This window comes from Festucalex cinctus, chromosome 7 (assembly GCF_051991245.1).
Source record: "Festucalex cinctus isolate MCC-2025b chromosome 7, RoL_Fcin_1.0, whole genome shotgun sequence".
In the NCBI taxonomy this organism is placed as follows: Eukaryota; Metazoa; Chordata; class Actinopteri; order Syngnathiformes; family Syngnathidae; genus Festucalex; species Festucalex cinctus.
The window spans coordinates 7,153,371-7,225,459 of record NC_135417.1 but is presented as its reverse complement, the minus strand read 5'-3'; the positions used below and the strand labels follow the sequence as shown (position 1 = coordinate 7,225,459).

The window sequence follows — 72,089 nt, the reverse complement described above, 5'->3', positions numbered from 1 at the left end:
TTGTTGAACTGTGGCCGTTAACCCTTCATCAGTCTCTCTGCTCGTCTCTGTTGTATAATATTTGTTTGTCAGAGCATTCTGCATCAGGCGAGCATGAGCACTCAGTGAAATTTGATCCTGTTGGATTTAGCGGCGCATAATCCAACAGGACTATAGCGGATAAATGTTAGACCTATGCACTTGGAGCTTCCTTCTATTTTTGGGAGAGTCTAAGTCGTTTGGGAAATGAGGCGGAGAATTAAAATGGTTGCTCAAATCCATACAAATTCATGATTGGGGGAAAAAAAGGAATGAGATTACATTGAGGGTAGAGCTAGTGACACATTTGGCAAGCTTAAAAAGGGGAAAGAGAAAAGTAGCGAATAATGTTGCATTTGTAATATTGTACTGTCATGTTGGATTGAAATCATTCGGGAGAAGGGAATGTACTTTCAGGTGTTTTTTTTCCCCCTCTGCGGTTCACATGTTTGAATTTCTACATGAATTCACTGAGTTTTGTTTACTAAACTAAAGAATGCAATTCAAAATCCCGTCCATGAAATAAACAACCTACAAATGAAATTTAAGAAATATTAAAAATAAATAAATAAATAAAGCCTGGGCTAAATCACATTGAATTACCGTTCTTTTGAGGGATAGAAGTACCGCAAGTAGCGTGCTAATTAGCATTAGCGAGTTCGACTGGAGTAGATCACGACAATTATTTGCTCATCTATAAAATGAAGCGGAAATCATTGTCGGAAGCGTATTGCATTCACCTGGAGGGAAAAAAAAACCTCCTGTTTTTCTGACTATTTTTTTGGGGAGCTTTGTGTGTTTTTTGAGTATTTTTTTCTGTTTTTTTTTTTTTTAGTACATTTTTTTTCTGCTTTTCTGAATATTTTTTCTGTTTGATATGAAGGTGTATCATACATAAATGTTTTTTTTTTGTTTTTTTTAACCACCCCTCTACACAAAAACCCAAATAGTCCAAAAGCCACCATCTGAACCTGATTCCATATTTTGGCAGATTGGCATTTTTGGGAAATCTTGTCACTTTGCTAATATATCACTAGTTGACTCGCACTCTTCTTCTGCCGACATACTGTACCAGTTTCTACTCGTTTCCAATTTGCGTTGATCGACTCGGACAAGGCATTGTGGCGAGCTGACAGCGTGCGCATCCGGATAAAGCTGCAGTGAAAAGGCAATTATCCCGGCGGCGGACTCAAGTGCGCTGGCAGAGACGACCTCAGTTGAAAGGGTCGCAGCCCAGGTGCGACCCAAGTCCTGTCATCGCCTCACGCACACCTCCCCCAGCGCCGCCTCTGACAGATGTCTTTGTCCAAAAAGTGACAGAAGTGCGCCCAGACGTCACCCCACCTCCCTCCCGGAGACGCTTTTCTTCCAGGCAGCAGCCGCCCCGGCCCTTCCTCCATGCTCATTATGGCAAACTTTTGTCTGTCTTCCTCCTTCTCGCTAACCCGGCCTCCCCCCGTCTCACCCGAAACCCCCCCCAGTCTATATGCCACTATTCATGCCAAACCTCTTCATGACCCACAATGCTCTTCTTAACCCCCCCGCCTCTCTTCATTTTGATGAATTCACACGTTCCATTCACTCTTTACGTCTGCCTGTATGCAAATGTTAGCATGTTAGCATCCAAACATATGTTGACAGATTGTAACCAGGTTTAAAATAATAGCTTTGCCTTTTTTTCATTTTGACTCTTGTTTTTCAAATTCACTTTTTAACATCGATTTTAGAGCAGGTTCGCTTGTTGTAAATTGTCAGAAGTATCTAAAAAACATTTAAAAGTGAAATAAATAAATAAATGTAGATTTCTAAAATTACTAAAAGACCAGAGTATGAGATTGATTCAAAAGCATTTACTTGATTTCACTTCTGTTGGCAGCTAACTCCATTAGCGTGCGGCGTAACAGCTTACTGCTGCTTCACCATGTTTAATACATGGCGTTTCTCGCATGCAATATAAAAAAAAAAGAATATATGGATGGATGGACCACTAGACAGACAGACTATTCCCCAAAATCTTTTCGACCTTCCTTTTCCCGTACGTCTGTGCAGATGTACACGATAACGGCATTATCGTGATATCGCGTGATATTTAAAGTGCCACAATATATCGTTGTTATTGTGTCACGCGGGATAAAATGGTCACGCACATAAAACGCGTGAATGCTATAGAATACAAGTCAAAGGAGGAGGACGGGGATGCTGGCAATGTGATCCGTGTGCGTTTGGAGCTCGGCGCACTAATCCTACTCAAGTGCAAAATGCTGCAACCCCTCAGACATCTGTCAAGGTTCCAGCGCTTTATTTGAAGGATGTGCAACATACAGCACGGCTATAGCACAAGACAAGCTAAATAATGAGCAAAAAAAAAAAAAGTTCAGATTAATGTCATAATTTTATGAGAAATAATTCATAATATTCAGAGTTTAAAAAAATGTCATGTTAATAAGAATACGGTGTAACATTGAAAAGATGTGATTTTCTAATGGCGGGTCTCAAGAGAGGAAGAGAGCAGCTGCTGGTCTCAGACTGTTGACTTTGGCTTCTTGTGGGAATTTGGCCTCATTTAAAATCCAGACTTTATTGTTTGTAATAATCTTATCGTTTTGCATATCGCGTTTATTTCGCGAGCGTCTTTCTACGGGACCCAAGCATGCTTTTTCTCATATAATTACAAATTATTCTCCTGATAGTAAAACTTTTTTGTAAGATTACAATTATTTTTATTATGACGTCGGTGCTATATTTTTGGACTTATCCTGGTAATATTACAACTCTTCTTTTTCCACTAATTAACTCCCTCAAGATGACATTTTTAGTATTGCAATATTATTATGCAAAACGGTGTCAGGTGCTGGACAAATAAATGTCTTACACAAGTAAAAGTAAGCTCATGAGTCTTCTTCACCTGGAGACTTCTGTACGTTTCCCCGCCACTCTTATGAGGAGCTCCCCCTAGCGGCCCGCCAAGTAATTGCACAATAAGTAATGAACAATGGAGCCGTTATATTGGCTGTATATTTAACTACAAATATCGCAATACTTGCGTAGGCATATCGATAATCTTTCGGGAGACAAAGTATCATGATTTATCGTGGTATCGATATATCGTCACACTCCTACTGCTACTAATTGTGCGCCTCCTCGCCATCGTGCTGAACTTATTCATAGGAGCGGCTGAGATACAAATATTCCTCGTTGAGTGTATACGTGTGTGCGTGCGTTCGTGTGTGAAAAAAAAGCACGAGTGTGTGTGTGTCCTAAAGAGGCAGGTGCTCTCCGGGGTCACACTTTTATGAGGCTATGATTAGATTCTGCCTCATTTTTGGTGATGAAATACGAGGCAGGTCCTCTTTCCCATCTCCATGTTGCATGCACAAATGCACTCACACTCGCCAAAGACTGTCTAAAACAAACAGGCCAAATCCCTATCCGTCTTAGCTATACACAAACCACAAACATCGCTCTGCAACCCCCCCCGCTCCCCTTTATCACAATCTCTGGCTCCGCCTCTTTCCCCTCTACTCACAACAGACACATGCGCACGCACACTTCATTCTACATTTGTCCCCCTACTCCCTTCCCCGTCCCACACACAGTGGAGATAAAAATAGAGAATCCGAACGAGGGACGGGGTGGGGGTGTGTTGATACACATCACAAACCCCATCAGGCGGGGAGAGATAGAGGCAGAAGAAGAGAGAAAATGAAGGGGAGAGAGCAAGCGTGGTTGTGTTCTAAATTGAAAGTGCAGCAGTAAGCAGTGAAGGGGAATAGTAAACACTAGTGCTGCTGACCACATAAATATGCTAAATTAGCCCACAAAGTCGCCCTAGTGGATAATTGCTCATCATAGCTTTGCCCCGTCGGGAGCGGGAGGCCTCCTGCCAGGCGTCTTAGATTCCACATGGAAAAACACGTGCGCACAACGTTACACACGCTTGGCGCGTCCCACGCGCACGTACGTGCTCACAAGTTGAACAGTTTGAAGTTGGAAACTCGGAGGTCGAGACCCTCGTTTACGACTTGTCAGCAACTCTTCAGAGCGATGAGTATCCAGGAGATGAACTGGAGTGTGTTTTCACGTGAAAAATACTTTATAGAAACATACAGTGATGACATAGTTAACTCATTCACTACCAGCTGTTTGACTGGATTTTGACTGATCTTGCAAGGCCCACAGAATAATGTGTTCTATTGCTATAAAATTTGGAAAGTACCAAAATAAAAATTAAGTTTCTTCTTTCATCATCAAAAAAAAAAAAAGTAGATTTGCATCTGTTTCCGTTTTGCAGCAATTAGCATTAGAATATACTAAGTTTCATTTCATTATTATTCACAAATCTGCTTAGACTTGTGGAGTAACAGCTTGTTTTCATCATAGCCCTAGTTGATCTCTTATACTCTGCTGCCACCTGTTGGCTGCTTTTTTTTATTTAAATTTTTTTTCACCCATTTGCTGCAGTTGAGAGGCTGCATAAAAGCCTTCTGTATGCTTTAGCATAAAAAAAAAAAAAAACGTATAAATACGTCTTTGGGAAACTTAATACATTTAAAATAGAACGTATTTATACGGGTTTGGGAGCAAATGAGTTAAGTGAGATAACAATTGCAAATTGCAGAGCAAAAAAAAAAAAAAAATTACCATTTTGAAAATGGGTCTCAAAAATGTGAGTTTCTGAAATAGCTATATTGTCGTCGGCATGTAATCCGTGAACGACACATCTTTCTCAAACTAAGGATTTTTTTTGCCACCATGAGCATTAGAATATAGATAAGTTTTATCATTATTCACAAATCTCTTTAAAACTGTGGGGAAAACAGCTTTGTTGCAACATGGCCCCGGTTGATCTCGTATACTCTGCTGCCACCTGCTGGCCGCTTTTGTAATAACTACCATTGCCGTTACTATTTTCTTCAGTTCAGCCATACGGCAGAATTCTTTTTTAGCACAATAGAGGAGGAAATAATAGGGATGCAACAATATCCACCATACGATATTGTCATGATATGAACCTCACAATACGATAATTCTCACGATATTGTGGGGCGGATGATGATATTAAAAAAGCTAATGATATTGTAAAAAAAAAAAAAAAAAAAATGCTCATACTTAAGAAAAAGGCACAATATTGTGCTTTTGTACATAACAGGAACGCACATAAACAACATAACAATCTCTATTCTAATAACGCTTAATATTGAGACACTTGCTAATGCACGCACACGAGTTCCTCCACATATTGACTCGATTCGCAAGCATATTATACATTCCCCTTGATCTGACCATTAGCGTGGATTTTAAACATAGAAGGGCCAAAACATACCTTGCGAAAATTAAACTGCACTAAAAAACTAACCACCAGAGGGTGCTAAAACTGCACAAATGGAAATCAACCTTTTTTTTTTTTAACAGATGTGCTGCTTGTAATACCGTGATATAAAAAATGTGGCAATTTTAATATTGAGATGTCACCATATTGCTGTTATTGTTACATCTCTAGGAAATAAGTCCAAAATGAACAGTGCTGTTTTTACGCATGTGATACGTCACAGTGATGACATGCACTAGACAAAAATGTCCACTATGGCAACATAAGTCGTTATTTTGATACTTAATCGGCCTAAGCCTTGTTTCAGGGAACCAGATCAGGACTTGAAGTTATGTGTTTGTTTTAAATACACAAGATTTTGTGCTCTTTGGGTTAGAGTGTCAATAAACAACTTGAAACCTCTTTTTTTTTTTTGTTCACAATCTGCCTAACTGCGACTTGTAGCACGGTTCTTTGCTGTGCGTTGTTAAAATGTTACAGTTCTTAAATGTTTTATGATTAGCCTGGAACAAATCAAATCACTTTCAATTATGTATTAATTTGTTTTAAAATGAGAACAACTTGGAAGACAAGCCGGCACGCGTCATTGTTTATCATCTCCTGGAGGAATTTGGATGACGCAAACCACGACAAGCAACCATCATCCTGCCTCAAACTCCTTTCAAGGTATCCACTCGAGAATTTGCGTCATTACATACGTGTTGAATCAATATCCCCGCTACAAAGTGCCTATTTTCACAAGTGCATTGATACATTGCTGCTGTAATAATGATGCGTATTAATAATTTAGCAGGCATCCAGTGTGTCATGGGAAGCGAAGCCCTGTGTGTGTGTATAGGCTGGGCTCTAATTAAAGAACAGAGCTCCTCGGATAGCAGTGAAGCATGACAGCACACACACACACACACACACACACACCTGCTAAGCTGCTTATCACACTTTAATTTCACCTACACTAAGATTTGGGGAAGTCAGCGTGACCAAAGCCAATACGCGTGTTTTTCTATGTGCGATTGTGTAGCGAGTCCTGAAGTGGAACAAAGATTGAGGGGAGTGATAACGGGCCAAGGGGAGGGGAGAGCGGATTTAAATGGCGAGAGAGAGAGGGAGAGAGAGCGATATCAGCGGCAGAGAACAAAAGGGAGAGATAAGGCAAAGATTACAGAGGAAATACGGCAGCTGTAGGCTGGCAAAGATCGAGATGGGGAGGGCGTTCAAAATCCAAAGAAGCCGCGAGTCGAGCTGATGACGAGGACGGGAGCACACTTTTTGCTCGCAATAACGTTCCCGGGCTTGATGACGTGCGAGCGTGTATGCAAAGCGAACGCCACTTGTCACCAAAGGTCCTTCCTGGTGAACGCTACGAGTCCATTTGAAGCGCGACTCTGGACAAAGTTGCACTACACTCATGTTGCCACCTTCGAGGAGAATATGCACGGCGTTGTTTTGGTTCTGTTGAATACAAATTACAGCTTTCCCTCGCTATAACAGGGTTCACTTTTCGCGGCCTCACTTTATGCAGATTTTTTGGGGTGCAATTTTTCATGCATTTTTTTTTATATAGTAATGTACCTATTTTACAAAAAATAAGCGCTAATAAAATTTTGTTTAAAAAAAAAAGATTTAAAAAAAATAGGCGCTAATAACATTTTATTAAAAAAAAAAAAAGCTCTAAATTTTATTTTTAAAAAAAGATTGACAATGATAATGATAATTGCTAATGACATTTTACTTAAAAATTATTTAAAAAAAAAAGTTCTAATGACATTTTATTTAAAAAAAAATATGGGCAACAAAATAGTCACTTAAAGTTTGGTTGAAGGAGCAAGATGCGGATAGTCGACTGGTTTTATGTTTACTGCACGTGTGTGTGTGTGTCAGTCTTGTTAGTCCAGAGAGATGGTGGCAGGAGGCTGGCAGTCTGTTTCAGAGGTCAGAGGTCAGAGCTGAGCCTCTCGTCAATAAATTCAAAGCGGGGAGGGGGGCTGCTCTCTGCGCTATCAAACTTTCCTGCCAGGACAAACATTAGAAGGACATGACATCCCCTTTGATTCTTTGGGACTGACGGGAAAGTCAAAGCTTGCTTTTTGGATTTGGTTTGGAGTTTGCCAGTTGAGCCCAGAGTAGAAGAACACGACAGTGTTCACTGAAATTGCTATCACTAGAAAACGGTCGTGTCACTCATATCTCAAGGCGACACTGCAGTTTTGTGCGCAAACGTGGACTGATATGAGGCCGATATACATGAGCTACTTCATATCCCGGAGGGAATATCGCTCAAACATCAAATACAGCAAAACATGTCCCACGATCACTTCTCAGCCCCTCGGCCTGATAAAATCTCCCTTCTGCGCTTTGATTTCCTTCGAAGTAAACAGAAGGTGCAGGATATGCTGGCCATCTGTCCATCACACGCTTTCTTATTCTCTTCATTTCCCAGACAGCTTCGGGCGGACCCGTCATTGAATGGCACACACACATATACAGTACATGTACAAGTACATGTCGATCTGCATGTGTGGCTACTTTTCATTGAAAGGGAACACTTTACACGTGCAATGCACTTCAGCCCCCCCTTGTCCCATGATGAGCCCGAGATCTGACTATGAAAATGAGTTTGTGAGAAACTAATCATGCATCTTAACAAGTGGAGCTGCGGAGGAGGAGGAGGCTGTGAGTGGGGGTGTGAAACGGTCAAAAGGGTCAACTAATCAAGAGGAGGGGAAATGAAACGAAGGGTGCGGGGAGGGGGAGGCGTCGACGTCGAGTGGGAGAAGGGTCGCCATAAATGACTGTGAAATGAGAATCCGAAGAGGACGAGCGAGCGCGCAGCCAGGGGAAGGTAGGGGGGGGGAATAGTAAAGGACATTAGGGAAAAAAAGCGTATGAAGGGATACCACGGAGATATTTGAAAGAAGAAAGGGGCGAGCGGTGAAAAAAGGGACGCTTGTGAGCGGAATATTCAGTCATATTGCGCCGGCGCCCAGGAGATAGAGAGAGCGGGTGGGATATAAAGGGAGAAGACGAACAGAGGTGGATTTGAATGGAAAAGGAGATAAAAGGGGAGGAAAAGGCAAAAGAAAGCATAGAGGGCTTGAATGAGGAAGAGATGAAAAGGACGCGACGACAGAGGGATGATGATGTGTGAAGAGAAGGATCAATTATCGCAATCCGGTCAAGGGGGGGCTGGAGAAAAAGGTGACAGGTAGAGAGACAAGTGATGGCAGAGGAAAATTACAATAGAAAGATTTCCGTTTGGATGACGATAGAAGCAAGTGCTGAAAACCAAGCACTTCCTTTAAAAGGCTGATAATCTGGCTGCCCTGAACTAAAGCTTGTCAAATGGTCTGTTTGTTTGAATTAGCTCTAGTTTTAGAGCGATCAATATTTTGGACTATTAATTGATTGACAATTCATTTGTCCATGTCAAAAATGCTTGTTATTTATGATCTAATAAAAAGTGAAACAAGCTTGTCGTTTACAGCTAATATTACCTAATTTTCTGAATTGTGTGTGTGTGTGCTCCAATTGCTGATTGTTCGAATATTAATAATAATAATAATACTACATTGAGTGTGTTGCGCACATCACGAGAGGGAAAGGTCAGCGGATGAGTCAACAGACAGACAGGAAATGATTTTTACTTAAAAAGGTCAGCCACCTCGGAGGGCCCCCCTAATTGGATTAATGCCACACTTCACCTGCTGTGTTTGCAATGTGTGAGATCATTACATGATCACAACATGGGAATGTAGTAGAGCGTGTACATATATCATGTATGGACGCTCGTGGAACGCCCAAAGTACTGAAGATTAGAATGCCCAAAAAGTAGTAGTGGACATGTGAACATCTAAAGCAGCCACAAGAAAAATGAATTCATTTCACGTAATTGGTCCGAAAATGATTTCCTAACTACAAATGGTCTTGGCAAGCATCTACACAAGTGATGTATAGTGACAGACAGAACAGAACATTTCACACTGACACATTTGTGAGTAGTAGTAGTAATGGTAGCAAGGAAATACTGTGTTTTGAAATGTCACTTTGGGAGCTTCGGCTATACAATGACGTTACACACGTGAATATTCCCCTTCCTGCACGAGAGCGTACCAAGCGCTTTCCCATAGAGGTCTTATCAGTACGCTTGCCGGCGGAAAAGTTGCGGGAAACCAAACTCTGATCAGCGCCGGGGCGACGCAGCCGAAATGAGATTGAGGGCTGCATATCGGCGATTCTCTCTTCTAACTGCCGCAAATAGTTTTCGATAAGGGACGTCACCTATCTCTGTTTCGCACATGTCTTTCACAGCACCGGGAAACCAGAAGAAAAAAAAAAAAAAAAAAAAGACGTTAAAATAATGCAAACTATTTCAAACAGTTAGCGTAAAATCCCTTTTTCAGTGCTAGGGGAAATGAGGTCAGAGAGAACCGCGAGGGGGAGGGACGAAGCGGCGAGGGAGTGACAGAGAAGTACAGCGTATGAGACAGTCACAGAGCTCCCTCCATAATGAACCAACGGCGTCCTGGCCCCCGCTCGGCACCGCCACATCATCCCTCAGCGGAGAGGCGGCCAGAGCGGGATGAGACAAAAGGGAACGGCCGCATTAATTACACCCGCTCTCCAGGCGGCAGCTATCGGGCCACGCTAACGGGGGAGGAGTGATGGAGAGAGAGGGAAAGAGATGGACGGAACTGAGAACGATGGCCAAATGGAGATGATGATGCACCGCGTGATCGCCTTTGCGTCCCCCCCCCGGGAGATGACGGAGTGTTTGTCCTTAGCGGCCGGCAAGACGCCTGCCGGCTGCTCACACATGTACTTTGGTGATAAACAGGGCGCACTACATTCAGTTAGGGGTGCAACAATTCACCGATCAGTCAACAAATAATCGATCTGGTTAAGTGAGAACTCTTTTGATAATTTGTTTAAAGCTGCTGTTTCACTTCAAATTAAGTCTAAATCTTCCGATTTCAGCCTACCTGTGTCCTCATTACTATCGTTATATTATACTAGAAGATAAGCGTAGGTATAATTTGTGTTGTTTGAAGGTTTATCATGAAATTAACATCTGTGAAAATTTCCATGGTGTTTTGCATTAAAGCTGCTCATTGTAACAATTGTATACAGATAAATCAATAACCTAAAGGTGACTGAAGTCAAGGGTTCGATTGTCTACCCTCATAACAAAGAAGCACTACAGTGCAAAAGGCAATAACAGAGAACGAAAGAAATTTGAAAATAAGGATTCATTAGTGCTTAGCAACATGAAAATTCACCCACACAAACACCAAACAAAAATCGTCTGCATCCATTTAAATGTCCACCCGTATTATTATACAAGTGCATGCATATTTACACATATTGTATAGATGTGTATACTGTATATATACCTGCACACATCCATCAACAAACACAAACTTGTCCCCAATTTTGCAATAATTATGTGTGCCACTACCATTGTTTTATAATTCATAATCTTGCATTGATATACTTTTGGAAACCATTTCGTGAGTTCCAAAGTTTCATTTCAACTCAGAATTGTTCCACAGGTGAACTCGTTTGACTAAACGTCGATGTTGCCCTCAGTTCGCAACGTCAAACTGTGTCAGAAGAGCCTCTGAACACAGTCGGGGATCACATCATTATTGACTTTCAACATAAACCCCAGCGGGTGGTGCAATTTAAGATCTTGTGCACGCGTGCCGGCATGTAGGGTGCACCGTGTGGCTCGTGTGTTGTGTGACACGCACTTACCCCCGGTAGCGTTTTCTGCTCGTGAAGGGCGCTCTGGGCTTTGAGTGCAGACTCCCTCGCACAGTACGTCAGAAACGCACATCCTGTCACAAAGACAACCAGTGAGGAGCGAGAAAAGGGAGGTTGGAGATAAGGGAGAAGCTCAAATATTCACCCCCCCCCCCCTCCACCCCCTCCTCTATCACTACACACATACAGAACTGTATATAGGAAGACAGCATTTGAAAATCATTGACTAACTCCGACAGGATTCGCCCTTCCCTGATGACTCGTCGTCTGCCGTGACTCGTTGTGCGAGGGGGGGGGGGGGGTTACAGATATGAATATTCATGCACTGCAAATAGTAGCTAACATCATGACGATGCACTTGAGAGCAGAGGACACTCCACGCCACGTCACGGCACGAGTCAGCACACCACCACAGCACCACAGACGTGTGCGCGGGGCTAACAGGGCCTCGCGCTCACTCAACGTCGACGCTCGGCCGCATATACCAACCACTAGGCATGCCTCACGATCACTCCAAATACACCCCAAAAGCCCCGCCCCCCAAACACCCGCCCCGCTATTTGCCTACGGGCTGTACCTGCGTCTGTGTGTGTGAGGGAGGCTGGCCGGAGCCGTTTACTACACCTGTCACCAGCACTAAGACAACAAGATTAGCAGCAGGTTAGCATCCCGGTTAACAGGCTGATGAAGTGAAAGTACGTCAAGAGGGAAGAGCAAAGACGTCATATGATGAGGACGATCACAAGGACTGCGGGTGGGCGGAGGGGGAGGGGACAGCACAGATGACAAGTGGAAGCGACAAAGTGGAACGACTTCGAGCATGTTGTCGTGACGACTCGCTGAAAACGTCACCAGAGCTCATTTCAATCGGCAACATTTTGGCTTATTGCCGCGGACGTTTTGCGACACTTCATTCGGAAAGAACTTTATTCATATGGAAAGATGCGGTGGAAGTTACCATCAACTAAGTGGATTCAAATAAAGCTCAACTTGTTTTCTTGTAGTTAATTCATTTGCTCCCAAAAACGTATAAATACATTCTATTTTAAATATTAAAATACTCCAAAAGACGTATTTAAACGTCATGTTTTTTTTTTTTTTAATGCTAGAGCATACAGAAGGCTCTGATGCAGCCTTTGAACTGAAGAGAACGCTTGAAGCAATGGTAGTTATTACAAAAACGGACAGCAGGTGCCAGTAGAGAGATCAACCAGGGCCATGTTGCAACAAGCTCTTTTCCCCACTGTTTTAAACAGATTTGTGAATAATGATGAAACTTGGCTATATTCTAATGCTAATTGCTGCAAAACAGAAACAGATACAAATATACTTTTTTTCCCCCCCCCAACTCTAATCTTTCTTTTGGTAGGTTCCATGTTTTTTATAGCAATATAACACAATATTCTGTGGGCCTTGCAAAATCAGTCAAAATCCAGTAAAACAGCCAGGAGCGAAGGGGGTTACTTGAGTGAAAATGGCTTTGATTGAATGAGTTAATCAATTAATCACAACTATTCGATTCATATATAATCGATTCATGGTTAACTTAATTGAAACCTCAACCTTGTGAGCAGTAAGTGGTTCATTCCCGTCGGCTTGAGAGGACACTCAGCCCCAAGCCGTATTGACCAGCTTTTTGTGAAGAAAATACTTTGATTTGGATCTTCTATGACTGCTGCGGTGCATTTAAGTCCATTTGTTTGTGATGTTTGACAAACACAGTGAAGGTGTAGAATGCTTACATTTGCTAACTTTTTACATAAAAGTTTGACTGTTTTGTTTTACATTTTATCTTTTACGTCAGTGGCTGATTCAATTCTATACGTGTTAATACCCAAAAAATGGAGAGAAAAAAAAAAAAAAAAAAAAAAAAAAAAAGAAGAAACGTAATGTGTTCGAGTTCGGAGGTTCCAGTGTATGTATTCGGAATTTTTAAATTTAGTCTCAGTTTTAGCACAGTTTCAATCATGCCACGGGATTAGTCCACCCCATCCCGTTTTTTTATTTAGTCTATTTTTAGTTGACTATAAATCTAGCATTTTAGTCTTTATTTTAGTAAAAAAAAAAACACAATTTTATTCATCTGGTTTTAGTCAACAAAAACTGTCAACGTTTTAGTCAGGATAATTATTTTACCCGTTTTTTTTTTTTTACCCGTTATTTTTTTGCTAGCAGATATGTTAAACATTTCGGATCTAAAACTATTTCACGTACAATTTTCTCTAACCGTCTTTATGTAAAACATTTCTCACATAATTACAGTATATCAAAAAGTGTCTTCTCTGTCTAGTAAGTTAGCAAGCATTAGTTAGCGGTCGGATTAACATTATAGCTGTTGGCTTTTTTTTTTTTTTTAAACAAAATCATGTAATTTTAATCTCGTTTTTGTTCATGAACTAAAATGTCCATAGATTTTAGTCTACTTTTGTACAGTACATTTTCATCTTGTCTTCAGTTGATGAAAATGCATATTGATTTAGTTGCAGTTGCTGTTTATTAATGAGGGTTTTTGTCTAGTCTCGTCTAGTTTTAATCCGGGGGAAAAATATGTGTTAACGAAATTTTTGGTTTAGTTTTCGTTGACGAAATTAACACTAACGTTAACAAGGGACAAGACACGCACACATAAGCATCTTCTAGTCCATCTCGTTGCTTTTAAGATGAGCTTACTGTGGCCAAGAGGATTCTCCAAACAGCAGATTCTTCCTCTTGTATCACACAGGCTTACAGGCCCATTACACTGATTGGCGCATACAGCCTAATCTGCTTCATAACACGCACGCGCTCACGCACACACAAAACGAGCCCCTCTGACAGTGTGTACTTTTTTTCCACAGTTCATCTCAAGTTTGCCTCGCGTATGAAAGTTGAACATGACATCTTTTCCATAAAGCGCGTTCAGTGTTTTCTCCATGTCACGCTGCGGGAGATGGAAAAGGAGGTGTGACCTGTTTCCATGGCGACATTCATTTGCATCTGCGAGGGCAACAACGCACGTGCGGCTCACCTTTGTGCATGCCGGTGTATTTGTCCTTGATGACGGTGAGTTCGTAGATTTTGCCAAACTGCTCGAAGATGGGCTTGAGGTCCTTCTCCTCCAGATTCCGGGGAATCTGCCCCACAAACAGCTTGATGGCGTCGGCCTCCTTCATCGGGACGGAGAGGGGTGGGGGGGTTGGGATTGGGGGGGGCCGCGGGAAGGGGGAGGGGCCGAGGACCAAACAATTCAGAGGCAGGTATCCCTGAAGTGGAGGAGGAGTGGCCAGACGTTCGCTGGATCTAAATGATGGAAAATACAAAATTGTTATGACGCTCAGGCGGGGTCCAAAGTCTAGCTTGGGGGCCATTTGCAGCCCACAGATTGCCCCCCCCCCCCCCCCACACACACCCTCCATTCTTACTGTCCTGTGGTGTATTCTAATAATAAACTTAAACACGATGAAGAAGCTTTAACACTACACTGAAAAGAAAAAATATGAAATGTCAAAAAAGGTAAGACTGATTCTATTTTATTTATTTATTTTTTTTACGAGTACCACTAGTTTTACACAAAAGTCGCAGAATTCAATTCAAATACAATTTACAAAATTTCAACCATGAAATACAATCAAACAAACAGCTTTGCAGTAGGGCTGTGCAATTAATTGAAATTCAATTACAATTTCAATTATTACACTCCGCAATTACAAAATCAGCATAATCGTTAAAAAAAGTCATTTTTGAGTTGTTTAAATGTATACATTTTCACATTTTTTAAGTTTTAAAATAACTAATTTAATCAATTTTGTTTCATTCAAAAAGGAACTTGCATAATTATAGTGTTTCAAATATTTTTAGTTGTTTTTTACATTTAAACATTTTCTTGTTTTGTACCAAAAAAATAAATGATTGTCCTACTGCGCAGCGCACATTCTGCAACTCAAGTTTTTGGCAACATACATAAATAAATAAATATATATATTATAAATATATATTATAAATTCTGTTTGGTCCAAAAGGAACTTACATATTAATAGTATTTCTGTTTTTTTTTTTAAGTTGGTCTTAATATTTTTTTTAAATCCTTAAACATTTGAACGTTTTAATAATAGTGATTTCAATTATTGCCAAATTAATCGTGATTAATTTTTTTTTCCATAATCGAGCAGGCCTACCATGCAGTACTTTTTTTTTTTTTTTTTTAAACGTACAGTACATTTTTAAGAGCAGTTCAGTTGTATTTCACTTTGTGTTTAATTAAATGCAGTCCATTTAAACTTCAACAACAGATTTGTTTTTAAATATTTACTCCGGTAACTTGACTTAAAATACATTTTAATGAAATCTTTAAGTCCATTTTCCCTCCATAAGTCAGTACAGTATCAGCGTTAATTTTGACAAGAATTTATTTACCGGTAGTTTTAGTCAGTCTTTTGCCTAAAATTATCATTTTAGTCATAATTTAGTCATCTGGTTGTATTTTAGTATTAATCCAATTTTAGTCGACGAAAACAAATATCAATTTTAGTTGACTAAATGGCCAGTTTAGTCGATATTTTCCTTCAACATACATTTCAACTTTTATTGATAAAATGATTTGTAACTGTAGATTGACATGCGAGAAACATTAATACAACAGTGTCTTTATTAATTGATTCAATGAAACATGTTGAACTGTCAAGAATATAACTTAGGTTTCACCTAAATAAAAAAAGTGCAAAAATGCTTCAGATTACTCTTACAGGTGCAGAATGAACGTAAACATGTTGGAACATTAAATAAAATGGAGTGAACACTGAACAGTTTTGTGAGTGGTTCTTTTCTCCCACCTGCGTTGCATTCCTTCTAATTTGATTGTGTGAATTTTCGTCACTGTGTTGTTTTCAGCGTCGTTTTAGTCATTGACGAAATTCAGTCACCGTTATTGTCTCAATGAATGGCTTCTACGGGTATTTCGGTTTTTGTTTAATTTTTGCCTTGAAAAGTTGTTGACGAAATTATCACTGCACAGTATTAATGTTCAAACTGTGCATGTTGTTACAATGGCTTATTTAAAAAAACAAAAACAAAAAAAAACTATCTATTCAGTATTTTAATGCTGCTCATGATGATGAGCCAAAAATTTCTTCAGGAGGTACTTGGTATTAAAATGGAGACCACTGAAATAGAAGCTATCAACACCCTTACTTTTTCTTTTTTTTTCTTTCGGCTGTCATCTACAAGCCAAGGAGAGGCTGTTTTTTTTTTGTTTTTTTTTGCTTGCTACTGCTTGACTTGATAAGTGACTCAAGACTCAAATCTAGCTCACAAAAACTTTGTGATAAAGTGAGAAAGTCGATGATTGATTGTCAAAATGAGCCCTCTGAGGTTGCCCGATGGTTAAAGCGGCTCGCATGTCGGCCTCACATAATTCAAGAAGTTCAAAACTTTTGGCGCTTCCTTTGTGGAGTTTAGGTGACCACACTTTGACACCGGAGCACCCCAAGGCTCTATGTTGAGCCTCTTGCTGTTCAGTACGGCCTGTCATCTATTACAAAGACTGTTTTTTTTGTTTTTTGTTTTTTTACTCCTTGTTTACATTGCCACTATCTTTAGTGTGTTAAATATTCAAAAGATGCTATTTGTTTTTCTTTCACGTTAGAATTTAGCTTGTACAAAGATGCGTGAAAACACCCCACAAGCGTTCATCATTTATCACATTTTATTTTTAGTTGTGAAACGATTTGAAAACAGCCCTGAAATCTCTTGCTTGAGCTTGAAAATGCACATAATTGTGTAGCGATTGTGTGTGCCTGATGACAAAGAGCCTGAGCACAGCTTCTGGCTGAAACAATTATGCAAATTTTAATGAGCCAATCAAAAAACAATAATGGCACTGTTTCCCCTTCGATCAAAAGAATGAATGGGGGGAGGTGGGGGTGGGGGGGTAGACAAGGTGGGAAAGCGTGTGCGTGCGTGTGTTACCTTTTCGGCGGAGAAAGCAAAAGCAAGCCTTGGGGATGCCTACAAGTGCAAGAAAAGGGAGAACAACAATGATTGCATCGGACGGGTTTCTTTGTTTCGGCAGCTGGAGGTTACAACACGGATGCCATGGGGGGGCTCCCGTTGCTCTTTGTCCGACCCCCCCACACACACACACACACCTTTTCCTCCCCCTTCCCTCACTAAATACACGCACCGTAGAAGGAAAAGACACGTTTAAAAAGTCTTACCTCTTTGCGGGTGATGACTGTCACAAACACAAAAAAGGAAGAGATGCTCGCGTGGTTGTCTTCCTCCTCTCCTCTTCTTCTTTGTGCCTCCTCCTCCGATACAAGTTGTGTCTTCCCACAAAAATAAGCCAAGAGGAACACGAACAACTCGTGAGGAAGGGAAAATAAAATCAAATTTTTAAAAAGCGGCGACGTCCTCGCGCTAGCTTGTATTTCACTTTTCACGACCGTGACGATGACAAAACTCAATGGCGGGCGGAAAAGGGTTAAATGGCGCTCGTGAAAAGAAAAGAAAACAAAAAAAGAAAAAGAAAAAAAACGGGCTTTTCTCGCCTTCTTTCCCAAACGTTTGGAAGGCTCGTCGTCACTTGGTTTTGATTGTTGTTGCTGTTGTGTTGGGAGGAAAAAAATAAAAGTGTCGTTTGTGTGTCTGCTCGCTCGCTTCTCACCCGTCCGACAGGCTGCCTTCCCTTTCACATCCTCCGCCGGTGTCCTCCTCGCTCACCCCCCTTTGGTTGCCCCTCCCCCGACGTCGCTCCGGAAACGGTCGACAAATAGCACGCAAGTTGACACAAAATACATGCACCACGCTCATTCGAAACTCTTAAATTCCTAACGGAAAATTAGCTACATAAATATAAAGTTACATTTACAGCGGAATAATAACACATAAATATTTATCAAAAGTGTTTTAGGACAGTTTGCGCGTGCGCATTTATCGACGGTGCCTTGGTGTCGACGCCTATTGTTCTGGCCTGGAGCCCTGGCCTTGGTGCTGAAACTACACGCTCCTCTTTTATTCCTACTCTTCCTGTGGGAAACAAACAACAAATAATGGCGACGAAATACTTAGCACAACGACTCACAAGTACTGCTATGTTGCAAACCCTTTTTAGAAAAGGTCTGACCGGATGTTCCAGGACTGGTGTCACAAAAAAAATATGAGGTTTATGGGGCACAATCCTCATCTTTTTGGCTCTTCAACATTGTTTGAGTTACAGTGCTACGCAAAAGTCATCAAAAACTTTATTTTTACCATGATCTTTTTTCGCAACAATCACTAGGACTTGTACATCTTGAATTTGGAGCAACAAAATTTCAACAATCAGTTACTAAAACACCAAATCTAATGGTGGACCACGACTCTTACATAGTGTAATGCGCGGAGGCTGATTTGCCATGTTGGGCGCAGTTGAATAGCAAAAAAAAAAAAAAAAAAAAAAAAAAAAGGGGGGGGTGAGAGCAATTTAAGTCCACAAATTAACATTTATTTAAACGAAACAAAAATGTTACAATAGCCGGTCACGGCCTACAACAACAACAACAAAGAAAAAAAGAAACACAACCTTATCAAAAACAAAGCAGCGCCACCCCGTGGCGCGGTGCCACACTGCCCATTGTTACAATAGTACCTACTGTACTTTTTCATCATTGTAACATGTCTAACACCAGTGTTACACTATTATCCGTATTTCAATCAATACACACTTGTTGCAATGTGACCGTCGTTAATGCATTTAGAGTTTTCTCACTTTGTCTTTAAATACATATGATGCATATCAGCAAATATAATAATCCATCTGCGTCATTTTAAACCACTGTCAACTTGTACAGTACAAATATTACTGTATTATACTGTCTATCATACAAGTCTGTATTCAGTTTGCTTAGCCTTGTTATGTTCATGCATTCGGCTGAATAAAGCAATATGGGAATTGGGGGGTGGGCGGCGATGGGGGTCTATATGTTTGTTTCCGATGCGCGCCCCAGGCGCCGCGCGTGCACACGCGCTCACGACCGACTCCAGCTGCCGCTCATGCACGCCGGAGAGCAAAAATCACACTCACGCCCACTCCGAGTAATGACGGAAAGGGGAGGAGGTGGAAGGAGTTGGCCTACTTTTCACTCAATTGTGCTGTTTCACTCAACGGCAGGGAAAAAAAAAAAAAAAAAGGCAGCGAGTCAACGTTAGAGGCTAAATAACCTGACGTGCGCCTGCATGTGTGCACGTGCTGGTGTGAAAGGTGAATCAAGCAAGTCAGAGGGTCATTTGCTATACCTCAAGGTCAGCATTTGCCTGCCTTGGAATCGTCTCACCACGCAGCCAAGAGTGAAAAACTAAAGAAGGCACGCAGCAGAAGCTCTCACTTTTGAAGGGGATAAAAAAAAAAAAAAGTAATGGCACAAATCAACGCTCCAACTTTGGCATATTTGGTTGCAAATCCTTTGCGGTCGTCAATTTCATCCTACGTGACGGTCTAGCACCCTCTGGTGGCTAGTTTTTTAGTGCATTTAATTTTCACAAGGATGTTTTGGCCCTTATATGTTTAAAATCCACGCGAATGGTCATTTGTAATATGCTTGTGAAGCGAGTCAATAAGTGGAGGAACTCAATGTGTGCGTGCATTAGCAAGCAAGTGCATATATATATATATTATAGTTATATGTTTTTATATTTCTTATATTTTTCTTTGCATTAATGTACAAAAGCACTGTATTGTTTTTTGTTTTTAGTATGAGCTTTTTTTTTTTTTTTTTTACAATATTGTGACCTTTTTGTGTCGCCAACCACCCCACAATATCGTGATGACACCGTATCGTGATGGTTGGATATCGTTACATCCCTAATGTACAGTTTAGGCTGCACGATATTGGAAAATCGTGCAATATGCAATATAGTTGCTGAATATAGGGATACCGATATTATTGCGATATTTAACATGTACCTAAAGAAATGACATTTATCATCCAATGAAATAATATATTTTTTCATGCAGCAAAATAAGCATAATCAATATATTTTTAGTTAATTGTAATTACCTCTCGATAATGTTCAACTATTGGATGGCGGTGCACATTTTAGTTAGCGACTGACTGGTCAAATTCAAATAAAAGCATAAAATTCCAGAAGAAATTTATTGCATGTCTTTGTGATATGCATATTGCATGGGCCAATATCACGATATCGATATTTTTTTGATATATTCCGCAGCTCTAAATTGTCAATATGTGGAGGAACTCAATGTGTGCATGCATCAGCAAGTCTTATTTGAGATTGGTTGTTTATATGCATTGCTGAAATGTACAAAAGCACAATATTGCGTTTATTTTTTATTTTTTTTAACTCATTCACTGCCAGCCCAGTAAAAATGGATCTTTGACGTAGGGCTGCTTGATTATGGGAAAAATAATAATTAGGATTATTTTGGCAATAGTTGAAATCACGATTATTCAAACGGTTATTTATGTTTTTGCACAAAACAAGAAAATGTTTAAGCGTTTAAAAATATTAGGACCAAATAAAAAAAAAATAGAAACACTATAATTAAGTTTTGGACAAAAGAGAATTTATAATAATATATATTTATTTATGTTGGCAAAAATGTGAAAGTTGGAGTGCAACATATGCACTGTGCATTGTTTTTATATTTGGTACGAAACAAGAAAATTTTTAAACATAAAAAACTAATAAAAAAAATATTAAGACAAATAAAATTATTTGAAACACTATATTTATGCAAGTTCCTTTTGGATGAAACAAAATTTATCAAATTAGTTATTTTAAAATTTAAAAAAAAGGTGCAAATGTAGAATTTTAAACAACTCAATAATCTTTTTACTTTGCGATTATGCTGATTTTGTAATTGTGGAGTGTAATAATTTAAATTATAATTGAATTTCAATTAATTGCACAGCCCGACTTTGACGTGTATAGCCGTCAATGGCACTGAATGAGTTAATAAGATTGTGACTTTTTTTGTATTGCTAACCTCGCCACAATGACAATTATCGTATCGTGATGTTTGGATATTGTTACATCTCTATCTAAAAGCAGGCTTTCCCCACTTTTTTTTTTTAAGTTCATAGTTCATGTAACATCAACAATATGCTGTCCATAACGTAAGGAAACGTGTCACAGCAGTCGTGAATTTACTCGCACAAACAAACAAACCCTTTTGACGTCAAATGCTGTCAAGCTGCTCGATGATCAATAAAGTCGCTCCTGTCGTCATTTTACTGACGATCAGCGACCCAATAAAAATTGACCCGTGACCCATTTTAGCTCCGGAGATCATATTTTTGGAAAAGCCTTGCAATAAAGTCAGACGGGAATCCGCTCGCTCGCTATTAGATGAACAAGCAAAAGATGCTTGGCAGCCAAAGTGAACGTTTGTCAAAGTGATTCCCATTTGCGCAAATATGCACAAAACACCCACTTAAGAGGTCATCACCTGGATGCTGAAAAGTTCTTTTTTTTTTTTTCTTAACTTCTGGTCAAAGTTGGATTTCGGTGGGGACAAGTAAAAAAATAATAATATAAGCATGGATGTAAATGTCCATGCAGTCATACAAAAATGGTCACGATTTTATTCTTACTCGGTGACGCTCTCGCGTAGGGGGAATTCCATGCTGGGTACAATACCGCCACCTGGCGGTCATTCGGGAGACTCATAGAACTGTAGTTATCGCCGGTAACTGTCGTCTTTGTTTGTGTTTTTTGAAAGCAAGTTTTTGAAGCAGTTATTCAATAAAGGGTTTCTTATCATTTCAAACATTTACATTTACATTTTAAGCATCAACTTCAACGCAGTATTGATTGTGGAAGGTTTTCAATTTCTAATACAAAAGCAATTTGTCATCAGAATGCATTCGAGCCCTCATGTAGCTAAAACACTTAAAATTAAAATAAAAAATCAAACTTTCAAGGCAACGAACTTCAATAAAATTTGAACTTAGGCACTTCAAGAAAATATTGTTTTATTTACCTAAATAATCTTGAGAAATGCTGAACATGACTCAATGGCGCCACCCATTGACAGTAACGGTAACTCCCCCCCATTTTCCAATGAACACAAGTCTTCATCCGTTGTTTCAGTTTTATTTTGTTCACGTAAGCATTGGGATAGTAAATTTGTCACACTATTTTTTGTGTCCTATGAAAATGCGTGTGTGCGCACAGGAACACGCGTGTTTGTAATAAAATCCGGTGGTTGCTAGAGAGAGAAAAATATAGGCAAAAAAAAAAAAGAATAAATTACATGTTCTTTGATACAGATAAATTACTATGCTTTCTTTTTCATATACAGTATATCATATTTCGCTACAAGACAGACAAGATTTGGAAGACTTGGAAGCTCTGAAAGAATGAAAAGAAAAACAGATATGGGGATTTTCTTCTGAAAGTCAGGTACAGTATATGCCGTCTACAACACCAACAATTATAGTCAGTTGAAAAAAATATAAGCGCCTACTCTGTTGAAAACATCTTATACACATGAAAATACATACATAATATACAGATCCCCCACCTGACGAGTGGGAGCGCGTGTGCTGATTTTGTGCTGGAGTGAGAGGTACAAAAAATAAAATAAAAATAACAATGAAAGTAGCTTAAAAACCGATGAGGGCACTCGCACACGTACTATTATATACATTTGATCATCACAAAAAAAATATTTACAGTCAGACAAGACTGAACTCGGATGTTTTTGTATCAGTTGCATAATTTGACTTCTGAATTGGACATTGTGAAAAAAATCACCTCGACCTGTTTGTGTGATTTAATGACAACGATAATCTGGGCTGACTTGTTGCATGTTATTTGGTCATGTCACTGCCTCCTTTGGTTTGTCTTTGTCCTTCTTATTTTTTTATTTTTTTAAGTTGCAATGATCGCAAAAAAAAAGGCCACTTAATGGGAATATATTTTTTTGGCAAACAAATACAACAGAAATCCTTCAAGGCTGCCTCTAACTGGCTGAGGACTGATGAGCCAATCAGAGGCAGAGTAGGGCGGGTCATGCCGAGGAAGAGAATTGTTCCCCCGACCTGCGATGGGAAAACCACAACTGATTGACCTTCATACAAAACGGGACACATGGTCGCGACGTGAATTTGATCCGGGTTGGACGTTGCCGGTTACACACTAAATACTAAATACTCCAGTTTAGTTTTAGATTAGCTCGGCTGCTACTTGATTTTAAAGGGATACTTGACTCATTGAGCCATTTTCAGCAGTAAAAAGTGAATATTTATTATTTTTCATGTACAGTTAATACAGTTTAAAAAGTATTTTTTCTACTTGCTGTAGACTGATGATGATGACGACATCAGCTGTGCCGAGGAAGTAGGTAACGACCAATCATGGCTCAGTTTGCTGACCAAACCCAGAAAACAGGTGAGCCACGATTGGCCGTTAGCTACTTCCTCAGCACAGGTGATGTCATCATCAGTTGACAGCAAGTAGAAAAATTACTTTTTAAAAAGGTATTAATTGCACATGAAAAATAATGAAGTTATCAAATTCATTCTGGACAAAATATGAACATTTCACTGCTGAAAATTGTTCAATGAGTAAAAGTATCCCTTTAAAGTTAATAGTTGGATTCAGACCAAAACATTGTTCATTGTTGACTAAATATTTTTATTTATTTATTTTGTAATAATGTATTATCTATACTGTGCCTTTGCTTCATGACAAATACATTTTTAGGCCTACATTATTGGCTGTTTGTGTTACCAGTAGTAACTACAAACTGTTCTTAACAAAATCATGATAATTTTATTATTTTTAATTCTTGCATGTCACTGTTTCTTAAAGAGGATGTTTTTGTGGACAATATAATTTTAATTAATTAATTTATTTATGACAAGTACATTTTTAGGCCTACATTATTGGCTGCTTGAGTTACCAGTAATAACTACAAACTGTTCTTAGCAAATCCTGATAAATTTATTATTTTTAATTCTTACATATCAACGTTTCTTGAAGAGGATGTTTTTGTGGACTACATAATTTTAATGTATTTATTTATTTATTTATGATGTTTTATGATTATTTATCGCTACAAAAGCATGTCTACGTATGACTTGCTGTGTGTTTAAAGGGATACTTCACTCATTGAACAATTTTCAGCAGTGAAAAGTGAATATTTTGTCCAGAATGCATTTGATAACTTTTCATAATACCTTTTCAAAAAGTCATTTTTCGACTTGCTGTCAGCTGATGATGACATCACCTGTGCAAAGGAAAAGTAGATAACGGGCCAATCACGGCTCACCTGTTTTCTGGGTCTGGTCACTAAACTGAGCCATGATTGGCCGTTACACAGGTGATGTCATCATCAGCTGACAGCAAGTAGAAAAATTACATTTTACGGGTTTTTATTGTACGTCAAAAATCATGAAGTTACCACATTAATTATAGACAAAATATAAAAAATTACTTTTTACTGCTGAAAATGGCACGAGTCAAGTATCCCTTTAAGATAAGGAGGAATTTATTTCTTTTAAAAGCTGACTGAAATCAATTTCCAACTCTGTGAGCACCAATCCTTTCCAAAAAAAATAAAAAATTATTCCTCGTCGTGCCAAGAGAAGCGACTTCTTTCACAGTGTTTTTTTTCTTCTTTACCTGAAGTGAAGGCCAAAGCACTTAAATGTTATCGCCAACATGCTTTCCCCCGCAGGCGAAGGAAGGATCTACTCTGGGCTGGTCCATGTCCATCTCAGGGTGGGGGTGGGTGGGGGGGGGTCAACTGGGACCCAGTCTTGAACTTGTTGCACGGCGAGCGACCTGCGACGGGCCCGTCAGTGTCTCTTGGCCCGCAGCGCGGCGCTGTGCGTGCAGGAGGCGCAGCACGCCGTCTTGTAGTACGAGTAGACGCAGAGCCGGGCCTGCACCACCATCACGCAGTTGTGCCGTCGGTCCCTGCAGTTCTCGTCTGCGGGTTCCGAAACAAAAGACGGGTTGGTGCAATAGATACGCCATACAAAAGTTTTGCCCCAAATTCGGGGGTAGCTTGAGACCTCAGGGAACATTTTTTTTTTTTTTTTTTGCTCTATTAGAATAAAGTATAATAAAAAATAAAAAATAAAAAATAAATCCTAACAATGTGTAATTGCATATCCACTACAGTAGGTGGCAGTGGCGATCTCATGATAATTTCTGTATTTTATAGTTGTTAGAGATTTTTAAAATTGTTTTATAATTAAGCACTTGTAATTTGACGATACAGCATTATGTATTTTGCACTTTGCATGTAACTTTAACTTGCTGTTATTTTATTTTATGGGGACAACGGATGTAGACGAGCATCGTGCGAAATCTGGTGCAGCCATATTTTTAAAGTTACTGCACACTCTCCTTTTAATAATCTAAAAACAAACAAAAAAACAGAAAAAAACCCAGTGTGGACTTAAAACTGAGACAATTTTTCAAAAAATGCTTAGAAATGTTCACTTCACGATACAATACATAAAAATAAAACAAAATCCTCAAATTTGCAGGAGTTGACTAGAACAAATTCCTCTTCTATTTTTCTATTTGCACCTGGATGAAAGTGAACGAGTGACGTGACGTGTGAACGTGCGTGCAAGTGTCGGGTTCAACCTGTGACTTGCGGACTGCAGGGTATAACGTTGCACGTTTGTTCCTGCTCAGGCTTGATGTTGAGGTCGCAGTTTTGGTTGTACTTTTTGTCCGCTGTCAGACACCGTACCTCCCTCATCTGGAGGCCTTCGCCGCAAGAGCGAGAGCACTGACGACAACAAACAAACAAAACATCACGTTATTGAATTGTCTCCCGCTCCAAATGACGAGCGCGTTTGCGCCTCACCGCGCTCCACTCGGTGGTGAACCACTGCGGGTGGCAATCGGCCGTCTCGCACTCCTGCACGGCGGCCGGCTTGTCCAGGTGAGCGCACTCGGACGAGGGCACGGCTGTGAAATCGTTGCCCGTCTTCTGGACGCAAATCACGTCCCGACGCTGGGTGCCGTTCCCGCAGCGAACATTGCACTGAAAACGCCAACACGTCACTTTTGTCAGAACACAAAAGAAATGCACAAAGTCTAAACAATTAATGAGTTTTTTGTTGTTGTTGTTTTTTGCACAGTGAAATTTAAACGATGTCATCCTGCGGGGAATTTTTAAATTGTGAAATCTTTTGACAATTTAAAAATTCCCCATAAAAATTCACAGCAATTTACACTTGGAAGAGCAAATTAAATATTGCGCACAAGTAATACACATTTATTAAAAGAAAACAAAAAAAAATAAAAAAATAAAAAATAATAAATAAATAAATAAATAAAACTAATACCAAACTAAACTAAAACTAGGCATTTATTAAATAAAATTAACCACCCTGAAAACTCATTAAAACTAACTACATTTAAAAACAAATCAAAACGAACTCCAATGAAAAATTCCCAAACTAAAAAAAAGACTTTGGCAGGAGGCGCTTCAGCGTTCCTACCTGCGTCCAGGTGCTGGCAAACCAAGCGGCGACGGGCACGCAGGGTCCCCCGTTGCAAGCCTTGAGCTCGGCGGGTTTGTCGCCGACGCAGTCGCCGGCTCCGTCGCCCTCCCGGACGGCTCCGTGCGTCAGGCACACCACCTCCCGCTTGTGCACGCCGGGGCCACAGGGCGCCGAGCACTTGAGTGGGGCGGAGCCAACGTTTAGGACGGGCGTGGCGTTTGTCGGCGCGGGCGGTTGACACTCACGTGGTCGGACCAAGCGGACGAGTACCAGTTGGTGACGCACGGGCCCATGTTGCACTCCTCGCTGGCCGGCGGGCGAGCGCGCGAGCTGCACTCCTGCTCGCTCACCTCGCCGCCTTGCTCGCTCACGCAGCGCACGCTCCTCGTACGCTTGCCCACACCGCAGTCCACCGAGCACTGCACACGCACACCATCAATTAACTCTGTGTGTCCTTATTTGATGGAGGACCAAAACTGACGAGATTCTAAATAAATAAATACATGACTAAAAGTGAAAATAAAAATGGATATTGAATATAATTTGAAAATTATATCCAAAAAAATAAATAGAAATGGAAATAAAAGTTGCAAAAAAAAAAAATTATATATATATATATATATATATATATATATATATATATATATATATATATATATATATATATATATATATATATATATATATATATATATATATATATATATATATATATATACATATACATATATATATACATACACATACATATATATAAAATATTTGTATTTGTAAACATTTGTATTTAATTTTTTGAAGTATATTTTTATATCCGTTTTTTTATTTTCACTTGTAGTCTTTTTTTTTTATCTTAAATATTTATTTTAAATAAATAAACCAAATAAATAAATGACTAAACAAATAAATAAATGACAAACATTTGGATAAAATTTTTTGAATGACATTTTTTATATCCGTTTTTATTTTCACTTTTAGTCATTTATTTATTTATTTATTTTAAATAAATAAATGACTAAATAAATAAATGACTACTGGTAAATAAATAAATAAATGACTAAAATTTTGAATAAAAACTGATATAAAAAATATAATTTAAAAATTAAATACTAATGTATTTATATACATTTTGGTCTTTTTATTTCAATTTATATTTATTTTTGGAATATAATTTTCGAATTATATATATTTTATTATATCCATTTTTATTTTCACTTTTAGTCATTTATTTATTTTGAATTTTGGCAGTTTTGGTCCTCCATATAATTTGGCCAAGTTGGTGTACTGCCTTAAAGTAGATGTGGATCGATCCAATCTATCTACCGGTAGGCTATATCTAGTGTGAACCCTGTAAAGTATTTGTAATTATTATTTAGCTATTTGATTTGTATTTTTTTGGTAGTTATTGACTTCTCGTTACTTTAATCCTTTTTTGTGTGGGATCAAAATATTTTAAAAAATAAATAAATTTCCCGAATACGGTCGTGCCGTCACGTTACCGTGCTCCAGTCGGATCGGACCTCCCAGCGGGAGCAGAGCCGCAGCTGGCAGGCCTGCGTGGACTCAGGCGGGACCAGGCCGGCGCAGCGCTGCGGGTGGACCATGGTGGAGCGGTTGCCGAAACTCTGCCGGCACTGGAGCTGCCGCTGCTGCGCGCCGGGCCCGCACGACGCGCTGCACTCCGACCAGCCGCTCGCCTCCCAGCTGACGGACAAAAAGACCAGATGCGGACGCGTCACGACAACACAAACGCAACACAACATTTCCCATTCAAATCTTGCAAGTTGCAACCAAAATGCTTCCAAATTTCAATATTCGTTCACCAACACAATGTCTAATATGGCAATCATTGGGCTATGTATTTATGTCGTTTTTTTTTTTTTTGTTTGTTTTTAAATGTACAGAAAGCATTTATTGATTTTATTTATTGTGGAAAAAGAATTGAAAAGGAATGAATGATGTTTTACATTTTGTACGTAATGATATCTCGAAAGATTTTATTTTATACAGTTTTCTTTTTTACAAATATTATTATTAGATTTGTTATCACATATAGCTAATATCATGATTGCATTGTATGCTTTGTGACCCGTCTGTGACAGGCGCTATACAAATGATTATTATTCATTTATTTAGCATGTTTTTGCTGTATTTTTGATTAATTTTAAAACTTACATTATTATGTGATCTTGTACTTATTACTGTACAATTTTATCATTTGTATAAACGGTTAAGAAAATGTATGGATTTTTTTTAGAATTATGATTATAGAATTATATCTTTATGACATAATCGTATGCTATTATTATTGCATTATATTTATTTTGTATATTTTGATTTATTTGTATATATTTAAAAAAGTAATTTGTTGTTAGTTTAGCCGTTTTGTAATTTATAGCCGTTTTTGCAGTTTGTCATTATTAACTTTGTATTTATTTTACATGGTTCAATTTTATATACATATTTGAATTAAAATATTTTCCATTTATAGTACAATAGTAACTATTTAATAATAATGATTGTTATTAATTTATTTAGTATGTTTTTTCTGTATTTTTAATTTTAAAACTTACATTATTATTACATGATTTTATTTACTTTATTATTGTGCAATTATATCTATTTTTTATTACAATTTTATCATTTGTATAAACTTAAAAAAATGGATGGATGAATGGATGTATTGTTTTTATTTAAAAATTTTGAATATCTTATGACATAATCGCATGCTATTATTATAATTGGCAATTAATATATTACATAATCACAGAATGACTTTTTTTTTTTTAAACCATTAACCAATCTTTTGTGATAATAAATGTACAATCCTGCTCCGAAAACTTTAGAGAACTTAAAAAAACAAACAAACAAACAAAAACTAGGTCGTCTTTACTCACAATGGTGGACACGCGTGCGTATTGCACGGCTCCTCATCCGGTGCCGGTTTAGCAGCAGAGTCACATTTCCTGTCGGGCACTTCCTCATCTGTGTGGCGATCAATGCAGATGATCTCTCGATATTGATGACCTGGGAGTGGAAATAGATTGAGATGCGTACTTGCAGTTACACAAGGCAGCCACATGAGGGAGACACAGCACAATTTTTCAGCTTGATGTTGTCTTAGTTGCCTCTGAGCTTATTCTGCGGCAGCACTCCTAACTCAAAGAACTCTTATCTCAAACCACGTCGAGGACGAGCAAGCGCCTGACCTTTGCCGCAGGAGGCGGAGCACGGAGTGAGCGAGCCCCTCCTCCACACGAACGGCGGCTGCGTGTCCAGCGGCAGGTCGGTGCGAGGCGGGATGCGAGCGTTGCGATTGGGCGCCGAGGCCCGCGGCGGCGGCGCCGGCCTCTCGGCGGCGGACCAGCGCTCGGACGCCGGGGGAGCGAATCGGGAAGAGGAGGAGGGGAAAGAGGGGATGGAAAGAGGGGGAGGGGCTTCGTGGGCGGACACGGCGAGGGGACCTGCGGGCGAGAGTGACAAACAGGATGACACCAAGGCTGCAAAACGGGCAGATGCGAGTCTTGATGACATGGTGATGTTAAAAAAAATTTTTTTTAAATGTTTAAAAGTATTTTAATTGTGCCATTTTATTACTTCAAAAATGTAATTTTCTTCAGATTGTGACCTGTTTTTTTTTTTTTTTGAAAACTAATCCTCTTTCTAAAAAAAAAATAAAAAAATTCTAACTACCTTTTTAATAACAATTTATGAATAATGTAATTTTTGATTATACTAGACTACTTTTTGGCAACTATTCTCTTGAGATTATGACATTGAAATTTTTGTTAGTTGGCATTTATTATTTGGCATTTTTTTCCCCTCACGTAACATTACAAACACCCCGTACACTAAACTTTGCAAAAATAGTATGACTTTTCTTCTAAATTTAAAAAAAAAATAAAAAATTGTTCCTAAAGAAAAAAACAAACAAACAAAAACAACAACAACAACAAAAAACTTAATTGACCTAATGTAACTTTCCAAAGTTACCGTTGTGTGTCGTGTGCGTGTAGTGAGCGCGAAGTGGCGCCCTCCCCTGCGGCGGCGGCGGCGGCGGCTGACTGGACGTCTCGCCATCCTCCCTCTTCTCCACGGGGATGTAGAACTCATAATCGATACCCGGGTTCTGCTGGTGGAAAATGATCTGCACAAAACACCAGGAATGAAAGACAAGCAGACAAATAATTACAAAACACTCACAGGCATATATTCTTGATCCTCTGCCTAAAATTCTTGAATTGCTTCGACTTGAATGTATTGCACAGGACTGCCTCCTGGTGGCCAAGGTGGGCACAACGCCATCTACCCGACTTCATTTCTAAGTGTGATGTGCGAGTTTTTGCTTTGAAAAATATAAAAATCATCTGTAAAATTATGTGTTGATGTGAAGAGCGCGCAAGTACGTACAGCTAAGTCACGCTCCCATCGTGAAGTATCTTAAGAAGACTCTGATTTCCATTTGGATTGTGGAAGACTTTTGTGTGTACTTTTGTGTGCACTTTCCAAGTGGCAACGCCCACACGGCGAGGTTGAATTTTCAACCATCTGGAAATGTTTTCACAAGCAAGCTAACGTTTGTTAAGCCGTTTTGCACTTTACTCTCATAGTAGCAATACGATCACTTTTTTTTTTTTGCTTTGCGGTGCAGCGCTAACACTTCAAATGAGTTGAGGAATAAAATGAAGAAAGGAGGCCGTTAAAGTGGATGTGTGTGTCCGCCTTTTGCTATTTTTATCGCCTGCTGCCCTGAAAGTGGCTGCAGGCAAATGTGCTGATGAGTCCGCTTTCTTCAATCAAATCATAGCCTGAGGTCAACGTCGTTATGTCCGCATTCACCAGTTTGGCGTTATCTGCTCTAATCCCGACACAATGTTGTCTCGCGCCGAGATCTCCACACACACACGAGGGGAATTTCAGCCTGTGGACATGCAGTTTTTTGTTTTTTTTCCCCATTCTATATTGTTATGATGTCAAATATCCCGCGAATCCTCGTGAGGATAAGCGCTTCAGATTATGGATCGATGGATGGCTAATAGTTTGTACCGTATTGTTGTGGAAGATAGTGATGTGCGATATTGCAGATTTTGGTATCGATCCGATACCAAGTAAATACAGGGCCCGTATCGCTGATACCAATAGTGATACTTAAACATAATAATAATAATAATAATAAATATATATACATACACATACATATATATTAAGGGTGTCACGATTTCGTTTTTTTCTCGAAATCGATCGAAATTACGTCACGATTTCGAGCATCGAAATAGAAGAGAGGACACACGATTCAATGCCCCCCCCCCCAAGTGCACGGTGGGGATGAGTGGTTAGCACCTCCGCCTCCCAGTACTAAGGAATCGGGTTCGAGTCCGGGCTCCGGCCTTCATGGGTGGAGTTTGCATGTTCTCCCCGTGCCAGCGTGGGTCTTCTCCGGGTACTCCGGTCTCCTCCCACATTCCAAAGACATGCATGGCAGGTTAAATGGGCGCTCCGAATTGTCGCTAGGTGTGGATGGTTGTTCGTCTCTGTGTGCCCTGCGATTGGCTGGCAACCAGTCCAGGGTGTCCCCCCTACTGCCCAAAGCCAGCTGAGATAGGCTCCACCATCCCCGCGACCCTTGCGGTCAAGAAAATGGATGGATGGACTAATCAGGAAAGTTGTACGTATATACACTATAAGATTTGTATGAAAAACATATAGACTGTTCACAAACTACAAAAAAATAAAATAAAATAAAAATTCTGGTTCACTGTACTTCTTTTGTAGATTTTTTTCAACCTACCAAAAGAGCAAAACTGAAAGTAAACTACAAGCTCAATAGTATAGTGCGAGTATCAATCCAATAGCCATCGAATTGGTATCAATAATATCGATATTGGGATGAATCGGCCCACCACGAACGGAAGACGCGTACTCACATAGAGCTGCAGCTGCGTGCTGGTGGGCCCAGGGGCCCAGAGGGACTCCCCCGGCTCGTCTTCCCCGTCCGCCTGCGCTCGAGGTCGGGCGTACGTGAAGGTGGTCCCGCCCGCCCGGTACTCCCCCGGGGGGTCCACGGCCCAACGGCCGTTGACCACGGAAGCCCCCGTTCCGCTCCTCATGGCTGCGGGGGGAACAAGGTGTGTCAGTCAGAGCCACGAAAGCCGCTCGGGGCAGAACCTAGCGGAGAGCGCTCATTAGCAAACGCCAGCTGTCAAGACAAATCGACACGCTGGCTTGGCTCGGGCCCTCAAGCGACGTGAGCTTTATCTTCTCCGACGCTGCCCAGCCACAACATTTACAATCTCCCGCTAAAGCCAGCAAAACACGCCCTCCGGGGACAAATTCACACTTTCAACAGGTTTCAGCGCTGCCTCCACTTACCAGTTGATTGCATTCCACGAGCAACAAACCTCCACTCAAAACATCTTCCACCAAAAAAAAAAAAAGCAATGAAAAGGACATGCATTTGTTACACCCTCAACAAAATAATAAAAAAAAAAAAACAGAACTCTAATGTTGTACTCTAGAAAAACATCGAGAAAGAACATTCTACCTTCTTCTTCTTCTACTACTACTTCTTCTACTGCTTCTTCTTTGTCTTCTTGTACTACCTTCTTCTTTTTCTACTACCTTCTTCTTCTTCTTCTTCTTGTACTACCTTCTTTTTCTTCGGGTTCGTCTTCTTCTTCGACTACCTTCTTCTTCGTCTCCTTCTTCTTCTACTACCTTCTTTTTCTTCTACTATCTTCTTCCAAAACCTTCTTCTTCTTCTACTACTACTACCTTCTTCTACGACCTACTTCTACTACTACCTTCTTCTTCTTCTACTACAGTCTTCTTCTTCTTCTACTACCTTCTTCTTCTTCTTCTATGACCTACTTCTACTACTACCTTCTTATTCTACCATCTTCTTCTTCTACCTTCTTCTTCTTCTACTGCTACTACTACTACTAATTCTTCATACTAGATAAAAAAATAATCAAATACAGTAACCCCACATCACGTTCACACAATTATCTCAATTTCCGCCCTTTATTTCTGGGTCTGAACACTAATGTGTTTAACACTGTGAATTTGAAAGAAGAAGAGAAAAACAGGACGTATTTCAAGCTCGGGGCCTCATTTTTGCTGAACAGATGAGAAAGTGATAACTGTCCTGATTAATCGTCAGCCGTTCTGCGCTTACACCGACAGAAAGTAACAGCTGTTGGTTAATTTTATAATGCGCATCTTTGGGCATTAAAATTTTGAGATGGTATGTTTGTTTAATTCAGGATATAAACATTGAGAATCACTGAAACAGGTCAGAAGGATTGCTATAGCAACTGTCAGTGATATTTTTCTAAACGTCTTTTCTTTATAATAAAAATACATTGTAGACTTACAAAAGTTTTGAAAACTGATGCCCAGATTTCTACACATGTATAGACCAATTAATTAATGTTGCCAATACTTTAGTGTAAATTTCACTTGGTGTAAAATCGCACTGGCTTTTGCTATTTTTCCTCGACTGTAATTTAATTCAGCAACAAATGGATGTTGCCTGCGACGTGTTTCTGCGCGGCGCTCACCCAAGTAGTTGGGACTGGCCCGTCGCTCGGTGATGTTAATGAAGGTGGCCCCCGCCGGGATGTCCAAGATCTTGTGGTAGCCGAGGGGAACGCTGACATTTTGGAAGCTGCCTGTCACCTTGTGACAGGCCGAGTCCCGCCCCCCGCAGACGCCGCACTTGTCCAGCACCGAGCCGGAGCCCAGGACGCCGTCGCAGCCCTCCGTCTGGACGGCCGGGAACAGGATGATGATTTAGAGGCGCAGTTGGGGGTGTACAAAAAAACAAAAAGACAAAAAAGAAGGGAGCATGTGGTTGGAGGGACGAAGACAAATGGACATTCCAATCTTGTAAACATTTCACAAGCATTGTCGCTGTTTATGTCGTAAGCCGATGTTGCGTAAATGGGACATTTACGAGCGTGACTGCTGCCAAACGCTGAAAGGGTGAACGGGGGCGAAAGGAGGCCGACCCAACGTCCCCTTTTACGAGGACGCAGCCACTTTAAGGACCTCCTTTTTTATTGTGGCTTGCATTTCTCACTATTGTTCGCGTTTACATGGAGACGTCTTGTATTTCAACCTATTCCTTTTTCCGTTTTTAATTGATTTGCTGGAAAGGATCTTTTCTTTTCTGTATCAAAAATGGAACCAAAATAAACCATTCATTCATTCATAAAAGGAAGTCAACCTTAAAATTTTGACAATATGTCATGTGACCTCACTAGTCTAAACATGACATTCTTATGAATACTACATTTGTGGAATATGAGTTATGCGGCAAAATCCAGCCGTTTTTATCCATCTAAGAAGGCGGCCATTTTGCCACTTGCTGTCGACTGAAGATGACATCACAGTTGGTCAGGACTCAGGCAACGACCAATCACAGCTTACCTGCTTTCTGAAGCTGACCCGTAATTGGTTGTTGCCTGAGACCTGAGCAACTGTGATGTCATTTTCAGTTGACAGCAAGAGGCAAAATGGCCGCCTTCTGATACTGATAAAAATTGTTGGATTTTGCTGCTTAACTCATATTCCACTAATGCAATATTAACTCATTTGCTCCCAAAAACGTACAAATACGTTCTATTTTAAATATTAGCAATGTCTCAAAGACATATTTATACATTCTTTTTATTTTTTTTTTATGCTAGAGCATACAGAAGCGTCTGAACTGAAGAGAATGGTTAAAGCAATGGTAGTTATTACAAAAATGGCCAGCAGGTGGCAGCGGAGTATAAGAGACCATGTTGCAACAAGCTCTTATTGTCAGTGTTTTCACCAGGAATGTGAATAATTATGAAACTTAGCTGTATTCTAATTGCTGCAAAACGGAAACAGATATAAATACACTTTTTGTCTTGATGAAAGAAGAGTCTCTAATCTTTCTTTTGGTTCCATATTTTTAAAACAATAGAACACAATATTCTGTGGGCCTTGCAAAATCCGTCAAAATCCAGTAAAACAGCCAAAACCGAAGGGGGTTTGTCGCTTCAGTGAAAATGGCTGCCAGTGAATGAGTTAAGAACGCTGCAGCTTGGGAACTTCCTGATGTCCAACACAAGCGAATTTGACTCCACTCACCAGACATTGTCCTTCAACGCAAACATCGTTGGCGGTGACGTTGGAGCAAGGCGTCCCGTCTCGCACCCGCTCGGCCTGGCGAACGTAGAAGCGATAGCCCACCGGACGGCACGTCAGCTCGCACTGCTTCTCTGGACCGACTGCAACACAGGTCAGGAGCGTCAAAACGGCTTAATGTCGCATTCGTCGGGTTACCGCCGGATGTGGCGTCAAAGCCAGAACTTGCTTTTCCTCCAAATTGATTGGACACTCGGGCCAGGTAAACATTTTGTCGAAAGGCAAGAGCAGAAGCGGCTCGTTGTCATCGGCCACAGTTTTCCAAAGTCTTGCTGGAGTGTCTGCGAACGTCCGCTTCAGAAAATAAAGCCTCGAACCAAATTTATCTGACCCGAGTCTGCTCACAAGTGAACACATGCCCACGAGAGAGCGAAAGCTTGAATCTCAAGCAAGAGGAGAGATTTATGAGGAGGCCTGATGGTGATATATACGTCGATGGAGACAGGAGGAACCCGAGAGGCTTAGAAGGCCTCTTCAAAGGAAAACACAAAACGTACAGCAGCACGTCTTTCAAAGCTCAAACAGACTATGGGGCGCCGATATCTCACAGGGGAGTCATCGTCACATTTTAAGTTGGATGACTTACTGGAACGCCTATTTCACAATTTACAAATTCATCTACAGTGGAGTCACCACTCGTGGTTCACTTTTTGTGGCTTTTTAAAATTGTACCTATATCGCAAATTATTTGCTGTATTCCGGTGTTGTGGTGATTATTTTTCCCACATGAACTGTTATCGCAGAACTGAATAAATACGTTAACTTTGCTTTGCAAGATGAATTCTCGCGGTATTTGTGGGAATCCATCCTGTACCGAGCCTGTTGATTTCCACCGATCTGGACCAATCACAGAGATACATTGTGTAGCTCTGTGAAAAAAAAAAAAAAGGACCCCCGACTTCACTGACGGACTACAAGTGACGTCACTCTACAATGGTGACCCCTTTGGAAACACAGACTGTGAATGGTAGAACACAATATACTCGAGTATAAAACGACATAACTTCACGTAACGCAACGTACGTGACAGTATGCCGCTATCCCTCGACATGAAATTATACAGTCAACTAATGAACTGTATGGAATACTTATGAAATGAGATAAAAACAATAAATGAAGAAAATTACGAGAAGAGTTTTAAGAGCCAAAAAAAATAAAAAATTTACCACTATGCGTCATTTTGGTTGTTTACTTTCGCCTCGAACGCTTTCAGGTCGGAACTGGGAAAAACCAACTCGGATATATCCGACTTCCGACCACCCTCAAAACCATCCTCGAATGTGGACGAAGGGACGCTGGAGCAGCCCCAGATTGATATTGTGGAGAACTTATTATCAATCTGTCTATTGCCAGGTTAGCTATCCGTGTGAGCCAGAAGGAAAGAGAAGACATAAAATGTCCAAAGAAGATCAAGTGCAATGTGCATCTGGAGGAGTCTACGATAACATAAACATTGTTAGCTAATTGAATATAGCCTCCCACTGCTAATTACGACAACAAATTGTCATCCTTCCACAGGATGGACACAGCTGCTGGTGCATTTTCAAAGGCTTTCTTGAACAAACAGCAACTTTCAGTCAACATTCTTAGCTGACCTGCTAATGGCATCAACTGGCGACATCACTCAACATTCAGATTGGCTAACGGTTGAGTCAGTTCACAGCCAAACATACATCTTCATTCACTGACTTTCACGTCTTCCAAAAGTCCTGGTAGGACCATTTTTAAAGGCACACACATTCAATGTCCAAGCATCGCTAATCGCCGTTTCACAAATCCTTTCAAAAAGGAATATTTGAACAGCATCATCCGTTCCATTCCCTCACGAGCCTTAAAAGAATCTTATTCTCGGAAAGAATGCCTTTCCAAATAAAGACTTTTAAAAGTGACAAAGCATTTGCGAAATGACTCATCTGGGCAGCTGGCGGCTCCAGGGATCGACATTCTCTCTGAGGTCATCGACTGGAGGTGTCGCGGGGTCAAAGTCCTCCAGCGTTTGTGCGGATACGAGCGATAGCGCTATAGACGTGAGCTCATAGTGGCAGAAAAGGGTCACAAGATTGGATTGCAAATTGGAGGGGGGGTGAAAAGGACAAAAATTTCTTGGTCCTGAAATTGACATTTTTAACGCTGTATCATATGTCGCTATGAAATGACGAGAAAATCCACCCACAGTATATTTATACTATTGATATAATAGAGCATGGAAAAGAAGCGGTTTCTTCTCCAAATATTTGGACTGTCGACATTTTCGAGCCAGCGTGAAAACGGTTTTGATTTGGTATGTGTGCCACGTTATCCCACAGTGGCTCCACTCTCAGTTGAACGACACGTCGCTAGCATACGCTAGGGCCTTCGGGGTAGAAGGTTTTTAATAGCAGATTCCAAAACTTTCAAGTTCGGCGTCTGTGTTCCGTTCCTGCTTGACCGGAATGCCAAAATAATTCCAAAAGACCATGAAAGCGTGTTTGAAAACGTTGAGGAAGTGGTTGGAAGTCGTCACAAAGTCGTATATTGGACCAGTAACGAGAGTGACTGGATGAATACGGTGTTTATGGTTTGTCAGGAAATCAAAGCCAAGGTAAATATTGCCTTAGTGTGTAAAACAAAATTTTGTGAATGCTGTGTTTTGAAAAGCAAACTCGATAATATCGCTGTCAATAAAAAACATGTACAAATGATCTTTTCACATTTTACCCAAGCCACAAGATGTTTTTTTTCCACATCTAAAATAAGAAAAACATGTTATTTGTTGTTGGACTGTGATGATATCGTTTACTACTACTACTACTACTACTACAGTAGTGCAACTACAACTACAGTACATTTACATCACGCATTATTTGTAATATCACAGGACGTGGGGGATATTTTGTATTTGAATTTTATCTGATTTGAATTTTATTTTGAGCATGCATGAAAATGACAAAAAGACAAAAGAACAGTTGTGAAGCCAAAACTTGTAAACAGCAAAAATAATAATAAAGAAAAAAAAGCAATTGAAGCAAACGAGAAAACTTATCACGATTAAGCAACAAAAGATATAAAGTAAGACATGAAACAGTCTTTGGTCATAAGTTAGACATACATGTCGAAAAGGAGTAGGTAGAACTTTTATATTCTTACCCCTTTATCTCCACATCAACATCAAAAGAGCAAAATATTTTTAAAATTTGTATATTTTGTTAAACATACTACACCATTACCCCGGGTTTTCACTGGATGCGGTTGCGGTGCGGTTGCGGTGCGGTGCGTCTTGACTGCGTGCTCCGGACGGGTCAATTTTTTTGTCAATCCACACCGGCTCCGCACAGCTGCGGTCCGGCAGCTCCGTCGCCGCCCACTTCCCAACGTGTCTCGCGGGACCGCGCGCGCGCGATCATGTGGCATTTCACAACGACAAACATACAGAAAGTCTGCTCAACAGAGAAGCAGAAAGATATGAGATTCCATGCAGCATCCTTTTTTTGGTTGTCCTTGTAAAGTATATTAATAACGAGAGTCGGGTCAGTGCGGGTCCACTCTTTATTTCTGTCTTCCGGGTCCGGCTGCCGCTCAGTACGGCAAGCGAGACGGGCACAACAAGCAATCGCGAACATCAAACTCACAATACATTACAGTCCTTATAAAAAGGATGTGCCGTGTCATATATTATTTTGTGGTTTTCCACCTCCAATATAAACCTCTCCTCGTCCATGTTCGCTGGTGTCTAAACCGTGAATGAGCACATGGCCCGGCGACGCCCACGTCACGTTTTGCTGAAAAACTTGCGAAATAGGAGCTGGCGAGTATTTTATTCTGAAAGGTAACCGGAAATGTATTTTGAAACTGCCTCGGTCTTCCTGTCCCGCTCGATGTGTTTTGTGCTAGCTTGCCATTTGCCGGAGGCCTACCGCTGCGGCGTCCGGCAAAAATAGAAAATAGGCTATCCTTGCGGAAGGCTTGCGGCACGCCGCAGGCCTTCCGCAGTCGACACGCAACGCACCCGCAAGCGGTGTAAACTGCACCATTCGAATGAATGGAATCTAATTGCTTGCGTCGCCGGACCGCACTGCAACCGCACCGCAACCGCATCCAGTGAAAACCCGGGGTTAGGCTTCTAGTATATTGGACTCAACAAGGATAAATACACTTATTATTCGTAATAAGTAATATACCATATATACTTAGCTTTTACATAATAGCAATAATAATAACAACAACAACAACAATAATAATAATAATAATAATAATGATACTAATAAATTATTCCTGTTAACAAAGCATTTCCCACAATATAACCATTATCTTCCACACCTATCTATCAAGCCCTTCTTCTACCTTATACTTGTAAAAAATACTGATTTTATATTTCCTTTTAAACAGATGTATGTTTAGACATTGGACATATGTTTTCCAAAGAGCAGAAGGTGCCAGCTCGCCAAGAGGAAAGAGCGCCAAAAAGATGGCGATTGTCCTAAATAACTAAACTAGCTTAAGTCAAACATCGTTAGCTAATTTAATATAACCTACCTTCCGCCGCTAGTGAGAAAAACCGCACACAGGCCAAACACAGACGCTGTTGCTCTTTCATTTGCTTTACTGAACAAAACGGTTGCAAAATAGTTTGAGACGATTCTTCGACGGCCTTTCCGCGGCGTCAGCTGAGTTGCTAACGCCAACGCCAGTTAACTGTGCTTCCTCATTTGCTCCTTTCCCTGTCACTCAACTGTCCAGGCCCGCAGTCACACATTCAGCGTCACAGATACAACAGTGTAAAAATGACAGGGGAAAAAAAAATACTTGCACCTCAAGTGTATGTTGCTTTAAAATAGATAACATTCATACTTGGTGGCTACTTAGTAAGGGATTACTCGAACAGTGAAAACGCGCAGGAAGAGACCGAGTGAGTTATCTTTGAGAGATTAGACCGCAGACAGTGGCCCGAAAATGACGCTGCTGGATCAAAACGTGCCCGTGGGTGTTGCCTTCATTCTCACTTGATGCCCCACCCCTCCACCACCGCAGGCCAATTTTATCTGTCAAACGTCTTTTCCGTCCTTTTTTTCCTGTCCTCCCCTGCTTGTGTCCTGTTCATCCCTCTCTGAGCTCAGCGTTCAAGCTGGTGGAGTATTTGTGGTCTAAAATATACTTCCTGCCGCTATCTCCTCATCTAAACACACGCCGGCGGAGAAAGCGAGAGGCAGCGGCAGCGGAGCTGGGACAGGAAGTGATGGGAGGCCAGGCTGGATGGAGGCCGGGCGAGCCCCAACAAAACAAAACAAAAACAAACAATGAATATTTAATATCATTATGAAAAATCATTGATGACATTTTAACAATCTAAAAGTAATGAAAATTATTTTATTACAAATAATACTACTATTTAACGTCATTAGAAATGATCAAACTAAATATTATCATTAGAAAATTAAATGTTTCGGGGATTATTAAATTGATTGTTATTGTAAGTGCAATTTCTGGAGAAATTGCGTGGGAATGCTAATAGCTGAATGCAAAGATTTGAATGCATGTTCGAATGCTTATGAAGTAAATTGGGAGATAAATTATTAAATTATGACCTCCTGGTTCACGTATTTATACGTTTTTTTTATTTATTTTTTTTAAAATGTTTTTATGCGAGAGCATAAAGAAGGCTTTGATGCAGCCTCTACACTGAAGAGAATGGTTGAAGCAATGGTAGTTATTACAAAAACGGCCAGTAGGTGGCAGCAGAGTATAAGAGATCAACCAGGGCCATATTTTTCACTGCTGTTTTAAACAGGTTTGTGAATAATGATGAAACTTAGCTATATTCTAATGCTAATTGCAGCAAAACAGAAACGGGTAGAAATATACTTATTTTTTCTGATGAAAAAAAAAAGAGACTAATCTAATATGTTCTCGAAAAATATTAAAAAAAAATTCAATGGAGTTGTAGCACACATTAATGGTAGAAAATATTTGAAATGATTTAAGCTGGTCTCATGTTTTTTCAGACCACTAAAGTCTTTCTACCTCCCAATATGGAAGTTTGTAATGGTGTCCTAGATTCCCAAGATTTCCCCCAAGCAAAAAGTCGCTCGCCTTCCTTCATGTGACACTCGCTTCGCATCCCTTTCGCCTCCCTCTCGCTGCCTTTATCTCATTCAGCAGGAATCTGCTGAGAGCTGAGTCAAAGCAGGGAGGAGAAAGTTGGCAGCTGGAAAAGGGGCGACGTCCGACGAATGAAGCGGCAGCAGAAAAGAAGCACAGAGATTTTCTTTTTTTTCCCATTTGGACTGTGTGCGCATATGAATGAAAACGAGTTTTTGGAGCCTCGGTGAGTGCTTGAGCCACTTGCTGACTGGCAGCACTCAAAGACGTGTTTTTTTTCTCACCCTCTGTGAAAGGTTCCCAGTCGTAGAGCCGATCCATGAACTCTTTGGAGTTAAAGGCGGCACACTGCTCGGCTCTGGAATCCAGCGGGGCTCCGGCGCACACCTGAAAGACAAAAAAACAAAACAAAAACCGTCAACGGCCATTCTGTGAACGTTCCGTCCCCAGAGAGGCAATTTTGAAAATCATCCGTCGTTAATAAGAAACGAGGGGAAGCGCCCAAGGAGTACAAACACACATTGTGAGTGTGCGCGCTGCTGCGTTTGGCAGCCGGCGAGCACTCGGCCCATATGGAAGGAATAAGTTTTTTTTCCTGCGAGAGGCCAAGCACATAAATCCATCTTGGCGAAACGCGAGCTGCTGCGAGCACAAGTGTGCGCGCTCGCAGCATTTAAAGCACGCTCCACCTGCATTTCAACAGCACACGTTAGCTTGTCTCGTTTGCTTTCACGGGAACTAACCCATTGACCCTCTCACAACGCTGCACTCCTAACTTGCACAAGCACAACAAGTTGTCATTTTTATGTGCTATCCAGGAAATATGAACGATCAATCCAACCTGGTAGGTTCAACTTGAACACATCTTAGAAATGTAAATGTTTGGAACCATACTTAAAATCTAAGCATGGGCTAAAAATGGCAGCTATTTCCTTAATGTTGACATTATCTGTCTGTCGCTCTATTGACACCTAGCTAACTATCTTGAGCTGGCTAGGTATCTAGCTAGAAAGCCAGCTAGCTAGCCACATATCTAGCTAGAAAGCCAGCTAGCTAGCTATCACGAGCCAAGTATCTAGCTAGAAAGCCCGCTAGCTAGCTAGCTATCACTAGCCAAGTATCTAGCTAGAAAGCCAGCTAGCTAGATAGCTATCAATAGCCAAGTATCTAGCTAGAAACCCAGCTAGCTAGATAGCTATCACTAGCCACGTATCTAGCTAGAAAGCCAGCTAGCTAGCTAGCTATCACTAGCTACGTATCTAGCTAGAAAGCCAGCTATATAGCTATCACTAGCTACGTATCTAGCTCGAAAGCCAGCTAGCTATCACTATCCAGGTATCTAGCTAGAAAGCCAGCTAGCTATCACTAGCTACTATCTACTGTATCTAGCTGTTGCTGGCTAGCTACTGTCTGTCTGTCCGTCCATCCATCCATCCTAGTTTTTAGGCCCACTCGTGGTAGTATAAGGCAGTATAATCCCTGATGTAAGCACAACTAAGTCAGGACTGCCATCTAGTGGTGAATGGTTTCATTACAACTTAGAACTACAGTCAATGCATATTCGCAGTTCAGCACTTACAAATTTTTATAAATCAGATTTTTTTTTTTTAATCAATTTTATTTTTCCATGTTTTTTTCCAGGATTTTCTTCCCAGTATATTGAATGTTTATTGCTTTTTTTTTTTTTTTTTTTTACTTAATCCCAATGCTAATCATTATTGCTCGTTGCCCGTCCGTGCTACAGGCCATACATTAGTTTTTTCTAATCACACATGCAGAGTTTATCGTCAGTTCTTTCATTCCTCCCTTCAGCAAATTCGTAGAAATCCTGCCTGCTTGCTTTTTATAAACATCTGCAAAGAAAGTACAGATCCATCCATCAGACACAAGAATAATGGTCCAGCCATGGGAATTCTGTATGGCATTTTATTCAAACTCCTGTGTAACACATGTACGCACACACACACACACGTTAAGCTCAGCGATTTAGTACAATTACGCATGTTGTGAGAGCTCCACTATCTCCTTATCCTTCATCATCCTGACTTTTTGTTTTCACTTTGCGTCAAGTCCCACAGCTGCCACTAAACAGCTGGAATCTACCTCCACACTCGTCCGAGAGCGAGTGAACGCTCAACTTGATACTCGTGCTGGGAGACGGTCACTTCACTTCCCATGCCACAAAACACCGACAGGCCGACCGTCAAAGAGTCTTGAACAATTTCGCACTTTACACAATATGATGACGACACGGAGAGGAAGGATGGACCACAACTATAACCTCACCATCAGACAAAGACAAGAAGAACTGCTTCTCACATTACACAGGCCATAACTGGAAACCCACAATGCGCCTAATGATAAGACTAAGCTAAGTATATATGTATGCTCACGCCAAAATTATTATAGTTCAAGAAAACTAACTAAAATAGACGTGCAATCCCTTGTTTCCCACGCAGTCGTCGCTTGCTTCAACCACTGGACAATTGCTGACTTTGTGAGATGGTCACTATTTATATTAAATAATGCAGTATAATAATACTGCAAGCTGTCATTGAATTTGTTGACTGCAATGCATGAATGAGTGAATGTTGTCATTGAAAATGTGGGAAAAAAAACAACGAAATGACATCAAATATAATGGATGTTAAATAATAGGGGAATGATTATTATATGAAATTGAACCTGGAATAAAATCGGCTTCAACCGGAATACAAAACATGTTCTCATTTGAGATTTAGCATATGTGATCGAAACTTTGCAGCGTAGCAAGCCTAAGAACAAGTATGCGTGTGTTCCCAAGTTGCTCAATCTACAACTCCATAATGCTCTTAAAAAAACAAAACTCGATGCACAAATGGACACCACAAAAGATGGCTTGTGGTTTGCGGTCTGGCACGAAGCCCACCGCAAACGTTAAGTGAAAACACGTTTGTGTGCGTGTGTGGTCGCTTGAAGGTCATTACGCAAGCAGCACCTGAAAGTCTTGAAGCGTCCAGCGTGTAAACTGGCCTGCCTGCGGTCGCTAATGGCCGTAAATACTCGAGCGGGATGTAAACACACGTCGGGGCTCCCATTCCGATGGAAAGCTGCCCCGACCCTCAGCAACGGAGTCCAACAGGTGCTTTCCAATGAGATGGTGCAGACGTACATCCACACGCCATGATTGCATTGGAGGGGGAGTGTGCGAACAGAAGGGGGAAGGGGGGGGGGGGGGGGGGCGCTAATGGAGGGCGGAGTCGTGGGGGTGCCAAGTGAGAGGCAGAACAGACGAGGGGAGACCAAACAGTTGGGAGATCTGGAGAGTATTTGTGTGTTATTGTAAGGATGGAAACACTTGGATGTGGACTGGGTGGGCGCGGGCGTGGGCGGGGCCAGATATACATATACATATATTTGTTTTACGAGGCGAGTTCAAGAGCAGGCGACAGACGGAGAGGCAACAAGATGAGTCGGGACCTGTCAGCCAAGTCAAAAACACTCGCCTGGAACGAGTCAACAGGAGAACGTTTTGAATTCGGTGCAAGAGAAGAAACGTAACATGCCAACGGGATTACAAAAAAATTCATACACAAAGTCGTTAGCCGTCAAATTTAGTAGAGCGGAACCCCCATCATTCACAAGGGGGATAGGGACCGAAAATATGTGTAGAATTGACACCCATTGAAAGGTATCAAACAAACAAACAAACAAAAATAATTAGAAAAAAAATGATTCAACACGAAAAATACTGCAAAAAATGCCGATATACATTCAATATACACAACAGCCTATTAGGGTCACCCAGTGAGGAGAAAAAAAAGCAAGATAAGATCAGATTTAAAGTCGTCAAGATGAGATTTAAAGTTATGACGAGATTTGAGAGACAAGATTTCAAATCGTCACGGTGAGATTTATGACCGCTGTGATGAGATTTAAAGCCGTTGCGATGAGATTTGAGGTTGCCGTTAGGAGATTTATAGCCGTCGTGATGAAATTTATGGCCCCTGTGACAAGATTTAAGTAGAGGTGCACCAATCACAATTTTACGGCCCATCACCGATCCCCGATCTTTTAAAAAGTCAAAATCAACTTAAAAATCACGTTGAAAATTATCCCCAAAGGCTCACGCATTAAATTAATTACCAAAGACTAAGATGAAACGTTAGTTTTAATTCGTTTTGTGAACATAAAATGTAGTTTTAGTTAGTTTTCGTTTTTTAAAAAGCATTTCTAATTTTGTTTCATTTCATTAGCGAAATTGTTTTTTGAATTTTAGCTTTTTTGTTAGTTTTAGCGAACTAAAATAACCTTGGTCAGAGTTGAAGGACCGCCCCCCCCCCACGCCACCTGCAATTTGCTGCAAAGTCCAAAAGGTTGACATTCTTCATCGGCACGCGCTGGCTCGTCTCGCACAATCGCTCTTTGTTGCCTCGCCGCCGGCCGCCAATCACCTTCTTTTGCTCGTAAAACGGCTTGAGCGGGATTATTTATTTATTTTCCCCGGGAAAACTTCAAAACCATCAAGTGAGTGTTGAGCGGCACTCAAAGCCAACACGTGGCCCCAAAAAAGTCCCTTCCTCATTTTCACTTCACTTCCTCACATCATGTTTTCCATTCCTTGAGAGAGAAAAAAAAAATCAAACAAAGCAGGAAATAAAGAGTCTCAAGTAACGAGCAGCAGGCCTGCAAATACACGATCTGGAAATTGGGGGCATTTATTTATTTATTTTTTCATCCAACTGCAGATGAGGACACATCTATTAGGGGAACGATATTCAGTCTTGTCATGTAACCGACGACAAATGTTGACGAGGGACGCGCAGCTTCCCAATCAGAGACGAAAAGTGCTGTGTCAATAAAGTTTTATTTGATACGCATTAGGAATTAGGGATGCTACGATATCCAAACATCACGATACGATATCACGATATGAAGGTCACGATATTGTGGGGAGGTTGACGATACAAAAAGGTCAAAATATTGTAAAAAAAAAAAAATAATACTCATACTAAAAAACAAACAAACAAAAAAACCAGTAAAATAGTACCTCACACATACAAACACACGTTTGTATGAAAAACAAAGACTGCGCCAGACACAATTAAGGACTTTTGTACAACATGTGCATGTGCATGCGCGTGTGCGTGAAATGGTCCCAGTGGTGCGTCATACCGGATTGACGCCATTGTATTTGAGTGTACGCCTGCACAGCTGGACATATGAACTCGATGCATCGAGCACAACAACGACCGACGCGCTCATTCCTCAAGCATGACGCTCCGTCATGTCACGCACACACAAGTGACCTTTGCGACACAAAGCCGATAAATGAATATATAGTGAAGGTTGACAGTGGGTGGGAACACAATGTGGCGTTTTGCCTTGGAAAATATTGTTTTTAAAGGTATTAAAAAGGGATACTTGACTCATTTAACAATTTTTAGCAGTAAAAAGTTCATATTTTGTCCAGAATTAATTTGATAACTTCATTGAACCATTTTCAACAGTAAAAAGTGAATATTTTGTTTCTAATTAATGTGGTAACTTAATTATTTTTCATGTACAATTAATCCCTTTTAACAAAATAATTTTTCCACTTGTTGTCGACTGATGATGACATCACCTGTGCTGAGGAAGTAGGTAACGACCAATGGCTCACCTGCTTTCTGGGGTTGGTCAGCAAACTGAGCCATGATTGGTCGTTACCTACTTCCTCAGCACAGGTGATATCATCAAGCGACAGCAAGTAGAAAAATTACGTATCAAAGGTATTAATTATACATGAAAAATAATGAAGTTATCCAATTCATTCTGGACAAAATATTAACTTTTTTTACTGCTGAAAATTGTTCAATGAGTCAAGTATCCCTTTAATATAATAAGAGAATTGTTGAACCAAATTAAGATTACAAATTGAATTGTTGATCAACTTAATAAAATTCCTTCTACCGAGTAAAGAGATAAAAGATTCTTGACATCACATAGCGTTTTTCCAGATGATGGTTACATCAGTTCAAAACAGACACTTTACCTCACGGTCATGACCCAAACATAACCCCTGCATGACTCAAACTTAACCCCTGCATGACCCAAACTTAACCCTTGCATGACCCAGTCATGACAGATTCACTTAATTCTGTATAATTCTCATTAAGTTGAATAAACTCATAATTAATTGAATTAACTGAATTCAATTTAATTTCATTTCAATTTCCTTCAATTGTGCGTCACCAATTGAAGCAATTTATGAAGTTGCTCAACAATTCAGTTTTTTTTTTTTTTTTTTAAATCTTAAATTGGTTCAACAATTCTCTTTTTAAGAGTACTGAAAACATGATCCAAAGCATACCACATCATGTTTTCTATCTACTACTTATCTTCTTCCCTGACAATCACGCTCTGGTTCTATGGCTTAAAAGTGACAACGGTCATGTTTTTATTTATTTATGTATTCATTTATATATTTATTTATGTATTTATTTATTCATTTCTCGATGTTTCACCCCAGTCGTGTTTCACGTCGTGACAGGAAATGTTATTTTTGCTTGTGAAGTTTTCGAATGAATAACTTTTTGTTATCCGGATGCGGGTGATGTGCGCATTGTTTGTTGTTAGCGATTAGCATTCTATGGCGGGAAGCAGCCCGCCCTCGGCCTTGACCCCTCCCATCCATGCCCCAATATCAGGAAGTGCAGCAGCAGTAGCAGCAATCGATCATAACGTCAGTGAAGGATGCCGCCCTCAAAAAGTGAAACAGATACGAGGCTAAAAAATAGAAATAAAATAAAATACGGAAGACGGGCGGGTATGCTTGCTCACAAAAACAAATTAATAATAAGAAGATAAGCTGAAGAAAGGCGGGAAATGTAAAAGGAATGTTCCAAATGTTGTTTGACAACAAGCCGACATTGTTTAGTAGTTGTGCTTCCTTCTGGTACATTTGAGCGCTTTTATTTACAACAATTCCTCAAACAAGTTCATGGAAACTTTTTTGTTTTTTTGTTTTTTTGAGCCCAGAGGGGTCACAGCTTGGAAGTCACAAGTTGGACACAAATTCGAGCGTGTCCTGCTCTTCATTATTGACTAAAAGAAGCGATTGTTTGCATTAACTGAGAGCAGAAAAAAAAAAAAAAAACTTTGAGATTCAACAGTCGACCACTCGTTGTTTTATTGAGCAAAAGTTCTGATTTCCAAGCATTCTCATCTTTTTTTTTTTTTTTTTTTTTTTTGAACAAAAACAAATATTTGTTTTCATTGGCATGTCCAACAGTGCGTTGAGATATGAGTCTCAATTCATTGTGTCAGGATGTTCACGACCCAAATCAGATTTCACGATTGAAATGAATGGAAACATTTTGTTATTGTTACATTTTTTTTTTTTTTTTAGTTTTAGCTTTTTGTTAAGTTTTTAGTTTTGTAAACTAAATGCATTTTCAGTTTCCGTCTTTTAAAAAAAAAGTATTTTTCTTTTTATTTTCTTTAGTTAAAATTGTTTTTTGAATTTCTAGTTTTAGTTTTTTTGTTAGTTTTAGTTCATTTTGTAAACATACAATGTTGTTTCAGTTAATTTTCCTTTTTTAAAAAGCATTTTCGTTTTATTTTCTTTCGCTAAAATCGTTTTTTGAATTTTTAGTTTTAATTTGTTAGTTTTAGTTAGTTTTGTAAACATAAAATCTAGTTTCATTAGTTTCCGTTTTTAAAAAAAGTACATTTGTTTTTATTTCGTGAACAAAATGTTTAGAATTTTTAGTTGTTTTTTTTTAATAGTTTGTTAGTTTTGTAAACATAAAATTTCGTTTCAGTTAGTTTTCGTTTTTTAAGAAGCATTTTTGTTTTCATTGTATTTCATTTACGAAACTGTTTTTTTAATTTTAGTTTTAGTTTTTTTCCTTAGTTTTAGTGAACTAAAATAACCTTCGTCTCAAGGCGCACACCTAATAACACGTTTCCTGCATGGCCACGCCCCATCCGTGACATCACAACGAGATGGAAGGCAGGTGTGTGTTGTTCGCGTGTTTGTTAGCCTGTGCGTGATTTTCGTCCTTTTTACGAGGACCTGCGGTGTTGAAACGACACGTCTGCTGCTGCTTTTCTACTCCTGGCTGCTTCTTCTCAAATTCCACCTTCCCGTTCCCCCGCCCCCACCACCGTGCTTCTGACAGGAGGTCCGACGCACACACACGCACGCACGCACGCAGGTCCGTCTGACACACACTTTTCCATAAATTCTTTCTTTTCTTCTGGCACACACTCGGCATTCCGCCGTTTGCTTCCCAACAAACGCGTCCACGTCAGACTCGCGTCGGGTCCACCAAAACCAAACTCACAGTTTGAACACAAAAGCGATTGAGACGCGAGACAAGATTTGCAAACTAGATCTTTTGAATCGTGATCGGTGGATTATCGGGGCCGATATTCTACATTTGGACACTCATACTTTTATTTTTTATTTTTAATCTAACTGGCAATAAGCAAACAATGAAAACTTTTTGAGATGTTAAGTTCTCTGCTGGCCAGTTCTGTTGAGGACTTTTTTTTTTTTAAATAACTTCAAATAATGATCACGAGCAGGGCTGGACTGGCCATCTGGCATGCAGGGCAGACGCCCGGTGGGCCTGTGTCCTTTAGGGCCGATGTGATGCTATTCAATTCTTATTTTCCTCCATTTTACCCGGAAAGACCGGCCCTCAATTTAGAAGGACAATCCCATTCATCCATTTACAATATAGTCACAGGCCTAAGTCACTTATTGTAATTTGTGCCAGTTCAGTACTGATCATGAGTGAAAAACTCGAGAATTTTATGTCTCAGAACTCGTCCAAAAATTCGGCTCTCAACCAAACTGAAAAAAGCCGAGCGTACCTGAACGCGACTCACTCGGGAGCCGAGCTAACTCGAATGCCCAGGATGCTTCCTCCGTAGCACATTCGTGTTCAAAGTTCGTTTGTTATTTACGCAAATCTTTGTTTTTTTTGTTTTGTTTTTAGTTTTGCATCGTGTATTAGCCCCTTATCATGGGTCCAAAGAAAGCAAGTGCAAGTGGTAAAACTGGTGAAGAAAAGAGGAAAGTAGTGCGCAGAACTATTGAATTTAAAAAAAATGTTTGCATTTTGTTTTGGTTTTTTTTTCATCATTTTAGATAGGATATCTAAATAAAACTGTCTATTTCTACCCTTTTCTATTTATGGTAAACAGTATACAGTGCAGCTTATGGTGTAAAATAGTAAAAAAAAATAAAAAAAAATAAAAAAAAAACAAACTTGGAAAAAGTTTTTTTTAGACTTGGAACGGATTAAAATTATTTAATTAATTATAATGGGAAAAACTGTTTCGGATTTGGAACAAATCGCTTTTAGACCAGGCTTCTGGAACGGATTATGTTCGAAAAACCAAGTTTTGACTGGAAATATATATTTTTTTATGTTAGCAGTTTTGGTCCTCGATACCACCACAGAGCAATTGGAAAGCAAACGCGGTTGGTGACGGGCCCATCCGACAGGATGAAAGCGGGCGGGCGCCACCGGCAGATGACCTGAAGAGGAAAAAGTCAAGAGGCGGAGCGTGCCGAGCGGGCGCCACTCACCACTTGGAGAGCTCGCGTCCGCTTGCACTTAACCGCCAGTGCTCGCTTCGAGAACGCAGCCGTTACTATTTTTGTCCCCGTGATCGAATATGAGAAGACGACATCCCTCCTCCCGATTGCGTTTGTGGCCACGAGCGTGATCGATCTCACGAGTATCAACGATACGGAATAAGCACTTTAGTTACATTTACAAAAAAAGATTTGCAACAGTTGAGTTGCACTTTATGTTCGTGGCAAAAAAAAAAAAACGCAACTGTGATTGAAATCTGTGACCTTGGATGAAAAGAAAACCGGCACAACAACGTGTCACACTGCTGGGAAGAGGATGATGATGATGATGATGATGATGATGATGATTTCTTGTTTTTGTCTTTCAAAAATGTTTTGGATTTGTTTCAGCCAAAGTGACTCATTACAATTATTATTATTGGAGCAAAATCTCGCTTTTATGAAACAATGAGGTACAGTCAGTTCCATAAATATGGGGACATGCACACCACAACAAATTTGAAATGTTGAAAGCAACGTTCAGCTTTCACTTGAGGGCGTTTTCATGCGTGCAGATGACGACTTTGATGCCAAAATCGAGACATCCAAGTCATGATAGACCGATATGTTTTTTTCATGGCCAATGGCGATATTGATTATTAGTCATCAAGGAAGCCACTAACCGATATTTCAAACTGATATTCATTTGCAGTAAAAGAGAAAATAATAGTGTAAAAAAAATTAAATAAAAATGACCTTTTCTTTTAATTTTAAACATATAAAGAATAGACAGATTAGTTTAATTCAAAAATGTAACAGAAATTGTAGAAATTGTAGGGAACTTCCAGGGTCGTCAGCAGTTTTCTCAAGTTTTCTACTGTAAATAAAGTTTTCCAAAATTTCAACGTAATTTCTAAATGTATTTATTTATTATTATTTTTTTTTAAAGAAATTAAAAAGTGTTGGGACTTCCCAGTGTCAGCAGTGACAAATTTATGCAAAATTAAATGTATCTAATTTTGGATTTTCGTCAGGGTTCAAAAATTGTCTGAATATGTTCGAAATAAAAACGTAAAAAAAAGTGTCTGTGATCATCTTACAAATCCTGATGGAAACACAAAATTTGCTACATTCACAAGATTCCAGCTTTTATCGGCCTTCAGATTCGTAAAAAAAGGCCGATGCCGATATTTGTCAACATGCCAAATATGATAATCGGCCTATCCCTACTTCCAAGTCAAAAGTTGAGCAAAAAAAAATGGTGGGAGGAAAATGTGTAATCGGAATTTAAATGTATAACGGAAGGTATGGCGTTCCACAGGGTTCAATTCTGGGGCCTCTGATGCTCTTTTTCAGTGGAAGAAAAAACAGCAGCAGTTGTTTGAAAGTGTTTGCTGGAGGTCAAAATGAGTTTTAAGAACCAAATCAAAAAACTATTTACCACTATCCACCATTTTGGTTGTTTACTTTCGCCTCGAACACTTTCAGGTCAGAACTGGGAAAAAAATCCGACATCCGACCATCCTCGAATCTAGCACTAGAATCACTTGTTGACATCGTGCGAGCGTTATCAACTCGGACCGAATTCCGTCGAACGTCCTCACAGTCGCTCGTACCGAGCGAGTGAGGCATGCCGTCTATTTTTATCCAGGTTGCCAAGTGACCAAATATGGTCCCCGTTGTCTGGTTACATTTGGTCCTTTTGTTGAGTTGGATCTCGTTCAGACGTCCAGTCGAAGTTTTGGGGTCGTCTGCAAATGTCACTTTTAATTGCGGGGGGCGTGGCATTCTTGTACTTGGATTTCGTCAAGTACGTAACCATTACAGGACAGTACGGAACATTTTGTCACACCCCCACCTCTTTCTGTCGTACCAGCACGAGCCTCCAAGCAGCAGATGTGTGTATTCTGGTCTTGATCCAGACACGCACGCACGCACGCACGCACATTTGATAGGTTCCATGTCAGCGGTCCCGGACAACAGGCCAGTGTTGGCGCTAGGGAATGATCAAACCTTCCAAAAACATTCTGCTGACCTTCACGTTTTCTCTCGACACCCCCCACCCTCATTAATGCTAATCACCACTGGGGGTCTCGCACACACGCACAACTTGAAGGTAAATAAAGGTCACGTCGTATTTTTTTGTGAACATCTTGTGAGTCCTGATGAAAACCCCAAAATTCGCTACGCTCACAAGCATTCACCGACCAGTGAGATACCAGCTTGATCGGTCTTCAGATAAAAAAAAAAATGGCCAATACTTGTCAAAATACCAAATATCGGCTGATAATCCGTCTATCCCTTAAAAAAACAAAACAAAAAACATTCAAACGTCCGTTGAACATTTGTGACTTTGAACAAACCCTGATGAGAAATCAACAACTGCTACCTTGTCAAACCGGCTTTGAATGAAACCGGTGCAGATTTGTAGCTCCGCCTCTCACTCAAAGCAAGGCGGGAAAACTCGGGCTTACCCACAATCGAACGTGGATGGAAAGACAGATGCAAAAAGTTTGTTTATTTATTTATCAGTACGGCAATCGATTGAAGGACGCAGTTCAACTTACCTGCGAGAAGCACCGCCGATATTCCTTCTCGAGGCCGGCGCATCTGTAGTTGAGCGGCGTCCTCCTCCCGCCTCCTCCGACACTTAACTCCTCCCCCACGTGTGGTCCGAGGGGGTGCTGCAGCGGGTACACATTGCCGGCTTGCGGGGCCTGGGGTCCGAATCCCGTGTGGGGCCGGTGCAGGGGGGAGTCGTACGGCGGCGGCGGCGGTGGCGCGGTGACGGTGCGCCAGTCGAAGCGGCGGTGAGCGCTCAAGACCGATGATGAAGACTGGGGGCGTGGCAGGAAGTGAGGAAGGGAGGGCGGGACTCGGACCCTCCTGGCATGCGATTGGGGCGGAGCGGTCGAGGCGGGGGCGGCGGTGGTGGTCGCGGCCTCTTCCTCGACCTCATCTTCCTCACTGCCGGTGACGGCCAGTCGGGGCGGCGAGGCGGTGCTGTTGGCCGCGTGGCGAGCTTGTCGACTGGGCCGGTGCAGTGGCAGCGAGAAGGGGACTTTCCCGTAGCCAAACTGGCCAGGACGGATGGACGAAGACCTACACACAACCGTGACAAACACACAAAATCAAACATGACTGAGCATCTGCATCCAGTACTATTAGTCATATCATAGTAATAACACAGTAATAACATAGTAATAAAAATTACTGCAGGGGCTTTTGTTAGAAAATCATCAAGGTCACGTTGTGTCCCAAAGTACACACAGTTGAGAAAGTAACCAGCTAAGAACCAGACGTGAGAGGAAGTCACCAAAAATGAGGATCTGCCTCCAGTAATATTTGTAATAACATAGTAATAACACAGTAATAACATAATAGCTGAGCGTCGGTCAAACTGTAATACTTTAATGACCCAGAACATCATAACAAACGCTCCCTAATGCCAGAAAGTAAAATCCAAGCTTGTATTTATTATGGCCTTTCGTTAGAAAAATCATCACGGTCACGCTATTTCCCAAAGTACACACAGTTGAGACAATACAACAAGTACACAACAGGTAAGAATCTAAACGTGGGAGGGAGTCACCAAAAATGAGGAATTGTCGCCAGTAATATTAGTAATAACACAGTAATAACAAAAATAACCGAGCGTGGGTCCAACTTGCAATGTCTTAATGACCCAGAACATCAAAACAAAATGCTCCCTAATGCCAAAAAGTAAAATCCAAGCTTGTAATTTATGACGGAGTTTTGTTAGCAAATCATCACGGTCACGCTGTTTCCCAAAGTACACAACAGTTGAGCTTTCAAACATTTCTCCCGAGTGCCCCTTCCATCTTTTCTGTGGAGACTACAGTAATTCTTTTGTGGGTCCAGATAGGAAGACAAATTCCAGAGCGCTGACGCCTTACGTAAGCTGTGCAAATTTATTTATTCATTTTTTTTGCGCGTCACTTTGCAGACAAGCACGTGGACGCGTCACAAAACAAATGTCACATCTCGCATTAAGTGTACTCGCCGTTTGTCTTCAGTCTGGAAAGCTTTTCCAAAAAACAACAACAACCAAACAAACAAACAAACAAACAAACAAAAAAGTTTATTGAGCTCATCGGCGCACAATTTGGAATGTAACCGCATTCATACTTGAGTCACACAAGTCACTAATTGATAAATTGCTGCACACATTTTTCTTTTCACAACTATGACTGAATAACTGAATAATAGAAAAACCTAGAAAATGTTTTTTTTTCTGATTGCCAGTTTAGCATTTATAAAAAAAACACAGTTGACATTTTTTTTTTTTTTTGCGTTTTTTTTTTTTTTTTTTTTTGCCAGCCCATGATTTGCAAAAATTTGCTGTGACAGCCACTTGAAATGACAAAAAGAAAAAAACACATTTGAACCCGAAACTTTCCTTGAAAAATGCTAATAAAGTTTCAATACAGGTTTTCCATTAAAATACAGGGGGGGGGGGGGGAATCCCGCAGGTTGGTGGAGGAGGAATCTCCCAAAAATCTTTTTAAGAATAGAAAAAAAAAATGTGTATGCTAAACTGCAGAAAATATATTTTATTTGTATTAATTTTTATTTATTTTAGATTGTATTAATTTATCACGGATTTATTTTATTATATTTTATTTATTTTAAACATTACTTATTTACTATGTATTTGTTTTATTATATTTTATTATTTTATTTATTTTAAAACATTTATTTATGCGTTTGATTTTAAAATTATGTACTCATGTATTTATTTTATTGTATTTTATTATTTTATTTATTTTTTTAAAATTATGTATTTATTATGCATTTATTTTATTATATTTTATTTATTTTAAAAATTATGTATTTATTATGATGTATTTAAATTTCATTATTTTATTTAAAAAATATTTATTCATTATGTATTTATTGTATTTTAGATTATTTATTTAAAAAAAAATATTTATTGTGTTTATTTTATTTTATCATTTTATTTATTTAAAAAATATTTATTATGTATTAATTTTATTATATTTTATTATTTTATTTATCTAAAAAATTATGATTATTATTATAATTATTATTAAAATAGCTGTAAATTGCAGCCTTAGCTGTGACTTTTGTAAGATTAGTCAGGTGTTAAATACACATTTTGATTTAGTTTTTTACCCCCAACCTCACGAGTGAGTGAGTTTTTCATGCATGCATTAAGTTTTTTTTTTTTTTTTTTTTTGGTTTGTTAGAGTGCGTGCGCTGACCTCCTGACCGGCAAAGCCTCCCGACCGGCGCCGACCGACCTCCTGCCTCCTTCTCCTCCGCTGCCGCCGCCGCCAGGCCTCCTGACGCTTCTTTGCTGCTGCTGGTAGGCCCGCGAGGGAGCGCGGTAAGGCGAGCGGTACACGGACACGCGGTCTGGAGCGCCCTGGTAGAAAGCCGGTGCGGGATGGTCACCGCCCGGCGGTGTGTTCCGATAAAGTGACAGCCCCCGGTCGGGATGGTTCGGCGCCCGGCGATGTGGCGTCGGTTGTCGGTTGTCGGGCTGGAATACGACGGCGGCGCCCGCGCCCCAGTTGACCGGCGGGTAGGAGACGGGGGGCGGGGCCGGTGGCAGGCACTTTCTGCTTCTCTGCGACACGCCCACGCCGCACGAGCGCGAGCAAGAGGACCACTCCGTCCACGTTGACCACGCCCCTTCCACGGGCTCCGCCTCCAGCGCCTGCCTGGACCGCCGCACGCCCGCCTGAACACACAGACCAAAAGAAAGAAGGAGGCGGTTTGAGACACGAGCATTTCACAAGTCCACGTCACTCACATTTTAAAGCCACACACTCTCAAAGTCACAGTTGGTCGTGTGGAAATACGTGCACCTCACATGCACATTTTGGTCATCCATTTTTTGACTATTACTTGATTAATCGATAGGAAAATTATGAAAATATTCAAATTTTAAATTCAAGCTGTTTAATGCCACTTTGAGTGGAGGTTTACTCTCAAAGTAAACATAAAAAACAGAGAGAATTAATAACACTGTGTATAAACAACCACTGTGAATGGCGCTAATAGCATTTATGAAGCACCATTGCACAAACTGTGTAGCGATATATGTAGACAGAAAAAAAAAAAAAAAAAAAATAACAGTGTTGGCAGTCATATATTCTTTATCCTCTATGGCGAGCTGATGAGCTGAGAGGACTTGAAATCGTCTCTTATTCAACCAAACGGCCGTTTACACTTGCAGTCAACCCGAGGGGCCATTTTGAGTCCTCAAGGAATTCAACTTTCATGATTTTGAAACGTGGGAGGAGCAACAGAGATCCTGTCGTCATGTGACTTTCTCTGAACACGCCCCACCGTGAGTGCTTTCAAATGTGATCATATAAGACTTGACAAGTTTGCACAATTCGGATTGATTTCCCCTTTATTTGTGCTCAAAATGCTAATCGGAGTTAGCAGTTTGACGCAAGTGTTGCCGTGTTGTTTAGCTACGTTAGCAACTTAGCTGCTAAATTAGCCGCGGCTGCTGTCATTTATACCGTAAAAAGACTTCTTTATGGTGTTGGCGAGTTACTAAATTCAACTGCGTAATATCTATTCAACCGTAGCACAAATAAACCAAACAGATTAGCGCGTGCTAACAGTTAGCATCCACTGATTCAGCCACCAGGTACAAAGTGCGACGTCGGCTACGTATTGATTCGTCTTTTGCTAGCCTGGAGCATGTTGATTTTCTTTTTTTTTGTTTTGTTTGTTTTTTTGGTCCACAACAGCTGTCAATCATTATTCAAGTACGGCGTTTACTGTCATGCCAAAATGGCTGTGCTAACGGCCATTTTGGGATGCATGATGTCAACGTCAAGTTCAGCCCAAGTGAAACTTCAATCAATACTTGAATGTTTTCTTTTTTTTTTCCCCAGATTTGTGGCGTCTTCATTGGCCTGTTACAATTATTATTTTTTGGTTCTCCTCTCCACTATGTTTTCATGATGCTAACAAAGCTAGCGTTGGCCCAATACTTTTGCAAAAATGCTGGGATTCCAATGTCAACACTTGTTGCGCAATCCGAGCAACTCCTCTGGCATTAGTGCGGATTTGTTATTTTGATCCTGGTCGGTGTGCCCGAGCCGATCGGAACTCATGATGACGCTCCAAACGAGCGGTTGGAAACAGGAAATGGTTACAAAATCGAACGAGCTCACTCGAGTTCTCATGACTCCCACCAAAGCGAACGTGCGAGTTTGTGTTGCTGCGCTTATGAAAACGGCTTTCATCCAAGAGGTCACGTGCTGACCTTTCAAGCGCGACAAGAGGGGCAATGATGTCATCACATCATATGAAAGATGATGACCTGATGTGAATGAAGAGGTCAGCCGACCCAATACATTTGTCCCGTTCATCGACAGACGATCCCGAGGCCAAAACGAAAAAAAAAATCCTCTAGCTTGGCGAAGGGGATTCGGGAGGATTTCCTCACCTGCCAAGCCTGCAGCTTGACAGCAGATGGACGCTGAGGCAAGTGTGCGTGCGTGTTGCGACGCATATGACCTTTGCCCTGGTTCCTGCGCCGTGGCGTCAGATGATTAAAAAGTCATTTTGTAACAAGTGGCTGGCTGGCCTGTTTGGCAAAACGGCAAATGCGAGCCGGACAAAAGTTTCCATTCAGCAAAAAAAATGTGAACGCTCCACTTCCTGCACGCTCGAAAAGCCTCGCAAGTGTGTCAATACGTGCGTGCGTGTAATCACGCGTGTGCGCTGGTCCAAGGGCCACGCGACACTTGGGGCGGGGGGAATTACAGATAGAATAAATTTTTTGCGGAGGAAAACAGATGGCAAGGTATATTTCACAAATACTTCCTGTTAAAAGTCACACCTTCAAAATAAAAGCATTCCATATAACAGCATAAGTTTGTTTTGGTTTGTGTTTTTTTTTTTTTATATATATATATTTTACTACACAGAGTGATTTTAACCTTTGTATGTTTTTGTTGTATTCATTTTGAGGAAGACGTGCGACCATTTTGTGAAATCGAAAATCGCGTGGGTGACTATTCGCCATGGGAGGAGGGACGCACGATAATATCAGTGGCCGATAATTGTCGGCGATTATCGAGCAATTTGACATCAAACAGATAAAACGGATAATGAAGAAATTCGCCAATAATTATCGGCAATTTTCAACCAATTTGAGGTCATACAGCGAAACCAGATAAAGAAAGAAATCCGCCGATAATAATCGACATGCCAAATTGGTCCATCTGTTGTGGTTGTGGCCAACTCCTCAATCCCTCCCCCTCTCCGATGGTAGTGTCGCATATTTGTGACATCATAATGTGCGCGACCTCGTGTTCATAGCGACATGGCAGTCACCAGTGTGGGCTTTCTTTACTGTCTCCCCCCAAAATGTGTTTTTGTTGCATTTTTAAAAATGCTCAGGCATTAGATTAATTACCAAAGACTAAAACAAAAGGACATTTTTACTGTAATTATAGTTTGTTTCAGCTAGTTTTGTAAACATAAAATGTAGTTTCAGTTAGTTTTCGTTTTTTAAAAAGCATTTTTGTTCTTATTTTATTTCGTTAACAAAATTGTTTTCGTTGCGCAATTGACCGAAGGCGTTTCAACGTGACAACGGTTACGCCCGGTCCGCCATTTTTGCTCCTCGTCCGCCATTTTGGCCGCAGTGTTTACCCCTCTTCTGCTATTTAACCCTTTTAGCTAGTGCTTGCGCTTGTGCACTTATCTTTGGCTTTTTCGCCCTCTTTTTCCACATCAGCTCTATGACGCTAAAGGCTCTCCTTCTTGTTGTTAATTACGCTAAATGTCCTTCAGTAGAGCTCAGTGCTGCCCCCATGTTATGGCACAATGTGGTACTACACCGAAGGCATGAAAGTAACTTGGGAAAAATACATGGAGTCCTCGAGTTAAGGCGCACTCGACCGAAGGCGTTTCGACTTTACAACAGTTACGCCCAGTCCACCATTTTGGTTCCTTGTCTGCCATTTTGGCCGCAGTGTTTTCCCCTCTTCCGCTATTTAGCCCTTTTACCTAGTGCAAACTAGCACTTGTGGGACCATCTTTGGCTTTTTCACCCACATTTTGCCCCACATCACAGCCCCAAAGAAGAAAGTTACGTCTTCCATCAATGTCGGGCCAGCCAAAGAAAAGCAGTTACCATGGAAACGAAGCTAGACATCATAAAAAGATGGCAGAAAGGAGAGACACCGGCGAATATCGGCAAAGACTTGGGCTTTTTTTTTTAATTTTTTTTTTTTAATGTATTTTAGATATTTTATGCCAATTATTTTGATGTAAATATTGACTTTAATGGGGAAATCCGACTTAAGTCGAAATTCGGGTTACATCGCTAGCGTAGGAACGGAACTCTGTATTGGCAACGAGTGACCCGAGTGTTGAACTCAGGTTTTGTTTTGTTTTTTTTCGTTGTCATGTGTACTTGTTCAAAATGTCCTCGTTGGAGTCCAAGCCTGTTCCTTCACGTTAACGTCCAAACGTGACGGAATACAAATGACATCTCCCACCTAAAATGGTGGGAGAGCGAGGAAAGCGAACGGAGCAGGAGAAATGGGATTGGGAGGGGCACGGAAGCGCGGGGGGGGGTTCAAAGCGGACAGGCCTAATGACTGTATGTGTGTGTGCGTGGCAATGAGTGACATCAAACACACAGCTGCCACATAGCTGCAGCATTAATGAGCAGCGCGCGATGACCCTGAAGGAGGCCGCCGGTGACCTCCTCCTGCGACTTGCTACTGCGAAAACTCCTCCAACACTGTACGGGCACACCGACAAACCCTTTTTTTTTTTTTTTTTTTTTCCTTCACAAAGGCGTCACTGTGGCTCCTTGACAGCTACGGGCCCCAGCACAGGAAAAAAAAAAAACGGATTAATGACTCACAAAGTCACACGCACGCTCGGATAAATCACGAGCTAGCTTGCGTGGGCGGATCAGACACGGGGACAGACGGACAGACAGACGTCAGAATTGAAAGAGGTGAACTTTTAACACAAGTTTAGCAAAAAGAATATCATGGCGTGCTGTACTTTTTTTTTTTTTTTTTTAAATATTTCGCAGGATTTCACAAGCTTTGCTATGGCAAAAACAAAAAAATAATCTAAAACTAAATCATCGTTTCCCCATCGCAAAAAAAAAAAATCCTCATTGATTATCAAAACTAATTCTCAATTATTTGATAATTGATTAGTTGTCAATTAATCAATTAATTGTCTCAACTGTAGATTGGGTGTTTTTGCGCCTGTCAAGCTGCTCTTTTGACTATTATGGGATGCAAGCGAACACAAGTGTGAAGCAACTGGATGGCTTGACCTTTGACCTTGACCTTCGACCCGGCCAGAAAGCAACGTCAATGGACGTCAGTGTGTGAGGAGCCGATGACTCACCTTCCTCTTGGCCGGCTTGGACGCGGAGGTCGCGACCTCCGCAAAGGCCCACAGCGCAAACAGCCTGCGTGGGAAGAAGAGCACAAGAGGAAGTTTAAAAAAATAAAAATAAAATAAAATGCTAACAAACTCACACTTTGAAACAACTAGCATGTTTTCCCTTCACGCGACTTTCTGTGCGAACCCACCCGCGCGCGCACACACATCGGTCAATCGTCTTCAATTGAGCCAGCGCTGTCAAGCTTCTTTTATTTGCGGCCTGCTGGAGAAACAATGCGGTCGATGTGGGAGAATGTGGTCGGATTTGGACTTTTTGGACATTAGCAAAGCGTCGATCCAAGCCAGAGTTTTCATTTCACTCGCCTTGAAGGTGGACTTTATTGTTTGGTTTTTGGTTTTGGAACGGCACATTTTTGAAAAGTGCTTTTTTTATTCGTGGTTTGGTTTTTTTCCCTCAAGCAGGTTGGACTTGATTTACTTTTCGGGACAAGAATGTTCTTTTCTTTTCAACAATTTGAGGTGGAATTTCTGGTCATTTGGAAAGCATTTGGGCCCGACATGGTGGCATTTGATAACTTTCGCTAGGGGCAATGCAATAATTACACAATAAAAGGACCATATGAGAAAATAAGAGTGACTAGAACTGGATAGCCAATAAGCCAAAAGACTTTTGAGGTTGCGAGGCGGCCATATTGCTCCTCCTGAGAAACGTTTCTCACTATACGATCCGATACATTTACAGTATCCAAATTGGACAACATTTGAGACGGTACTTAGTAGAAAAAGCATGATTTATGATGTTTTAAATTTGTTCAACATAAACAAGACGACTTCGGACACTTTACTACTTGCCTTCGATACATGTACAAATTAATGACGTTTACAGGAGGAAACTTGTATATTATTTTATGAAAGAATTACAAAAGATGCCTCTGCCAAATCTAATACTGGGGTCTAAAGGTAAGGGGGCGGGCTTCAAAGCAGCACATTGTCTCCACTTGTTAATTTTTTTTTTTAACTTAAGGTAAAAAATAAATAAATAAATTAAAAAAATAGTGACCACCCCCGCCCCTATATTAACTTATTCACTCCCAGCTTTTCACTGAAGCAATCCACTTCACTCCCGGCTATTTTATTTAATTTTGAAATGCCCACAGAATATTGTATTCTATTGCTAGAAAAAGAAATGGAACCTACAAAAAGTAAGATTAACGTCTCTTCTTTCATCAGGGGAAAAACAAAACAAAACTTTATTTCTATCCGTTTCTGTTAGCAGCAATTAGCATTAGAATATAGCTAAGTTTCATCATTATTCACAAATCTGTTTAAAACTGTGGGGGAAAACAGCTTGTTGCAACATGGCCCTTGCTGATCTCTTATACTCCGCTGCCACCTGCTGGCCGTTTTTGTAATAACTACAATTTCTACAATTGTTTTTTTTTTATGCGGTTGAGAGGCTGCATCAAAGCTTTCTGTATGCTATAGCATAAAAAAATATATAAAATGAAATATATAAATATAAATATGAATATATAAAAAATATAAATGTATAAATACGTCTTTGGGACACTTAAAACATTTAAAATAGAACTTAATACATTTTTGGGAGCAAATGAGTTAACTAATAACTGCCTATGAGCTGTATATGTCTAATCAAATTGTACAAATAGCGTATAGATTATACAGTAGTCTTGCTCGTGAGATGGGAGGAGCAAGATGGCCGGAACGCCTTTTTGCTTCAACGGCTACCACAGGTGCATATCCAGTCATATATTCAGATCAGTGGACCAGACAAACTAATAATGACGAATAGCACAGCATAGCAACAACCTTCTCATGATAAGGGACATTTACATAAGACTAGGCCAGGGGTCGCTGACCTTAAATACTCAAAAGGGCCATTTGGACCGTCTCACGCAGATAAACAACTCATTAAGGTGCACAGAAACTTTTTGAGAACAGTAACACTACATACCGTATATATTGTTGTTGTTTTATACAACTACAAGTAGGGAAACAAATGAACAAAAAAATCAAAATCATTTGAAATGGAACGCTCGTGATTTTGTTCCCAAAGTTGTTTTGAGTCACAGCAGAAGGTTCAACAGGTCACAGACCCCCAACAAGAAAAGCGAAGCGAGGTTGAAAATCGATGATCATCAAACCTGATCATCAAGACCACAACAAATCAATGAGCCAACCCCAAAAACAACTTGACGTCCCTTTACTCAACATTTGTTGCGAAAGTGATGTCGTTTGAAGTGCTGTCCCTTTTTGAAAACATTTGAAGCAGATAAAGTGTGGATCAATAAAGTTTTATTTTGCTTGTTGACGACGTCATTTGGTGGAATTCTTTTGTAGTCGATGTCGCAAATGCAAAATTTTCATTTGTCAGATTTCAAGTCAAGATTTGAAGTTGACGATAGTTTGGAATTGTTATACTTAACAAGCATGTTGAATCCCGTGACTGAGTATAGACCAGTGGATAGAAAGATTTGATTTCTTAAAAAAAAAAAAAAAAAAAAATCTCTTTACTTTTAGTTGTCATTTGTGATAAGAAAAACGCAAGTTTGTGGTTTCAACATAGTGATAAATGTCATCACATTACATAACAGTCTTACTACAATTTTTGCAACATCTGTATTGGACAAAAAAATCTTACTTTGGCAAAAAAAAAAAAAAAAAGTTATTGAACATTTTGCATTTTCGACCAACTTTGATTCCATATTGAAGAACGTGCTAACATGGGGACCAAAAAAAGCACAATTTCTTACGATTGTTAACGTGCATGTGCAGATCAATAGACGCTTTTGTTGCTATTTGCCGTTTGCTTTGTTTGTTATGATTTTCAAGTACGCTTTAGACATTTTTGTCGTCACAATTTTAAAACACAAGCTTCCGCATTGGAGGGGGAAATAACTTCCAAGGCATTAAAAAAAAAACACATTGCGGGACAGGTGTCAACAAGAAGAGAAATTATGAATAATTAACTGACTGTGATGTGTCTCCAAAACAGATTCAAGATGAGAAGAAAATTGGTGAGCGAGCCTGCCAAGAGGCCGACAACATCATAGAAGGAATTTCTGCCTGTGACAACAATCTCCCATTTTCTTTACATGCGTGGGACTCATCTCTCTCTGAGCCGTTCGAGCACATGTGTCAAGATCCGGTCCCCGAGGGCCAGAGTCCTGCATGTTTTCGAGGTTTCTCTACTCCAACCTGACTCAATGATCATTCATTATCATTATCATTATCAAGCTCCTGCAGTTTGCTGATGAGCTTAAATATGAATCAGCTGTGTTGAAAGTGGGAAACCTCCAAAACCTGCAGGACTGCGGCCCACGACGACTGCATTTTGACACCTATGTGTTACAGCATCTGTGGCTGCACACAAGTTCATTGGTCGCAGATTTATCAACTGTTTAACCTATTTTCGAGCTCACACTGATTGTTTTCTAATTCACTCGCATTGACGCCCTGCCCTCCACCGCAAGGGGCGCGCTTTAACGGGACGTCACATTGTAAGGGTCTACAGGTTCAGTGAAGCTGGAAATGGGGCCATAATCAAGGTGAGTTAATTAGGAACAGTATGGAAAAACGTCAGGAAAAGCCTACTAGAACAGATGGAAGTAAGTCGGATAACAAACGGAGATGAAAATAATGTAACTGTTGGTATGTTGCATGAATGTGGTTTTTACGCTTTTAAAAATGTTCTTTATTTGGCACTTTGTGTCACTTTCCAAGCAAGTTGACCGGACCTGAGCGAATTTGGCCTCCCTCAACCTTTATTGGCTCGTTGTTGCCACGACGCAGTTTTGTGTCGTGTCCAACGTGCGCCCGATTTGTCTTTAATGTCATTTCCAAAGAACGCGCCGATCTGAACCGATCCAGTGCAGCCCAAACATTCGCGTATGTTTCAGAGAGGCGGCCGCTTAAACATTGCGGACAAGCGCGTTGCAAACAAGTGTTTGCTTAAGTGGTGACATGCCGCTAAACGCCTCCCTCCAATTCTTGTCCCCCTTTCTGCGCGCTCCAACAAGAACCGCAAGCCAAACTCCAGGCCGGGTAATTGCTCCCCTCTTGCCGCTGTGGTGCACCGCTTTCCGCCTTTCCTTTCCCCTTCTCGCAGCTTGTGCGCAAAGTGCCCCCCCCCCCAAAAAAAAAAGAAAATCACGCACACGGAGCGGCTGACAAATGGCTCCCGGGTACAAGAGAGCCCCCGAAGCCGAAGTAAAGACCCCCCGCGAGATGCCAGCAAACTTGTCGATACTTTCACACATTCGCGCGTTCATTTTAAGCGCAACCACACGCTTTTTTGAAAAACAAACATTTGTGCGTAAAAGTGAGCCACAAGTTTCCCGGATCGACTCCCCCCCCCGCGTGCGAGTTTTCGTACCTGAAGAAAGAAGCGATCCGCATTCTCCACCGAATCCGATCAAACCGATCGGTCCACTCTTTGGGGGATCGATTTGTTGGTGGGGAAGGGGAAGGTGGGCGAGCAAACAACAATGAGTGTCCAACTTGTTGTCGCCGCCTCTTAATCACTCTCGCTTCCTCTCTCGTGTGCGTGCGTGTGTCCCCTTCCTCCTGTCACTGCTTTCTGCCTGCCCGCCCGCCAACGTGCAAAGTGGGAAGTCTTCCGTTTTTTTTTTGCCCCCCACCACCACCACCACTCCACTTTTTTCCCCGCTCCTTACACCCTTACTGCTTGAAAGTAAATAAACTTAATGATACATTTGGTGGTGAGACGTTCACATGTACTAAGTCACATGTACTAAGTTTGTCATATTTATTGATGATTTTTTGTCTTTTTTTTTTCCCCCAGGGTGGAATGATGAGCTCGAGTGACCTTTAAAAACAAGCATTTACGCTGAATTTCCTCTTAGCGCAAATGCTGGAGGTCATTTGGTGACCTTTATTGAGTCAAGAGGGAAAATCTCACAGCACAAAAGTATATTGAGGCTATATTAAAATATTGATGATCACATCTGTTTACTCACAAATGAGTTGCAAGGACTTTTGTTTTGTTTGTTTTGACTAGCAACCGATTGGTTGGACCTTCTGCCATCTAGTGGAAGAAACTTTTATTGTTCCTTATTCCATTATAAGTCACTGGGTTAGATAGAATGAACAAAACAAGCATTTATAATCAATAAAATCCCATGATATGTTTGGGAATCATTGTGGCCACAATGGCAAGTACAACATTCGTTACCGTGACGACCTGCAAAGTGAACGCAAGCCGGCATAAAGACAGCATCTGTAATCTTCTGATCAAATAAAATTCAGTGCAGCTCTGCTTACCTTTTGGTTTTGAAAGTGTTTCAGATGATGTAGACACAAAAGTCAGTTGGAGGTGAAAAATCTGAAAGCACATCCGGCAAAAAGCATTTTTGAATTGTCTTTTATGGTTCTCCTTTTTAACTTGTGTTTTTTTCAGACTGTTAAAATGTAACGTGCACTGAACTGGGTCGCCTACATTTTGCGACAAGCAGCTCCCTCCGACATTGTTTGGGCAAGATTAGCGAAACAGCATGGCGCTATAAATGGCAAAGTTGTCAAATCTTCCTTGTGATTTCTCGGTCAGGTATTTTCAGGACGCCGATATTTCTCTTTGAAGCAAGCTAAGGGGGCTTTACATTTTTTAGTGAAGTGTATCTTCGCTCCCTCACCATGGAATTTTGCCCAAAAACAAAAAGGAAATATGCATCGCTGTCTGCCGCTGCAGATGTAAGGAAAAGACAGAGTCGCCTCACTCACTTTCACCGATTGTCGGCAAAACCAAAGTTTTTGGACATTATTCCCGTCAAGCAGGGTACGAATGAATTTAGATGACATCATAGTTCCAATGTTCTGTTGGCATTTATAGTCAATAGTAAGTCAACAAACGTGAACAGTTAGCTACCCAGAGCTATCGTTAGCCATTGGCTAAGAACAAATTAGCGCAGACGTAGTAGTTTCTGGTCATTTTGGAGGGATTGGATTGGTCGTGTGTCCAAAGTTTGTTCAGTTGGCATTTATAGTAAATAGTAAGTCAACAAACGCGTGGACGGTTAGCTAGCTGGAGCTATCGTTAGCCTTTAGCTAAAAACAACAATGGAGAACATTAGCTTAGCGCAGATGTAGTAGTTTCTGGTCATTTTGGAGGGATTTTAACTGGTCGTGTGTCTGATCCAGCGCAGACATTTTTCGTAGTTGTTTGACGGTTTAGGGAAGGGAATAAACTGGACAGTGTCTTTCTTGTGTCTCTTACACAAGCTGTGACTACAGCAGGACGCCGGTTAATCCATCGGGATAACGGCTATTACTCTTAAGCGGTGACTACAGCTTTTAACCATTTTACTGATTTTTTTTTTCTTCTTGGTTTTGGATAACCACGCAATGCACTACCGGGAGCTGGATTGCTTTTGTTTGTCCGCAGCAAAACACACGTGCCATCACAGGCATGACGTCTTGCGTCTTGATTGGTTTACTATGTGATGTGGGCGTGGCTTACAGTAAGGTCAATTGGAAGAATTTGAAGCTTGTTGATGACCTTGGGCAGTTTCTGCCGGTTTGCTGTGAACAATTAGCACCAATGAGATTGACAGTTTTGGCTCTCCTTCCTGATGATGACGACTTCACCCAAATACTTCAAATTGCAAGTTGGAATTTGAAGATGTTTAGTCGTCGTCTCCAAAAGACTTTTTTGCAAAACAATTCTGCTTCCTAAATCTTGACTGAGTTCCTTGGACCTTCCCCGCATGTTTGTGAAGCGCCGTGACGATCCAAGTGCTGTCAAACAAATCACATTTTGGACGCTGGCAGAGAGAAACTTGCCAGCTGCACCAAATCAGCAAGCGCCAACCGCCAAGTCGAGACGACTCCGCTCGCACGGCAAGAAAACGGACACGCGTCGACGCCACCCGCAAGACGTAAACGCGCATTTGGACGGCGGCGCCTCGAGATTCGAGTTGGTTCCGTGAAGCACGCTTGTCACTCAAAATACTTGCATCTCAAATCACCTTTCGACAGTGAAATGAAAGGAAACGACATTAATCCGGGCCAGACTTTTTCTTTTTGGTCATGTGTTTTTAATAAGGATAAATAAAATTGTTATTATTATTATTATCATAATAAAATAAAAAAAATAAAAAATAACCTCTCTTTAACGGTGGTGCGACAAATTTTTCCATCAAGTGCTGCAAGAAAAAAAAAAAGAAATAAAGGAAAAAAAGAAAAAAATGGCTTATATAGTTAAATATAGTAAAGGTATAAATACATAAATTTTAAGTGTCCAAAGACATATTTATACATTGTTTTGTTTTTTTTAACGTTTTTATTTTTATGCTAGAGCATACAGAAGGATGTGATGCAGCCTTTCAACTGCAAAAAACGGTTGAAGAAATGGTAGTTATTACAAAAGTGGCCAACAGATGGCAGCAGAGTATAAGAGATCAACCAGGGCCATGTTGAAAACAAGCTCACAATTCGAAATAGATTTGTGAAGAATAATGAAACTGCTAATTGCTTGAAATATACTTTTGTTTTTCCTGATGAAAGAAGAGACTTTAATCTTTCTTTTGGTAGGTTCCATGTTTTGATAGTCGTACAACACAATATTCCGTGTCAAAAACTTGCGAGCAAAACTGTATGTGTGGAGCATGATGACACAAGTGTGTGCGCACACACGCGGCCTAAGCGGGGCCCAGCCTCCGCTATGACAACTCCGCCGGCAGCGCAGCTCATCCCAAGAAAGCTCCATTGTGTCGCCTCGCGCCGATAGCCGCCTGTCATCCGCTCTCGCTCGGAAGCGGCGTCTGCGCCGCGGTGGGGGGTGCGCGCAAAGTTATTACGGGATGCAGCGGCGGCCAAAGCAAACATGCAAGGGAAGGGCCGACGGGTTATGTCGTGTCACTTTGCACAATGTCACAAAATGACGACGACATGACAACCCAGTGAGTTGACTTGTGAGTTTTTCAGGATACAAGCTGATTTAGTTTTGTTGCTTTGACTTACAAGCTCAAGCTTGAGAAATGAGGAGATATTCTCGCCTTCAAGTTCACTGTCAAACTAACCCGAAAACCAAGAATAACATCTTGTGTATTTCAAACAGCCTTGAGATTAGCATTAGCGTGAGGCTAATGCTAACTTGAGCATCTATGCTATGTGGCGGCATTATAAATTAGAACTGACAGATCACACAGACAATCACTTTTCTAAAATTTTACTGGAAGTGTCTTTTTTTTAAGTTTTTAAAAAATAACCTTTATAAATAATCTTTCTAAACTTAACTAAATATAAACGATAATCAAACGAAACAGAGCAGCTCCCTGTTTTTTAGCTAATGCTAATGCATTAGCTTAAGGCTAACGCTAATTGAGCAATGATTAGCTTCTACGCTATCCGGTGGCTTTTTAAATTAGAACAGACAGATCACACAATCGCTTTTGTAAATATTCTACTGGAAATGCCTTTTTTTTAACAGCAATTTAGTATGCTTTTTAAAAAATAAATTAACCTTTACAAATAATCTTTCTAGACTTAACTAAATATAAACTAAAAAAAAAACGAAACAGAGAGCAGCTCTCTGTTTCATCCATTAGCATTAGCTTAAGGCTAATGCTCACTTGAGCAATGATGAGCATCTACGCTATGTATATTTTAAATATTAGAACAGACAGATCACAGACAATCGCTTTTCTCTATATTTTACTGGAAGCACTTTTTTTTTTAACAGTAACTTAGTACACTTAAAAAAATAAATAAATAAAATAACCTTTATAAAGTAGATAACATTTGGTCGATAGCGCAGAGTCTACACCACACAAGTGTTCATTTTATCTGCCATTTTTAAATTTAGTCCATATTCAATCAAACTTTTTCGTTTTTAACATAGTTACTCAACCTCATCTTGTTTTTATTTAGTCCATTTTTAGAAGACGATAAATCAAGCATTTTAGTCCAAGAAGATATAATTTTATTCGTCTAATTTTAGTCAACAAAAACTGTCAAGGTTTTAGTCTAGTTTTAGTCAGGACAACCATTTAATCCCTGTATTTATTTTTTTGTAAACAGATTATGATTAACATTTGGGATCTAAAACTATTTCACATACAATTTTCTCTCATCTTTTTGATGAAAAGCAAATTGACACACAATTAACAGTATATCAACAAGTGGCTACTATGGCTCCATGCTATGAGCTAGTAAGTTAGCTAGCATTAATTAGCAGTCAGATTAACATTATTGTTGATGCACAGACATTGTGATATTCATCTTTATCTAAAAAATAACACACAATCTTGAGAACAAAAATCTCTCCTTCCTCCATTGTTGTTGACGTCTCAAGTTGCCAGAGAAGTAAGAAGAAAAAAGTATATATATTAAAAAAAAAAAAAAAATGGTACCAAGACTTCCCTGACTTGCTTCAACCTCAAATCACTCGACTATAAACATATATTTATCTGTTTTTATTAGGATGACATATTGGAGTGACGCATTGCTAGTCGGTAGACAGCATAATTGCGTTAAACGTCAGGGAATGTTTCATTTAATGCTGCACTGGTGTGTGCGCGGTTGCGGTGCACAGCAGATGTGCAAACTGCCGCCTCCCAACGTGTTGACACTATTTTTATTTGCTTGTGATTCCCCAACATTCCCTGGAAGTCACAACAGGTTTTCTTTCTTTCTTTTTTTTTTAAAACTGCCTTCTTCAACTTTGCACTTTCCAAGGCTAAAAAGCACAAAAAAAAGATCAGTCAGAAAAGAAAAAATGTTTTGCTTCAAGTAGTTGGACAAAGATAAACAAGGATTTTTCTTTTCTCGAGCGAGGTTGGGACAAAGTTAAGCAACTTTTGTGCTCATAAAAGCCCCCAAGTGAGTGAAAGTTGAAAAGGTCTCGTGATGATCTTTTTACAATGGAGAAAAAAAAACTGGTTGAGCGCCAACCGGCCGGCTTAGAAACTCGCTCTCATAAATGGGAACCTCCGTAGACACACAACACATGGAGACAGAACAACATACACAGGCGTAGTGTCTATATTCTTTATCATCTGCAAAGAACTATCAGTGCCGTACTGAGGATCCGAAGAGAGGAGCTGAGCCTCTAATGTATATTGGTCTTACATTCCTTCCTATTATGTCTGCGATCTTATTTTCATCTAATCGCTAGCAGGCATGTTACGTTTTCGTGGAACTTGAACTACTTCCTGCTTCCGTATCTAAATATCATGGGAAATGTAGTCCTAACGCTGCGGTCGCCAGCTGGACTCGACGCAATCTGAACTTTTCTTGCGCCATCATTCCAATTAGCTTCCAACAGCTATCGAGATGCTGAGTGCAT

General features: G+C 40.4%; 2 protein-coding genes across 7 annotated transcripts in view; both read right to left on the bottom strand.

Moving 5' to 3' along the window:
• LOC144021907 (CUGBP Elav-like family member 3) overlaps window positions 1-18,144 on the bottom strand; it is a 36,835-nt gene extending 18,691 nt beyond the window's left edge. The window contains exons 1-6 of one of the 4 annotated variants that reach the window (XM_077526167.1): window positions 17,751-17,766; window positions 17,302-17,412; window positions 17,054-17,092; window positions 14,118-14,389; window positions 11,688-11,746; window positions 11,102-11,184 (exon numbers count right to left, since the gene is read on the bottom strand). Coding sequence is in view for 2 of the 4 variants with exons in the window: in XM_077526166.1 (XP_077382292.1) it covers window positions 11,102-11,184; window positions 14,118-14,262 (228 nt within the window). In the remaining 2 variants the exon portion in view is untranslated. Of the gene's footprint in view, window positions 1-11,101; window positions 11,185-11,687; window positions 11,747-14,117; window positions 14,390-17,053; window positions 17,093-17,301 lie in introns of those variants that run through there. The other 3 variants (XM_077526166.1, XM_077526165.1, XM_077526168.1) reach the window with 3 other exon arrangements.
• Window positions 18,145-22,164: 4,020 nt separating this feature from the next.
• On the bottom strand, window positions 22,165-66,350 carry adamtsl4 (ADAMTS-like 4). Of its 3 annotated transcripts, none has more exons than XR_013284180.1 (18): window positions 66,162-66,350; window positions 61,766-61,829; window positions 56,611-57,092; window positions 53,932-54,466; window positions 42,096-42,198; window positions 35,680-35,819; window positions 34,119-34,323; window positions 32,484-32,668; window positions 30,553-30,706; window positions 29,769-30,023; window positions 29,457-29,586; window positions 28,059-28,263; window positions 26,808-26,981; window positions 26,560-26,739; window positions 25,920-26,099; window positions 25,694-25,841; window positions 23,969-25,025; window positions 22,165-23,796 (listed from the first exon to the last, which is right to left on the bottom strand). XR_013284180.1 is itself a non-coding variant. In XM_077525932.1 (17 exons), exons 1-17 carry the CDS (start codon window positions 66,182-66,184, stop codon window positions 24,892-24,894), a joined length of 3,297 nt encoding a protein of 1,098 aa, XP_077382058.1. In that variant the 5' UTR covers window positions 66,185-66,350; the 3' UTR covers window positions 22,165-24,891. The 3 variants fall into 3 exon arrangements, 1 of the variants encoding a protein (XP_077382058.1); XR_013284181.1 differs by having other exon boundaries at window positions 22,165-23,130; window positions 24,716-25,025; XM_077525932.1 differs by having other exon boundaries at window positions 22,165-25,025.
• Between the last annotated feature and the right edge of the window lie 5,739 nt (window positions 66,351-72,089).

Bases quoted from the DNA above. Each gene is read 5' to 3' on its own strand.
- adamtsl4 (XM_077525932.1), bottom strand. From the start codon at position 66,184: ATGCGGATCGCTTCTTTCTTCAG. The intron at 61,830-66,161 runs GTACGAAAACTC...CTTCCCACGCAG, and splicing joins CGGATCGCTTCTTTCTTCAG to GCTGTTTGCGCTGTGGGCCT. The intron at 26,100-26,559 runs GTAGGAACGCTG...TGGCGTTTTCAG, and splicing joins TTGCCAGCACCTGGACGCAG to TGCAATGTTCGCTGCGGGAA.